Source organism: Carica papaya, chromosome 9 (assembly GCF_054855325.1).
Source record: "Carica papaya isolate Zhongbai chromosome 9, ASM5485532v1, whole genome shotgun sequence".
In the NCBI taxonomy this organism is placed as follows: Eukaryota; Viridiplantae; Streptophyta; class Magnoliopsida; order Brassicales; family Caricaceae; genus Carica; species Carica papaya.
In genome coordinates, this window is record NC_142317.1 from 31,784,977 (window position 1) to 31,838,540 (window position 53,564).

Consider the following 53,564-nt stretch of genomic DNA (forward strand, 5'->3'; position numbering starts at 1 on the left):
AAAAAACGAGCCAAGGGGAGAAAATTTACCTCGTTTGGCAGTCGAAAAATCCTCCGGTGCGGCGGCGGATGGCGGCAGCCGGCTCCTCCGGCGAGGGTACTGGCGGCTAGGGTTTGGGGTTGGTTGTGGGTGAGGTTATTTATAACCTTCCCCTTTTAATCTTAGTCGTCCATCACAATTTAATCTGTACCGTCCGATTGCGATTAAAATGGGAATAAATCTGGACCGTCCATCGCGATGCGATCTGAGCCGTCCGTGCGTGATTCAATATGGGTCGTCCGCACGCGTGATATCTGGACCGTCCGTGCGTGTGAGATCTGAGCCGTCTGCATGCGTGAGATCTGGACCGTTTGATCGCATGCACGCGGATCGCCCACGTAGCTCCGTCCCGTGTGGTCTCCCGCATCAGCGTCCTTGCCACGCGGCGTGTCCTGGTTAGCCAGGGCTGCTAACGTGGTACAACTTTTCTAAATTGCATTTTGACCTCCCGGTTTTCGATTTTCTTTTCAAAAACACCCCCAAAATCCAAATTTTCACCACTTTTTTTCAAAATTATTTTCAATTAAATCCAAAAAATAATTTTAACAATTTTTATCATTATTATTATTTTTATTTCAGTTAAATTAAATTAAATTACACCCTTATGAATAAATTATAAAATTTCAATAAAAATAATAAATAAGGGTTTGGGTATTACAACTCTCCCTCCCTTAAAGAAATTTGGTTCCCTAAATTTACCTCTTGCTCTTGATCGAACAAATAGGGATACTGGGCTCTAAAGTCTGATTCTATCTCCCAAGTAGCCTCCCTTGGCGTGTGGTTCTACCACACGACCTTTACAAATGATATTTTCCGATTTCGGAGTATCCTGTTCTTTCGGTCCGTGATACTGACTGGTACTTCTTCATAGAATAAGTCCTCTTGGAGTGTAAGCGGTTCATGAGCCAAGACATGAGAGGGGTCCGGGTTGTACTTACGTAGCATGGATACATGGAACACATTCTGGACCTTGGAGAGCTCTGGAGGCAGTGCTAGTCTGTAGATAGCAGTACCAATCCTGTCTAAGATTTTAAAAGGCCCAATAAATCGGGGGTTCAGTTTTCCCCTCCTGTCAAACCTACTAATTCCCTTGAAATGAGTGACCTTAAGGAATACCCAGTCACCTTTCTCAAACGCTAGATCTCTCCTCCAGATGTCTGCATAACTCTTCTGCCTGCTCTGAGCCGTCTGAATGTTCTTTCTGATTTTAACTATTTTAGACGTGGTCTCCTCTACCAACTCCGGGCCGAACAATCTTCTATCGCCTACTTCTTCCCAACAAATCGGTGATCTGCATGGGCGCCCATATAACGCCTCATATGGAACCATGCCGATACTCGCTTGGTAGCTGTTGTTGTAGGTAAACTCTATCAGGGGTAGATAGTCGTCCCAATGGCCCCCGGAGTCAAGAACACAAGCTCAGAGCATATCCTCAAGTGTACGAATTGTCCTTTCTAATTGTCCATCAGTCTGAGGATGTAAGGCAGTACTGAGAGACAGTTTTGTTCCCATGACTTGTTGAAAGCTACTCTAAAATCGAGAAGTGAACCTAGGGTCCCTGTCGGATACCACTGTCACTGAAACTCCATGTAATCTGACTATTTCTCGGATATACATTCTTGCCAACTTGTCCAAGGGGTCGGTCATCCTGATGGCCAAAAAGTGGGAAGATTTGGTAAGCCGGTCAACGATTACCCAGATGGCGTCATGTCCTGAACGTGCCTTGGGTAATCCCATTACGAAGTCCATGGTGATGTGTTTCCACTTTCACTCCGGAATCGGTGAAGGTTGAAGTAGCCCACCTGGGTGCTGATGCTCTGCCTTGACCTGCTGACATACTAAGCATTTGGATACAAAGTCGGCTATGTCTCTCTTCATCCCATTCCACTAAAACTGGGGTCGCATGTTTTGGTACATTTTGGTGCTTCCGGGATGCATAGCAAACTTCGACCTGTGGGACTTTGTCATGATGTTTCTCTTTAACTCACTGTCGTCTAGGACACACACCCTGTCTTGGAAACGGAGTAACCCATCGGCAGAGATTCAGAATTCTGAGCTCACTCCCTGTTCTGCATCATTCTTGCGGGCTACCAGGGCAGGGTCGTCTGATTGAACTTCCTTTATTCTCTGTATTAACTCGGTCTGGACTGTCAGACGGTCCAAACATGTGACTCTCCTCAAGTCCTGAAGTCGAACCTGTTGTGTGGCCCCAATTTGCATGCATTCTGAAACTATTAAATGGGCTAAGATACCTGCACTTTTCCTGCTGAGAGCGTCTGCTACCACGTTACCCTTAGCCGGATGGTATAAAATATCACAATTATAGTCTTTAAGGAGTTCCATCCACCTTCTCTAACGCATGTTGAAATCCTTCTGAGTGAATATGTGTTTTAAACTCTTATGATCGGTATAGATCTGAAAGGTCTCTCCGTATAAGTAGTGGCGCCAGGTTTTCAAGGCGTGTATGATTACGGCAAGCTCCAAGTCATGGGTGAGATAATTTTTCTCATGATTCTTTAACTGTCTGGACCCATATGCTATGACCTTCCCATGCTGCATCAGGACACAACCCAGGCCTAGATAGGAGGCATCACTATAAACTATATATCCCCCCGATCCACTCGGTAAAGCCAGTACGGGTGCAGTAGTTAGCCGCTTCTTTAATTCTGAAAAACTTCTTTCGCAGTTCTCATTCCACTCAAACTTGGCATTCTTCTTTGTGAGTCGGGTTAAAGGAACTACTAGGTTGGAGAATCCTTCAACGAACCTGCGGTAATAACCTGCCATTCCCAGGAAGCTCCGGATTTCCTTAACTGATGTCAACTTCTCCCAGCCAAGTACTGCTTCAACCTTTTCGGGATTCACTGATACTCCTTCCTTCGATATGATGTGTCCTAGGAAGGCAGTCTGCTCAAGCCAGAATCCACACTTACTCAACTTTGCATATAACTTCTTTTTTCTAAGGACTTGCAAAACTTGGGCAAGATGGTGAACATGTTCTTCTCTGCTTTTTGAGTAGACTAAGATGTCATCGATGAACATGATAACAAATTAATCCAAGAAATCTCTAAAAACTCTGTTCATCATATCCATAAAGATTGTCGAGGCGTTGGTTAGCCCAAATGGCATGACCAGAAATTCATAGTGTCCGTACCTAGTTCGAAAGGCCGTCTTGGGGATGTCTTCTGTTCTTATCTTCACCTGATGGTAGCCTGATCGCATGTCTATTTTAGAGAAGACATGTGCACCCTACAGCTGATCGAAGAGGTCATCAATCCTAGGGAGGGGATATTTGTTCTTAATTGTAACCTTATTCAATCATATGTAATCAATACACAGTCTCAATGTTCCATCTCCCTTCCTGGCAAAAGTGACTCCGGCACCCCAAGGGGACACACTGTGTCTAATAAAACTACTGTCTTGTAATTCAGTGATCTGTTTCCTCAGCTCTTCCATCTCAATGCGGCTTATGCGGTAAGGAGCAACCGAAATGGGCTGGGTGCCTAGCTGTAGGTCTATAGTGAACTCGACTTTTCTGTTCACTGGCAGTCCGGGTAGTTCGTCCGAAAACACATCTGGAAAGTCTCGAACTACTAGAATCTCTTGGATACAAATTTCCTTCTTGGGCTTGCCTAGTTAGAGAAAATAGCAATATTAAGGTACTAGAAAATTAAGAAAACTTGCCACCAAGGAATAAGTACTAAATGATTTTATTAATTTGTAAATGGCTTCTCATTGGAAGGATTAAATAAAACCTTCTTGTTAAAGCAATCTATGGTGGCGTGATATGCCGCTAGCCAATCCATTCCTAAGATTACATCAAAATCCCCCGTGTCTAACCCTATCAGGTCTACACTCAGTTTTCTATTTGCTATCTCCACGGCACAAGCCCTATAGACAACTTTCCCTAATAGTGTTTCACCCCCAGCAGTAGACACAAATAACATTGAATCAAGTTTATCAGGTAATACATTAAGTTTGGATGCAAAAACATGTGAAACAAATGAATGCGATGCACCAGTGTCAAATAAAACATGAGCAATATGGTCACAGATAGTGTACATACCCTGTACCACGTCCGGGTCGGCATCGGCATCCTGCTGGGTGAGGTTGTAAACCTTGCCCTGAAAAGGAGGTCTTCCTTGGTTCTGGTTCCTCGGGCACTCTCTCGCATAGTGCTGGGCACTACCACATATGCGACAGGTGTTGTTGAGGCGGTAGCATGGTCGGTCCCAGTGATCCCTGCCACAGTGCTGGCAGATCTTTCCACGTGCTGCCCCTGGAGCCTGAGGAGGGGCCTGGATCACTGGTCTGGGTCTCTTATTTGGTTGGACCGGCGCAGTAGGTGCTAGTCTGCGAGGTGGAGTTGAGGGTCGTTGACTCCCTACTAATTGAGGACGGGTGTTGAAACTCCTCTCCACAATCTGCGCCTTTGCTAGAACGACAGAGTATGTCTTGAGCTCTAGTACTAATAAGTGTTGCTTGATCTTTAGGCGGAGGCCCTACTGGAATCTCCTGGCCTTCCTGCCCTCATCCATCAATGTCTCCGGGGAGTATCGGCCCAGTTCTAGGAACTTACGAGCATATTCTGATACCGTCATGTTTCCTTGGACCAGCTGAACAAACTCCATCTCTTTTAGGTGTCGGATGTGCTCAGGGAGATACTCCACATGGAAAGCCGCTAAGAACTGCTCCCAAGTGGCTGATGTAGGCAGGGGTCTACTTGAGCTCCCACCAACGACCTGCTTCCCCTACTAGCATGTAGGAAGCAAGGGCAGTTCTCTAGTCAGGAACCACTCCCAAGGTCTTGAAAGCTCTCTCAGTCTCCGCCAACATGTACTGGGCATCTTCAAAAGAGGATCCCCCAGCAAAAGTGAAAGGGTTCAATCTCCTATGCCTCTCTATGTAGTCTGGGTCGATCAAAGAAGGAGCTGGGTCCCGTGGAAGAGGGACTGGGCCCGACTGGGGATAGACTGAGGGGCCCTGTGGTGGCACCTGCTGATATAGTGGGGGCACCGGATTGTACTGTGGCGGTGCCGGGCAGTACGGTGGCTGAGGCACCGGTTCACACTATGGCGGTGGTGCCGGGTGGTACTGTGGTGGAGCAGGCTTGTGCCGGGGTGGCTTGGGATTCACTTGCTGTAGCGGTGGTTCAACTTGCGGTGGTGGAGGAGGTTCGGAAAACTCCCTTCTCTCCTCTCGACCTTGTTGGGTGGCCATGATCCTTTCCAGCATCTCAAATATTATGTCCACATCGTCCCGAAGCGAATCATCCTGGGCTACTCAGTTTAGTGGGGGTCTTCCTCTCCTCATTTCTCTGCACCTGCATTTCAGAAGGAAGAGTTGAGTAACAATTTATCGGTGGGTATTTCTCTAAGCATTATTATATAAGGGATGAGTCCTAGGAACGCGGCTCTGATACCAACTGTAAGGGCCCCGAAAATTTAAAAAAACTGTATGTATTAAAAATTTTAAGTGCGGAAGCGAAATAAAAATTCTGATTAATATCCCTTACACAATAACTAAAACGTATTAAACGTATGAAAGAATAAACAAACTGAATTAAACACTAGTAATGAATACTATAAATAAATCTCTCAAATCCTTAGTCATCTACTCGCCGTCTTCCTGCAGGACGGGCTCGGGAACCAAGTCCTCCTTATCTGAAATGGTTAAGTAAGGAATGAGCAACACTATCCCAGTAAATACATCACACTATGTCACTGCCACAGGAGTAAAGGTTGGTAGAAAACAAAAACGACCAATGGAGCATAATTTATACCAAACTCATTTATTAATAATAAAAACATTTACTGTCCACTTACCTCGGTGAGATTCATGAAAGACAATTTATGAGAAACAATAACATCATAAATATCATACATACTTTGTAACATAACACATATCAAACTCTCGTTTTTCAATCATCAGACAACAATTTTTCTTTTTTATCAGCCTACTAGTATCCATGGGGATCCATAGGGGGTCCCCACTACACGTGAACCATTCACATTAATAACTTGATTCCAGAGCCGTCCCCATACCCCGTCCGGTATGGGCGCTAAAACACATAAGGTCTCCATACCCCGTCCGATATGGGAGACCACGTTCCCGGTAGGGTTCCCTACGGACCCGGTCCGTCCACCATCTCCCAGAATATCTAGTTAGGCTGTCGACATCATCCATTTATCAATTTACATAACCTTTTCCATTTTTCTTAGTCTCAATTATTCAATCAAACATAAACACGTAAACTAGTAATGAACACCAAATAAAACAACACAACATTAGGTTCACTATAATTCAAACCATAATAAATGAAACCGGAATTCATGCATACGAAATCATAAAATAAACACATTACGTACTATACTGCATTTAAAACTATAAAATAGATCAAACAACAACTGACCGACAAATACACCAGATTCGGGCTCCATTAGCAACCTTAAGCAATTATACACATCTATTAATTCATGAAATACCGTTTTATCATTTATTGAGCTTTAATACCGTGATAGAAAATAGAGTGAGAGATCCTTACTTGTTTCGGAGTCTGAAATCGGCTTTACATTGCGCCTTCAAGCAGTCCCTAGATTCTCTAAATTTTTTTCCGAAAACTGAAACACACTTCCAGTATCTACACGTGTCCTGAAAAAACTAAAAATCAGACCCAGGGCCTACTCGGCCAATTTCGAAATTCCAGCACGGCGGCTCCGCCGTGCTCTGGCGACGGCACCACCACCCGCGGCGGCGATCCGCTTCGAGTTGGCCGTTTTTGGCCGAATTTGGCCAAACTTGCATTGGTTCCTGCGATCAAACTCTAGGGCCCTCGGTGGGCCAAAAAATCACGAAAAATCGAGACTTACCGGCGGCGGAGCTCTCGGGTGCGGCGGCTTCTCCGGCGCGAGTCGTGATTCGATATTTTGCTCCGGTCAACCTGCAGAGAAAAGGACGTTGATCACAGTGGTGTAATTGTATCGAACGGGAACCGGGAAGGGCCTCATCAGAGACAAAAATCGAGGAAAGTCGTCGCGGCGCCGCTGGACTTCGGCGGTATTTTTCGGCCGATTGGCCAGTGATTTGGCTCCAATTTGGCCATATACGGATTCAGCATCGAAAAGCGAGCCAATAGAAAAAAATTTACCTCGTTTGACGGTCGGAAAATCTTCTAGGGTGACAGCGGGTGGCGGCGGCCGGCTCATCCGGTGACTGGGTCTTTTTCTCCGGCGAGGGTACTGGCGGCTAAGGGTTGGGGTCGGGTGTGGGTGAGGTTATTTATAACCTTCCCCTTTTAATCTCAGCCGTCCATCACGATTTAATCTGAACAGTCCGATCGCGATTAAAATGGGAATAAATCTGGACCGTCCATCACGATGCGATCTGAGCCGTCCGTGCGTGATTCAATATAGGTCGTCCGCACGCGTGAGATCTGGACCGTCCGTGCGCGTGAGATCTGGGCCGTCCACACGCGTGAGATTTGGACCGTTCGATCGCGTGCACGCAGATTGCCCACGTGGCTCCGTCCCGCGTGGCCTCCCGCGTCGGCATCCTTGCCACGCGGCGTGTTCTGGTTGGCCGGGGCTGCTGACATAGCACAACTTTTCTAAATTACGTTTTGACCCTCGGTTTTCGATTTTCTTTTCAAAAACACTTCTAAAATTCAAATTTTCACCCTTTTTTTAAAAAAATTATTTTTAATTAAATCCAAAAAATAATTTTAACTATTTTTATCATTATTATTATTTTTATTTCAATTAAATTAAATTATACTCTTATGAATAAATTATAAAATTTCAATAAAAATAATAAATAAGAGTTTGGGTGTTACACTATCTTATGGGAAATATAAATCCTACAATAAATGAAATAAATGGAGATGAGAGATTGGAGAGTGGATGATTGAGAGAGATGGTTTTCTACTAACGAGCAAATTACGCCCTGAGAAGGGTGAGGATTTGGCAAATCTGATTTTGAGTAATCCAAGCAATAAAAATAGTAACAACAGATAATAAAATTTGGCAAATGTGTGAGCTAATGAAATGGCAGACTAAATTGTACATGATTTTAATTTACCATAACAAGACACAGTAGCCAGATATTCCCAAAATAAGATAATGAAAACTGGAGTTCTTCATTCATTCCAAGAGTTTTTAAACACGTATTAACAGCATCAGGACTCTCGTTTCATAATTAATATACATATAAAGCAATAGGGCTCAATTACAGAAAACAATTATCCAATACATAAATACACAAATCAGACGGATAAGCATCTAGTCCCACACTTCATAACAAGACCATAAAAGAAGTAACAAACTCATTGATGCGAGGAAGCTTGTAGAAGTCCATCTCGAATCTGAGTAGCTACGTCGCGAACAGCACCAGGTCCATGAGGTATGAACACAGCTGAGGATTTGGAAGCAGCACCAATTTCTTTCATGGTGTCGAAGTATTGAGTGACGAGGACCATGTCCATCACGTCCTTTGCAGTAGTCCCCGGAACATTGACAGAGAAACCAAGCACACTGTCTCTCAGGCCATCAACAATTGCTTGTCGCTGGCGAGCAATACCCAGCCCTGAAAGGTACTTAGACTCGGCCTCACCTTCAGCTCGCTTTATTTGTAAAATTTTCTCTGCCTCTGCCTTCTCATTAGCTGCCACCCTCAGTCTTGCAGCTGGAATGGAAGTCATATCAGAAAATTAATTTGATATTAACGTTTCAGTCCAAAGTTCAAATCTTCCCCAAGGACCACATAAAGTGATAAAAACACCATGATAAACATGAACGAATGGAACAAGAAAGTCTATTTGATAAAGTCCAGTGAGCATGCAGTAACTAGATTGATCAATATATCATGATAATGTCAAAGCCATTGCACTCAGCCATCAATTATAACTTCTAGGATCAAGTTAAAAGAGTCTATACACTATAGTTCAAGGTTTAAAAGCACACGTAGGTCATATGAATTGGTTCAGTCCAAGCAATGGGAAACTCTTAATGGTTTAACTAATCAACAAAGTTGAGAGCGAATCTTACCAGCATTAATTTCATTCATCGCCCGCTTCACATGCTCATCTGGTTCAATATCAACAATGAGTGTTTGAACAATCTCATACCCATAAGCAGACATAGCCTGAGAGATAACACACAATTAAGTGTCACCAAACACAACAACTAACTCGCAGTGTCATGGCATTTGAACATAATAAATACTAAATTCAATCATCATAAGTCTAAATTTCTCAAGAAATCACAGAATATGCAATTAGTTTAATTAATATTTTCTTTTTCTTTTTTGGTATAAGGAAGTGAGGGAACAGATCCCAAACAACCACAAGCACGGGCCAATTGTAGTTTCATTACCTTTTCAAGTTCATCTTCCACAGCCTTAGCAATCTCATTTTTTTGCTCAAACACATCATCCAGATTTAGCTTTGGAACACTTGCTCTGATAACTGAAAATCCAACCATGTTAAGCTTATTTTATCTATTACAATACAAACAGTTAAATGAACCACAGAAGACCAAAGACTATAATCAAAAGTATCCCATGCAGACACAAGTATTTGTTTTATACCATCAAAAACATAAGCCTGAATTTGAGTCCTCGTGTTGCTCAGTTTGTAGAAAGCATCATTTGCCTTATCAGCCAGCGCACGGTATTGAATAGATGCAACAACATTGACAAATACATTGTCCTGAAACGAGATACCACAAAGATCAGTTTACTGGAGCTGTATCACAGTGAGGCAAATTTTGACGCCGGACTTCACAAACTATCAACTTTGGGACTAACAAGAACCATATTAAAATTTGCAATACTAAATGAATTGGATTATATGAAACATGGAACATATAGATTATCACAATCTTTTTCCCAATTAATTGCTGAATTTGGGAAAGGCAATTTCAACCTCGGACCTTCTTTCAAAGGAGAGTTAAATCTATGCCCAATGCTAATAACTTTTAACAGGTGTTCTCCTTATCTCCAGAACTAAACCAGACAGGCAGATTGAACCAGATTGGTCAAATTTAGACATGATAACATATTTAGCATCTGATCAGGAGACGAACAACCAGAATCAATTCCTACTGTTTATCTGTGTCACTATACCCTAGTTGGTGGAGATAATACAAGTCCAGAAGCACAAGACTGCGACTAGGGAAAGAAGAAAGCCATCATATTGTTTGGAGAATATAACATAAAAGAAGAACCATATTGGTTCAAGCAAATTCACAACAATAACAGAGAATGCCACGATCAAATAACTTAAAATTATCTTAACAGCTAAGTGATATAGCCAACCTTAGTCTTGGTCTCACAGCGTACATCCAACTGTTGCAACCTCAGTGAAAGGTGGCCCGCTAGCTGACTCCCAAGAAACCAAGGTAGGCAATGACATCCAGGTTCAAGAACATCATCAAATTTTCCAAATCTCTCCCTGATAGCTACTGTAGACTGATCAACTTGTACACAACAGAACAGATTACCCATCTTCTCTACACCTAATATGTTTGAAAATATTTAGTAGTTTAGTACAAGAAGAGGATACAAGTGCTTTCTCTTTAATGATATTTGCAAAAACATATTTCATTATACAGCGGATCTCTTACAAATGTCATTATTAGATCACTTGCATAGATCAGTTCATTGAAGCTGAAATTTAATACCCACGGCTAAATACTCATACATAAATGTGTGCAAATACACACAAAGACACCCAAAAACCTTGCCAGCTTCTGGCGAAGATCCTAGAAAACGACTTGTAATATGCTATTTGACAAATATTTGAAATAACTCAAGATTACAAAGAGATACCCAACTTTATATCAAAAACTGCATCAAAATGTGACTTCACACAATATTTGTTGGTAAAAAAGTAAAAAAGTCATAATTTATTTGTTTTTTTTAAAGAATATCCATAATTTTTTCAGTAATAGTCCCAATAAAATAAAACTAGAACTATGTTTGAAAATGGAACTGGCCTTATCAGCCTATAAATTTGATCTGCCTGAATGAAATGGAGAACATTCATCCTCGAAATTAAATCAAAAACGTGTTAAATAAATCAAAAGCTAACAAGAAGATAAACAGAAGCATACTCAGGGATCACCATCTCAGCTTGGAACATAAACTCACCTACCTTGGAGTGCAATTTAACACAGAAATGGAGTGACAGAAAGCTATCATAAGTATATAAATAAAAGGAGAGAAGACATACAAGTTAGTAAACAAACACAAATGGCTGAGGGGAAGAAACCAAGAGACAAGGAGATTTTTTGTTTTTGAGGAGAAGAACCCAAGACAAGATGAGATGTCAACAACAGCTCAATACAATTGATTTATATAGACAAAACAAGATGCTAGAGATATTTTCTGCACTTGACCATATACTAAATAAAAAGGTGGTTATAGGTCTATTTCATATACTGTATATGAAGATGCCAATCCATTTTATATATTAATACTGATATATAATGCGATAACTACAACCAAAAAGAGTTTACCAACACGGGAAGTCAACACCCAAGAGATAAGCCAACCCCACATTCTTTTCCTCTCAGTAGATATCTAGCTTTAATATATAACCTTTTCCAAGTTCCAACAAAATACCAATGAAAAACTAGGGAAGTTTCATAATCCATTTCACATTTATAAGAATCTTCAAAGACCCAAAAAAAAAAAAAGTATATTTGTATGTCCTAATCCATAAAATTAATATGCACAAGGATTTGGTCATCTTAGTTTTCTATTCTTGATTAGATTAATAACTGGGGATGGATAATCCTGGCAAACCACGCCATACGTACATATATTAAAAATATAAACGGGTGAATACAGCATATACTCTCCATCACGATACAACCAAAGGAGACATTTTCTTATTTTTAATTGGATGGAAATCAATCAGATACGATAAAAGAAGGTGTTGAAATAAAAAAACTAAAATAAAAAACTCCATTAAGAGATACTCTGAATTCGAATATTGGATGAAAACAGCTGTCTTTCCTGGAAAGACAAGCCAAATGGTTTCCTTTAATTTCACATTCATTGACAATGGGAAACCCTATTGGGATTACAAATCAAAATTTTTCTTGAGAAATTAAATAAGGATACCCAAGAAATATAATTCAACACTGTAAACTAATTAAGCAATTCGCAGATGCCCAAGTAGAGGTTTCCAAAGTTAGAAAAGGAACAAGAAAGCAATCACGAGTTTAGACGTAAAGCTATAAATCTTTTTTCAAATGGAAAAAAGAAAATCAAAGTGATGCGGAAGTTGCAGAGAAGGACATATGAAATTGAAAATTTGAAAATAAAATAAATACAAGGAAATAGCAGAGGAAGATTACAAGTACGGTCTTCGGATTAGAGAGAATCACGCGGATTCGTCGAGATGAAAAGACGAAGCGAAAAGTCCAACGAGGAATTAAACGCTGGGAAAAGAGAGAAACAGAGGTTCGTCGGCTGGGATCCCCTGACGCAGATCCGTGCCGGAGTCAAACTGGAAAATTCTCTGCTGCCTCGTCTGTCTGAATATATATATATATAATAGGGTATACACAACTCTGAAATTTCGGATATATAATTCTCAAAAATTGGTTTGAGAAAAAATTCAGATAAATACAATACTTGATTTATTTACGAATGACTATCGCGATAAAATTTAATTTTCTTGAGAGTCTGCAATTCTTAATTTAGAAAAACATATATTTATCCTTTTTAATAACTTTGATTCCATACTGAACAAAGCCATGAATATAATTCTGTTCAAAAATAATAAAAGAAATACACACGTATAACACGAAATGATAAGCAAAAATCATGAATTGAAAAATTCAAACTATAATTTCTTTAATATATGAAATCAAATCAGAATTATTGAGATTAAAAATACTAGAAATGTTACATAGACATAAAAATCTCGTTTAGGTTCATTATTGTTATTATATATTAATTTAGTTCTATGCTTTCTTTTATTTGTTCCTTTTGGTATTTCCATAGATAGTTATAACAATTTAATGATATAACATCAGTGATGATGAATTTCCATGAATAGCTAATTAGATAAATGTAATTTTCATGCTACTCTGTAAATTATTAAGATGAAGAAGGAGATGATGTATATAATTTTGAATTTTATTTGATAAAAAAATATTAAAATAAAACGATATACGATATATTCCAGTTACATTTTCATAATTTAAAAATTTTAAATTTATTATAATCTCTGTTGTAATACTCAAACTGTCCTATTAATTAGTTATTCATACTCTAACCAATATTTTTTAATTTTTATAATTTTAGTCCCTATATTTTTTTTTTAAAATAAAATTTATTTATTCGTTTACCACTAATGTATATTAATATTATTATTGAAAGTACTGTCTTATTTTGATTGAATTAATATTCACGTAAATATCGCGTGTATGATAATATGATATAAAAAATTTAATTTTTAATAAAAAACTGAAAATTAAAAATAAAAAAAGAACGAATGCTCAAGCCATGGAGGCAACATGGCTCCAGGAAAAGTGACCTAAGCTTGGCTCACAACTCCTGCGAATACAGGTGGTTATGGTGGATTTGACTCGACTCTGGCAGATCCGTAATTCTTGTTCTCTCTTCCATAGCCACTGGTTCAAGATGGGCTTAAGACAAATATTTCTTGTTTCTCTTGCATTCTTAGCACTTCATTCTCAGTGCTCAAGCTGCCAGACCCGAGTCAAATCCACCTCCATTCTGAGCCATGGCCGACGATGAAGCAGCTGGGAAAACCTTTGCCCTATGGTCGCGCCTCCAGGAAAAGCTCACAAGTTCGGCTCGTTAAATATCTTCTTCTTTCTCTGCTATTCTTGGCTGCCACCTTATTACCTAGAACAGAGTAATGCTGCAACTTCCTCTGCTAAATCTCAAAAATATATCAGAATTTATCTAAACGTCCCCTTGAAACTTCACAACTCCAATCCTGTAAACTTGATCTTGGGCTGAATTTAGAATCCCATATAATCTTGGATAATGGGCCACACCAGACTGGGCGCTCGGGGTAGTTGCAGTTAAATCTCAAAATATGGAGGGGCATAATGGTCATTCCATCTGCGAGATAAAATCAGAATACCACCGCTTTGATTGGTTGATGTGGAGATTACATGGGACCCATCTAAGGCGGGCAGTTCTCTTCCTCAATGAACATCCCATCTGATACACCTCAATGCACTTCAAGCATTCATCAATGGCGGTCACTGCACCAGTACCATCATCAGCTACTCACCTCCGTTCACTCCTACACTCTCACTTCCTTTCTCCTCCTCACCGCCTCCACTCTTCCCGCCAATTTTCCGCCAATCAGCAGCATCGGGAACTGACAATCGTCTCCATGGCCCCCAGGAAAAAGGTCCCTCCCTCAACTGAATAATCATCAGTCTGTCTCATCAAAATCAACGATCAATTTCAAGAAATTTTGCTTCTATCCCTACATTTTTGTTTATTTATTTTCAATTTTCAGGTAAACAAGTACGATGAGAACTGGAAAAAACAGTGGTTTGGGGCGGGGATATTCTACGAGGGAAGCGAGCAGGTTGAAGTAGACGTGTTCAAGAAGCTGGAGAAGCGGAAGGTGCTGAGCAACTTGTCGAAGACGGGACTGTTGTCGAAGGCAGAGGAGCTAGGGTTTACTCTCTCGTCGATTGAGAAGCTCGGGGTTTTATCCAAGGCGGAGGAGCTCGGTCTCCTCAGCCTGCTGGAGAAACTCGTCACCGCATCACCCTCTGCTTTGGCCTCGGCAGCGTTACCTGCGGTTGTGGCCGCGGTGGCTACAATTGTTCTGATTCCCGACGACTCGGTCGGGCTGGTGGCCGTACAGGCTGTTGTCGCCGGTGCGCTTGGAGTCGCCGCCGCTGGCCTGTTCGTCGGCTCCGTCGTGTTGGGTGGCTTACAAGAAGCTGACTGATTTCTTTTTACCCTTTTAGATTTTTTTTTTTTATGGCTTTGGAGTGTAAATTACTAAATCTGGTAAATTTTGCTACTTTTTTTTCACAGAGATCAGTAAAAAAAAAGAATTACCATTTCCCACTAGGTTTTGCGTAGTAAGAACTTTCTAGAAGCTGTTTGATCTCATTGGACATTAATGACGATGACAATATAATAATTAATTATGTAAATTGTTTGTTATGTAAATAAGTTCAATATAATGATTTCAAGATTATTCTTTCATGAAGTTTTTACTATAACGAGAATTATGTATAATAACTATGTATAATTATTCATTACATATAGTCCTACAATAATTTTTAAATAATTTTGAAAGTATTTAAAAGATATTATCAATCCAAAAAATACATATAATAAAGATTAATTATTAGGACTTGATACAATAGATGAAAAAAATATATCTACATGATAAATTAGTATAGATGGGTTAGAAATTTTACTAAATCTAATATTAGTTTGTAAGTAAATTTGATTAATTTAAAGTGTTAATATGATTATGTTGAGATCAAACTCAAATTAAGAAGGAACACTAATCACTATATGGGGATTTTAATTTTAATTGGATTTAGATATAAAATTTTATAGTTGATTAAATTATTTTGGACAAAATACATAATGGAATAAATATTGCGGGTTAGACATAAAAGAATTTAAAATTGTAATTTAGTTAGTAATTAATTAAGTTGATTATATAATAACGTAGATTTAATTTGATCAAACTAAGTATTATCTTAATATTTATTAAGATTCAAACATCTCTGCTTAATGCGACCTTGCATTTTTCAAATCAAATCATGTATAAAATTTAAAAGTATAAGAATTAGTGCAAAGGTTCGAAACTTAATAGGACATGAATTTGTATTCTAAATGCGGAAATAAACAATAATGTTAGAATTTACAATAAATTAGAACGCTCAATAGGAGTACGAGAATGTCCATTTTACAGCGGTTCGTAAACAGAAACGAATAAAAGATTAAAATAAGTAAATAAATGTCCTAAAAGTTAACTTCTACTAGCACTTGACGAGTTCCGGGAGTTTAATATACTCACAACCCTCCTGCTGATTAGAATCTGGATTTTGGTTTTCTTGATCTGAAATAGTTAATAAAAGAGTGAGTTACACTATCTCAGTAAGAATATCACGCTAATCACTGAGACAGAAAATCGGAAATTTGTAAAAATCATAAAACAACCAATAGAACCCTTAATTTGAGAAAATTAATTTAATATAAAAAAATCATTTGTTTCATACTTACTGTTGCAAGGTTTTCAAAAACGATATATAAAAATGATAAATTCGAATATAATTCTTTGATATATTTACATGAACAATAATAGTAAACTTACTTCATTCATTGTTTACCAGTACTTTTGGGGGTTTATAAGAATTTTTTCCTACTCGTGAACCTAATATATAGATTTGTCAATTAATTCGGCCGTTCCTATACCCTGTCCAGTAATACGCGCCAAACACACCATCGCTTCAATACTCCATCTAGTATGAATGTCAACCATATCTCCCAAACTCTTCCAGTATAAGACTTCTCACCCTCGTTCAACTGAGGTAATGTCTATAGTATGATTCACTATGTAATGGGTTCATTCACCCTTTCTCATGGTACCAAGTAAGCATTTCATATATAGATCCTCATCAACAAAACAACCACCAATCGCATACTAACATCTTATTTTATATTCACAGATCAATTAAATGATATTTAAGCAAACAGTATAATTTCATACTTCAACAATTAAGAACGTAATTAAAATCTTTATTTAAAATCAGTCAATTAGATAAAAATCATGATTAGACAATCAATAAATGAGAAAATAATTTAAAAGTAATAATTTAAATCACATGGTAGAACAATAAGCAATTTAGGCAGTATAGAAAACTAAATGGACAACACAGACGAGTTAGGGCAATCGTATACTAACTAGTTTCTGCCTTCACTAATGATCTGTAATTATTTTTAGGATTTTTTTTAATTTTTTATAAATACAAAATATTCGATTATTAAACTTCAATTTACCGTAATAGGGAGTAGGATGAGAGATTCTTATCTGTATCGGTGTTTCGAAATGTCGTGTCATATATTACACCTTTTAACGATCTCCAGATTTCCTAAATTTTTTCTGTGAAAATTAAAATATCCGTTATATACCCAAAAATATCCCAAAAAATTAAAATTGGTGTTGAAAAACCTTTACGACATATGTTAGAATTCTAGCACGACGGCGCCGTCGCACTCTAGTGCCAGCTTTGCCGCCCACGGCGGCGATTCATCTCAATCTGCCTGGTTTTGACCAGTTTTACACGTATCCATACGAAAAAACATTTAGGAAGCCTTGGTTGGCCAGAAAAAGAAAAAACTGAAACCTACTAATGGGGGAGGGGGGAAGGGGCGAGGTCTCCAGGTGCGACGGTTCCTTCGATCCTCCTTCGTGACTAAGGTTCTTCTTTGGCTAACTTGTACCAGAAAGAGACAGTGAACACAGTGGTTAAGAATCGTGTGAAATGAAAAACGGGAAGGGAGTCATCAGAGAGGATTTTGGGTTTTGGCCACGGCAGCTCTGTCGGGTTTTTCTTGAGATTTTCGGTTCATTTGTCATCCCTTTTGCTCTGATATAGCCACAGGGAGATTCATAATTGAATTTTAAGTAGAAAAGAGAAAATTTTACCTTTTTCGACGGTCAGCAGTGGCTCTAGTATGTTGGCGGCCGATGGTCGGTCTCATTCTCCGACGTCTGGTCCTCCTTCTCTAGCGAGGACTGGTACGACTAGGGTTAGAGTCCCTTGGAATAAGATGCTTAAAGACCCACCATGTGTCGATCTGAACTGTCCGTTCAGGAATACGTGACATTTTTTCATCCATTGGATCTATTTTATTTGGATAATGAATTTGGACCACATGATCGAATTGAATCTAATTGTTCGATCGCGTATAAAGAGAGAATGTATTTGGACCGTTCACGCGCGCATGATGAGATATGGACCATCAAATTGTCGGACACGCGGATCGCTCGCATGATCTCCAACGTGATGCCGATGTCAGCAGGGTTGCCACGTGGCATTCTCTGGTTCACCGGGACTGTTGACCGAGCTGTCCTACGTGGTTAAACTTTTTTTTTTTGTGATTTAACATCTTGTTTTTAATTTTTTTTTAAATTTAATAAAATTAAAATAAAATAAAATAAATTAATTATTTATATAATTTATTAAAAATAAAAAAATTATTCTGATTTGATTTTTGAGTTCAAATATTACGATTAATCCTTGTATAAATTACAATCTTAAATCCTTTATAGTAATTAGTTAAAAAAATCTCTTATACAATAATTAAAATAAAATAAAAAATAATAAATAATAAGTTAAAAATTTCAATGAAAATGAACTCTTTTTAACGATGAGATTTTTTTTTATGTGAATAAAATTTAAATTTTTATTTATTTAATTTATTTTTTTGATAATTTAAAATATTTTAAAATAAATTTATATTAAAATTAAATTTTTTAAAAATAATTTATTACAATTTAAAAAAATGATGAATTAAATTTTTTTAAAATAAATTTTTACTAATTACATCGTATAAAAAATAAATATAAATTAAATTTAATTAAAAATAAAATATTATTTAAATTTAAATTAATAAATAAAATAACATATAATTTCTATATTAACCGTTAACGTTATATCACCAGACTGAGAAAATATGAGGAACGGCTCGTCTCTTCCCCATGCTGCATTGTTCAGTTCCGTCTCGTGGAAGTTAACCAAACATGGATTTGTAAGATTAGAAAAATCTGCATCTCCTCTTCGAGTGATTCAGTTTTCGTTTATAGAGGTGCATTTGGTTCTCTGCCATTTCCATGGTGGTTCTGTACGTTTTACTTGGTTTGCCAGGTTTTCTCAGGTCTTTCCTTCCCTTTTTTATCGCCTTGCTTTGTGTTCTCCATCTTTTTCTGATGTTTAATCACCTTAGGGTCACAATTCAAGCATGGCTGAGAAAAATCAATTCCCTGTTTGGTTGCCGTGAAAAGTTGGGAAGAATATGCACATTTATTTGTTGGGACCCGTAGAAGTGAAGATCCTATATTGACCGGTACTTAATTAAGATCGTGATTGAGCTTGGTGAAGTGGTGAGTTATTTTGGGGTACAATCATAGCGTTGGGTGAAATTATTGTTTCTTCTTTTTTATTTTTCCTTTTCTTAATGAGCTTTGTTCATTGCAATGCGTCTATGCCAGTTTTTATGATGAATATTTCGATGAATAAATTGCGTATATTCAGTGGTAGTAATCAGTCCCATGTATTTGCGTGGTTAATTTTAGCTGGCCATATCATATGGAAGGCGGCCATTACTATATCAATATGCTTCACTGTGGGTTTTCTCCTCGAGGAACTCAGTGTAACTCGGATTCAACATTTATTTTCTGTGTATCTATATATATATATATGTTTTCGGCTAGCCCATGTTTTTCAGTAACTTTTTATCTCCTTCCTGATGGGTAAAAAATTATTTTAATTATCTGTTTTTTTCACCTAACAGCGATCTGGCGATAAGTTTTTAGGAGATATAGAAATGTAAGGATCCATGCTTGCCATATTGAGGCTCGTATTACTTTATCAAACATAACTCTGGATCTGACCCATAGGGAGTGTAACTTTGCAGCCATATTTCTTTTGTGGTTGTTTTTCTTTAATGTAGATAGAATATCCTAGAGCATTAAATGCAGATTTGTTGTTACTGCTATCTGAAACTTGTTCTGGTAATTGAAGTTCAGTTTTAATAACTCTATGGTTGCATTTGGTTCAATTCTCTTTTAATTCCTACTCAATTTCTAATTCTAATTTTTACGTTAGCCTTAACATGCATAAGTAGAACATAATTTTTTTTTAGTTACCATATTCCCAACTAGAATTCCTTACTCTGGAATTCAATTCCCACCTTTCAAGGTAGGAGTTGAATTCTCACAATCAAGAAATTTAAGATGGTGGTGGTGGTAACTCAACCACAAAAAGTTTTCTAATTATGTATATTAAGGCTAATGTGAAAGTTAGAACTAGCAATTGACTAGTAATTAACAGGGACATGAACCAAAGGAAACATAATAGTTTGTATTGAGGAACGGGGATTTTGTCACGTAGTCAAAGAGTTGAATGGTGGTGTTTTCGTGTGATATTGAGTAGTTGGATATGGTTACCAAGTGGAAAGCATATTCTTTCAATATCTCTCTAATTCGCTTCATTGAAGACCCAACTCAAGTAAGAAACAGTTACAGACTTAATTGACATGGAAAAATATATAGAAAGACACTTAAACTACCTGTTTGTGGTCGTAACATATTCAGTTCATAGGCCATGTTGATCTGTACTTGTAGCGACTGGCCCAAAATAGGTAGTGTAAGAAGTTTAATCCGCTAAGTACGCACATTAGCCAGTAAAACCTCTCTAGATGATAGTGGTTCAAGTTGCTACCAAAGAGCCATGGTGTGTGTCTATAGGCACTAGTAATGCCATTGACTATTGATACAAGAACTGAGCTTAGGTAGTATCCCATGGCCAGAGATGCCCAGGAGAGAGCTGTGGCTAAAGACCTCATGCTTAATGGAGCCTCATTGAAAAAGAACTCCATCATCCCAGCTAAGGTAAAAAGATCAGCTGATCCAAGGAATAAGTACTGCAAAGCTACCCAAAGAAATGTGATTGGTAGTGGTTTGGTAGAATTAGTTAGTCCCAATTCTGCTGCCACCCTCTTCCTTTTTATTTCCACAAGAGCTGCCACTGCCATGGCTATTATTGAGAGAAGTAGCCCCATTCCAATTCGCTGTAGATGAGTGATTCCCATTTCGGTTTTGGTTACTTTCCTGGCAAATGGGGCAACAATGTGGTTGTAAACTGGTGCAAGGATCATGATGAAGATGACAGGAAAGACAGGGAGAGAAGCTGGTGGGACAATTGTGGAACCGATTTTTGTATTCATGGTGGCTGCTTGCTGAACAGAAAAAGTGGAGAGCTGAGCAAGGCAGCAGTTTAGCATGATGGTGGACATGAAGATGGGTATAATCCTTAGTACTATCTTGATGTCTTCTACTTGCTGTTGTGTACATTGTAACATAGGGTGAATAGGTTTCTTGGTCAATGCCGAGTTGAGGAATGTGAGTCCCTCTCTAGGATTTTGACTTGGCCCCATTTCTTTGGTATTTGTATCTTCTCCATTACTTGTCTCGGTTCTGGGGGATGAACTTGTCTCTGTGCCTATGACAGCATTGCTAGAAGTCCTTGGTTTGCTTTTGTTGTAAATTGCTGCAGCCAGGACCTGTAGGAAATGAATGAAACGGGATTACTTAGCAAGACTTTAGCTTTGGAACATGTAGTGCTCTTATGCTCTTGTTTATCTGAAATTTACCTTAAACATGGTTGTGATCGGGCTTCCTGCAGGAACTTTGCTCCTGTAGAAAGGAGAACCAAGGAGAAAAATGGGGATGGAGATGAGTATTGTTGCAGTGGAGATCCCAAGTCCCCACTTCCAGCCTTTGTTGTCTTCAACCCAAACCACAATAGTTACTGCAATTAGTGCCCCAAACGCAAGGCAGAAAACAAAGTAGTTAAAGAATGCTGATCTCTGCTTCCTTCCTTGTATGGTGGTTTCATCAAACTGTTCAGCTCCATGTGGGGGCAGTGAACCTTTAATTCCTCCAACTCCCAGAGCTACTAAATAGAGACCTGCAAACAAAATCACTGCATTCTGGCCATTAACTTCCTGGCACAAAGTGCTGGCATTTGTCTTCAAACATGTTGCCGGTTCCAATGAATGTATATGAGATTGGCATGTGAGTATTAGCAGACCCTGTTCCATTGCTTATGGTTAGTTGAGATATAAAATAAAAATTAAGCAATCTCTGATGTATAGGAGTTCAAGATTCAATTATGAGTTCTTAGAATGGATTAACCAGGGTTTCATGGAGCATTCAAATTTTTTTGGTTGTCATAGCTGTCAAGATTGGTATGCTTAACACAAAACCTATAGTTGGACTTTGGAATATATTATCTATATACCACTGATGATCTTTTACCTTCAATCTATTGGAATTTCAAGAATGCACTTTTAATCACTCATGAATCCTTAGAAAAGGCAGAACAAGGTTCATAGAGCATCGAGTTGACTCTGGTCACAATAGCCATGCAAAGATTGGTTGGTTTCGTGAACCTAGAACTGGAATGTTGAGACTCTTAATTTTATGTAGTTTTCATCATTTTCATTTCGATTGACTCAGTTATTGCTATTGCTGATCAATTTATCACATGCTACACCATGTCGACCTTATTTCCTTCTACCGAGATCACACATTATTTAGTGAAACTGTTGGGCCTACCCAGGTCAGTGAGAAGTGTGGTTGGACACTGCTAATAGAGGGCATACTTTGAATTTTATCCTCTCTTTCTGATCTCATATTATTATAGGATTTGCTCATATTTCGTCTTGATTATGTTGATATGATAGATAAGTAGGACAAATTGCAAAGTTAAGGCTAAACCATGTATATCTAGAGCTGATCAGGATATGTTCTATTTGGTTAGCACATGCCTTCTATTGATGAGTCAGTATATGATTGTTGTCTGACTTGAAAGAACCAATAGATATTCCAGTGGTGAGTCCACCACCTCTTGCCTATTTCCTTCTTGTAACGGTATGCTCAAAAGGGACCTGAGAATACCCTACTGGGTCCTCTCTTGCCCAACTTCTATCCCCACTTGCTCTGTCTGTTGTGCTACTTCATAATCAAATAGGTGGGTGCAGATGTGGGTTCTGAGGTACTTTAATCCTTCTTGTCGCCTACTCTTCTAATTCTCCTCTTTGAGGTTGAAAACAAATTGGACCCAATAAATTGTTCTCCTCCTATCAATTTAAGCTCAACTGCTGCTGCACATGACATTTCTTGGAAGAAGATGCCAATGTGAACACACAGTTCAGTTTAAGATATAGTACAGACATAAATCAATTGGTGGTGCCACGTGTGGTGGGACTAAAGGTTCATAGCAAGTGCTTAGAAAAAAATAAAAAGCATGACTATTTAATTGGATTCACAAAACAAACATTGCATCTTATCATGTGATAGTAATGAATACAAAATTGAAGCATAATCATTCTTTAGAATCTTACCATGAATTCCACTGCAGCACTAATCAAGTAGATGTGGTAGGTGGTGAAGAAAGCGTCTGCCAGAAAGCCACCGAGAAGAGCAAGAAGGAACGCTGTGCCCATGAAATTGGTAACGATATTTGCAGAGCTGGATGGAGTAAAATGCATGAACCTTGACAGGTACAACACAAGGTTGCTTGCATTCGCCAGGAATGCTAGATTCTCCAGAATTTCCACAACTAAGGTTCACAACAATATAAGAAATTCATTCTGAGTTTGTTTCATAATCTTTGATGATATATATAATACCACAGATATAAATATAATAATCCTCTGACAGTTTCTTCTTTGCTGAAGTTACACTGACATGTTTAGAATGATCACACTGCCTTTTATAATAAAGCACATGAAATACTGAAAAAAGAAAATATTGTAAGTTGTTAGAGCTCTACTTACCCAGGACAAAGGAGGCAGCAAGCATGCCACCATGAAGACCTCTTTTGGCTGGTTTGTTTTTCCAGTCTACATAACCTTCCCATATGTTTAACTGATGTGCTTCATCCTGCATATGAATCAACCAAAGACCACACCATTAATGGGAAGGTTGGGCGCAAAATAAAAAATAGAAAAGGTATAGAATGTAAGCAGAAAACATGCCCACCATTTTCCTTCTCAATTATTATTATTATTTCTGAATTAGCTATTTGAGATCTCTGGTTATAGAGGACTTGATAAGGAATTCCTCAAATCGGAATGATAGTGTTAGTTGCGAGTCATATATATAGATGAGAAAATGGTGGTCCAATCCTAAGAGAAAGGTCTAGACTCTATGAAAAGGACTAGTCATTTTCCCTTACATTTCTAATGTTGACAGTTCTTTTTCTGTTCATGGGAAATAAGGAAGAGGTTGAGGCAGGCTGGGTCTGAGAGATGGTAATTCATCTATAAGATGACTTGAAAAATAGAACCATAAACTAAAATAGAACCATAAATGAGATGAATAATCAAATAATTCACTAATGAGACAATCTGAGACATTCTATTGCATTACTTGAAGAGGTATTCTTAATCATAATCCTGCAAGCACTTCCAATTTAAAACATAATTTCTTAAGTTTCCTGTACAGATCCAAGAAGTTCATTATTAACTGGTGGACATTACTTGCACAGAGGATGCTAGATTATTGCCACCAGCATATCAATAGATGGATTAATTTAAAGAATCAAGTGGACTACATTCGATGGAAAGATTAGTTTTACGTTGTGCTTGAAGGTAAAGTTGGAGTCCAGCTTTTCAGACATGTCCCGCAAGCCACATCCATGCTTACTCTTGCAATCATTAACCTTAGTAGTGGTAAGACCACTGTATCTTAAAGCTAATCTGAGAGATCAATGCTTTGCTTACTTGCATTATCTTTATATTATCCAATTTGACCATCTTTTTCTTACCTAAATAAGGACTTGCCCTTGGTAGTTGGGGTTTCTCTGCATGAATCTATTTCTATTCCTTGATATCAAGGCTGTCAGATGTGTGATTTTGTCTCTTGATCATGTTCTTATAGAGCTCTCAAGTTAGTTTTTGTTGCTATTTACCGTTACCCTACTATTACTAGATTCATCTCACTGATAGCACATTCATTCTATATATGGTGTTGCCTGGCATACAGGGTTTCCTTTCTGGGCCACCCGTTTCCTCTCTTCAATGAAAATGTGTGGATATGATCTACCCATAAAATAATGGAAGCATGATCAGGGATATCACTGGATCAACAAAATTGGGTGGCTAAGAACTTAATTCATGGGTCCCTGCCAGGTTGGCATTTACCTCCATGTATTGCCACCCTCTATTAGTTTACTCTGGTTAAAAGACCATAATTAGAATCAAAAGGCAGGAAAAGTGGGGGTTGGCTGTGGAAGCAAGTAGTTTACATAATGAAGTAGGTGTCTGGGCATAATTTTATCTTAGAAGAATAACATGTGAATACAAACATCTCGTCTTGTGAAGAAGAATCATCTAATTGATATGCTGCCGTTTATCTAACCTCAATGGTACTAGAATAGTTACTGAAAATTTGGTAACTTCTGGTTGATAATTTCATTTAACCTAGTTCTGTTGTCTATAGATGAACAGGAGAGGCTCAAGATTCTAATTCTTTTCCATATCTAATCTCTCAGGTGATTTTGTTAATTTTCCTACATGATTTAACTCTCAGCTGGGATTGTTTAAAGAAACAGTAATAATATTTCTGGCATTGATATCTGCAATCTGAAGAAAATCTTCTGGATCCCTCCTGTGTGGTTGCAAAACCCATACCATGTAGGTCCCTTCTACTCTGTTTTTTTTTTTTTTTTAATTTAATTAACCTTCTACTCTGTTTTATGGCAATGAATTGGAGTGACTATATAAACCTGTGCATGGCTAGGTTAAGGAAGACGTAAGCTTGCTCCAAGTTCAATGTTTGGTTTTATGTTCTCAACTTCGAAAGATTAGGACTGGTTCGTTAGAAGAACATATCTTATAAGTTTTAACTCTTATATATATATCTTATGCATGCATATAGATATATATATATATTTATTTATTTATTTTATCACACAACACATGCATGGTGGTATATAAGAATCTTTTTACCGCATTTACCTCACACTTCTAATAATTTGTCCCATATCTTCTCATATTTCAGTGGAAGTAGAAATAATGGAGAATATGTAGAGGAAGTCCAGAGAATAATAAGAGGGGTTTCTTTTTCCTTTAGCATAAATTATTTTTATGTTTTAATTTAACTTTAGTTTTAATTTTATTTTTATTATATAAATTTTTAAATTTTAATTAAACTATTTAATCTAAAAATCGGTTCTTCAATTATTTTATTAAGCTAACACAATCATAAATATAAATTAGTATAAAAAGTATCTAAACTAAATCCTTATAGTTTTTTAATTTAAATTTTGATTTAAAAGATTTGAAGTTTTTTTTTTTTTTAGTTGATGAAAAGGAAGCATGAGTACTGTGTGTGCCATCAGGTATAAAGTTTTAAGAGTTGTATTTATGGACTGGGGCCCTGGGCCTTGTATTGTGTAGTTTTCAGAGAATATTCCAAGCTTGGGCTCTCCATCCTCCCACCACACATTCATAAATACATACATGTGAAAACAACTCCTCCATGAAAATTATTCAACTTTATTTATCAGAAAAAATATTTATTTTCACGAGTAGAATTGAGTTCGATTATTAAATTATTCTAATTTTTTTTAAGTTTTAGGAAAGATAAATATTTTACTAATTTCATTGATTCTCCTATTATTTTCGAAAATCTATTTAGTCAGGGTAAAATTTTTCAACTTTCACGAGCTGCGGTAAGCAGTCTCTTGGCAGCAATAGAATCTGTAGGCAATGAGAAAATGGAAGAGGCAAGGATGGCATCTTTTGTGGTGGTGAATTTATGATGTGAAAGGATGGTAAGATATGCAGAGAATGGAAGTGTGTATTTTTTTTTTATGTTGAGCCGAAGGATGAAGAAGAAAGGTTCAACACTTTGGGAATGGGAATATGCTTTTGCCTAGAGGCAAAGGTTGATTGTAATAAGGAGAAATGCTTTGTGATGAAGAAAGATCAATGAGGGTGTTGGGGCATGGAGGTGGATAATTTCATTGTTGTTGAACTGAGTTTTCATGGTTGAAATGGACATGGGTGTGTGCATGTCAACATTTCAGGAAATTTACCTAACCCACTTTGGTATTCATGCCTCATTTTTGGTAAAGAATCAGCAACTTTCAAGCCAACCTCTGCCACCCCTCAACTATTTTTAATGTTTTATCTCTTTCAAGAACTTAAAGCTTATTGTGGTTTGCCCAAATCAAAAGTTTTAATCAATAAAGTTAAGATGATTTGATGTACTTCTTCGACTTCTATACTATCGTGCCACAATTTTGCCCACACTTCTTACCCCGTACTTTAGGAAGAAATTTTCTCTACTCTCATTTCACTTGAAAAACTCTTACAATATGAATTATAAGAAGTATTTGCAAACTAATTTTAAATTAATCAACAAAAAGAATATAAACTCTAACATTACGAGAAAATTTTTAATTTGGTGCTCAGAATTATTGCTCGTAACACAATTTAATTTTAAAAATATTTTTTGTTATAGTTTACGATATAATTTTTTAATTTCTTTAACATGTATTGACTCTATTTAACTTTAAACGAAAAATAAAATAAAAAACATTGCGACTTATTGAAAATTAAAAAAATATAATTATAATAACTTTGAACAAAAAAAAAGAATTCAAGTTCGAATTAGGAAGAGAAATTAAAACAAAAAAACAAAAACAAAAATCTAGTACATGGAAATACAACAATCTTCAACCATGCATTCTATGCAATAACACACTCTCTCCTTTTAACTAAAACTCATTTGGATATGTTCGTTGTCGGTATTCATGATTTTAATATCGATCTGTTTCATCTCTCGAAAACATAAAATTTCTTGTAATAGCATGAGTCTGATGTGCCTTGACTTGAAGGTAGTTGTACTTAGTTATGGAGTTGTACGGATTGAAAGCTTCTTGTTGAGAGAGAATTTGACTCATTATACGTTTATTATTGATATGTTAATGTCAAATTCATCATTCAGTTGTTACTTTTTTTTTTTTCTTTTAAAGAGATATTAAGAAATTATTTAACTTAGCGCAAGACATTTAAAATGTGATTTATTGAATAATTATAATTATTCAATATTATTATTAACTAACTAAATTTAAATATAACTTTTACTAATGTGGGGGAATTTGGACAATGTGATACAGGAGTTTGCTGGTTTGAATTTGGAAATTTGTGGTTGGTGAAAATAAAATTATTTAGAATAGATCGAATGCTAAATTATAGTAAAAAATATTTTTATAATTAAAATATAATTTAAATTTTAAAGAATAAATTATAATTAAAAAAATATAAAATATTTAGCAAACAAGATGAACATAAATGGATGAGCTGATGGGATGCTTCATCATGCATCTACCATTAATAATTTAACACTCCATAATTTAAAGAGAAGCATTATAAGAACTGTGATGACTCACTGAAATAAGACATAATTTAATGACTGTAAATTCAATAACACATTAATAAGTTATTATTATTACCGAATCAAATATTATAAGTCGACCACAATTAGTTCATAATATATTCATAAAGTAACAGAACACTTTAATATTCTCCTTATTTAATAAAATTACGAAGAACTCAAAAAGGACTGCTCAACTCTATCAATTGCTCAAGATAAGATTCAGTTTTTTTTTATTGATTTTTGTAGGTTGAAAAATTGTTAAGACCAAAATAATTTGTTTGAAATTGAAGTCTAATATAAATTTGTTTTTTTTTTTCAATTAATATAATATACTACACCTTATAAATAATTCATATTAATTTAATATTAATGCTAGTTAGTGGGTACCAATTAATTGCACATATAATGTTCATAACTTTGAAGAAAATAATCAATAACATAAATATAAGTATTAATTATATAAATAGTTTAGTCTCAATTAATTTAAACAGAATTTCATTTTATTACTATGATAACAATATAGTATTTATTATGAATTTTGTTTCATGGAAAAGCCCATAAGAACAAGCCGACCAATTACAATTTCACTTCTTAGAACCTAAGCCCATTTAAATCTTTATCAAACTCAGCCCGCCCATCTCTTCTTCAAGCCCATTGTATCTTCAGCCCATGAAAACTTCAAATAAGGCATATCTTCTGAATTTGAGCATCGGAAACTAGGAGACTCGATATAACGATAACGATAACGATAATGATAATGATGAGATGAAAAGATGCACGAGTATAGCGAAAGATTAAGTAGTTGTAAAGTAAGATAATACGAGGTTACGCGTACACTGTCTCGCACCTTCTTGTCTTAGTTTAGCGCACGATACAAAATTTTTAATTTTAATTCATGTCTAAAAATGGTGGTTTTTATTAATTTTTAGATAACTTTTGCTCTACTTGCAATAACTTCAATCAAATCATTTATTAAAATTGATAGAATATTTTGGCATATGTGTGACAATAGATATATCACAATTGAATAAAATTTTATTTTTTTGTCCGCGTACATTTTCTTTTGGAATAAAGTTTAAAACTTTGTTTTAATTTTATAGTGTTGAATTTAGCCCATAGTAGAACCCAATTCAATTTTGAGTTATCACTTAAATTCAAATAAGTGGTCAGAGAGAGTTAGCAGTTTGAAAACATGTATAGATTTAACATATTGAAAAATAAAAATTTATCAAAATTGAATTTTAAATTCAAATTCAGGATGTGTACTTATATACACATATATATTGGTTTAATTATTCCTTTTGTTTTCTATGTAAATTTTTATAAATTTTAATAAATTCCTTAAGAAATTTTATTTATTCATGATGTAATCTTGTTAATTCGAAAATTAATCGTTATTTTTACATTTTTATTTTAGCAAGATGGTTGTTGCTAAGTTATATTATTTACATTTATACACAAAATTCAAAAAAATCGAATTAGATAAATATTATCAAAGAAAGGAATAAAATTCAGAATTTGTATTGCATTCTCTATTGTGTAAATAAATTTTATAATATATATATATATATATAATATTATTCCATAACTTTTAATAAATATTTACCTGTGCAATAAATAAAGTATTTATATATTTTTTTTAATTGGAAAGTGGGGCCCATGGTTCTTTGTAAACGTAGGCCAATCAGAAACGAGAAGGGATGAGTGGTGGGTGGAGGCGATCTGATCTGACCACGTCTTCAACTCCAAACAACACCTTGAAAGCGACTTATTTCTTATTTCTTTTTTTTTTTAATTAATTTTTTTTTTATCCTTCTTCACAAATTTACAAAAAAAAAAAAGAAAAATAAATAATTATTAATCTTGTAATTATATTTTAGAACAAGTTCAAAATTTTTATAAAATTTATTTTTTAATTTATAATTACTAAAAATAAAAATCTGATTAAAATAATAAATAAATGATTTTATTCTCGAATTGAATTGAATTGAATTGAATGAAGTTAATTTGTATAAAATATAATAATTTTGTATTATTTGTTCGATAGAGATTGAAGCTAATGCTTAAATAGGAAATTTTTTTTTCTAATAGATAGATTTTTATTGCATTCACTTAAGTGAAGTTCATGAACAAATTCAACAAAATTAGAATTATAAGAAATTTAATGCCTAATTTCTTTCTAATCATCACAATTCATTCACTTAAAACTTAGAAATCATGAACAAAGAAAGTGATATTATAGCCCTCATTTACATGAATTATATCTTTAATGTTAAGGAAGAAAGATGTTAATAGTGGAATAATTGAGCAAAAAAATGATGGCTTAAGGACGATAAGAGGTGACTTCAATGATCTTGGGTGTAGAAAAGAGAGGTTTGAGTAGTTAGGAACAATACAATCAATATATCTTTAAAGTTTAGGTAGCATTAGAATTATTTGAATACAATAGATTTAGATTTGAGTTGGTCCAAATTATACATTGTCAAACATTTGTTAAGGTATGATTATGAGACTAAGAAAGTTCGGTAGAGCCTTAGAGAGTTCAAACTGGTTCTACTTTTTTTTTAAAATAAAAAAAAAAAGATACAAAAATAGAGTTTAGGCATTGCACATTCTAGACCGATACATTCCGACAAGACTGTCCCTGGTAATTTGAATGAGATCAGTAAAAGGTAAGCGGTAGAAATAGAAGTTAGGAGGGTCCAGAAAAGCATAATTAGCTAACAAATCTGTACAACGATTTCCTTCTCTGTAACCATGTTGAATTTGTACAACCTAAGCTCTAGCCAAGTATGTTCAAATTACAACCATTCAGTGATTGTGACTCAAGAATATTCAATTAGCTAATTCTAATGAAATACTTAAATGTTAATGGTTATGACATGTATAATAATTTCAAGAGAGCTTTACAAGAAGTTTAGAATAAAGGAACTAAAACCAAGTTGATAATCAGGTTGAGGAACGAGAGGGTCTCAAAAAATTAATCAAATTAAAATTTCTAGATACTTTTAAATACCAAAAAAAGATTGATGACTAAATTTAGTGTAATTCATAATTTTCATCTAGGTGTACATGCCAAAGTTTTGACTAAGTACTCATGTTGCTTGAAAAGTATTTTTCTTAAACTTTGATAATTTCCTTAAGAATCATTATATTTTCTTCTACAAAATTTTCATCCATTAATTTTTAATTCGAGCGCTTAGGCTTTCTCTCATATATATATATTTTTATATCATACTACTTGTTTGGAAAAATTTTATTCTCATTTTAGTTACATTGAATTATAATAAATCACTAGATTGCATAGTTAATCAGCTAATGGTCATTGAAAATCATTAAATCTTGATTTGTTTACTTATTAGTAAACTAATTTATGATAAATGGTAACTATAAATTACGTTTTACAACTTAACCTCATTATTTCTAACTTTCTTATTTCATAATTACTCATTATTTATTAAATTATTATCATGTATATTTTCTGATTTTGTTATTCTACCATCATTATCTTGTCGTGAGAAATCATAAATAACATATAATAATTCAAAATATATACAGTAATAAAACATAGGCTTTGAATAAAATAACAAAAATGGTAACAAAAACTAGATAGTTAATTTGAATTATAACATTTGTGTGACAATTCATAGAAGTGTTTTGTGAAAGTAACGAGTTTGTAAATAATTAGTAGTATTTAAGCCTATAAATGATAACCAAACATAGATAACCAATGAACTATATTGTTTCTAATATTTTTTGTGATAATGCATAACTATATTGGTAATTTTCGTGCATAAATAGTAATAATTTCATATGCTCTTAGTATAATTGCATTGCAAATTTGGAACTAAAATATATAAGGATGTTAATATTTTATATCATATGTGACAACAAGTTTACATAACTTAAGTATTCGTTTTTATAACTTTTAGTGGTAATAAGTTGTAGACTATTGTAATGCTTACATAAAATAAGTGGTAACAAGTTGTAGAAATTTAGTACAATTTCATAACATGTAAGAGTTTATAATATGGTTTTTCAAATAATAGTTACCATGTTATACTACAAGTGATTATTATGTAATTGGCGAAGTTATGCTTTCAAAATTCAATAATTTATATTATATCAAGTTAACATTTTTCTTAAATATATTATAAATATTTATCTGTAACATATTTTGTATAACTCACTCTCTTTGTTGGTGTAATTGATAGTTGGTTGTTTTAAGTGAACAAATTATTCTTAACATGTGGTACTTATTATATTTGTTTCTGCGGAACCCCAAGACCCTTGTTTGAATCTTAGAACTTTTCAATCGGTGTAGAACAGAATTTAGATCACAAGTAAAAAAGAATCTTGAGTGTTTTTAGCATTGTTTGCATCATTCTCCCTCCCCTCAAAAGGATTCATCCTCGAATCAATTCCTGCATCAATTTCAAAAGGGGATAAATAAGATATGTTAATGTAGCCGGAACACTATACTCACCTAGTAGGTCTACTTTGTAGGCATTTTTATTGATTTTGACTATGATTTAAAATGAACCATCCCCATGAGCATCCAACTTAGATTTTCGTTTTGATGAAATCGTTCCTTGTGCAAATGAACCCACACCCAATCTCCGGGTTCAAATGAAATCTTGCACTTTCCTTTATTGACATGAAATGCTACTTGTTCATTTTTTTTTTCAATGTTCTGTCTTGCTTTTTCATGAATTGCTTTAACCATTTTGGCTTTCTTATGTCCATCAAAATTAGAAATGTCACTTATAGAAATAGACAACAAATCAAGTGGAGTTAAGGGATTAAAACCTTACACAATTTCAAAAGGAGAAAACCTAGTAGAAGAATATATACTCCGATTATAAGCAAATTCAACAAATGGTAGCATATCTTCCTAAGTTTTAACATTCATTCCAATTAAAGCACGTAATAATGTACCAAGTATTCTATTTACTACTTCAGTTTGACCATCCATTTGTGGATATAAAGTAGTAGAAAATAAAAGTTTGGTCCCAAGTTTGGACCACAAAACTCGCCAAAAGTGACTTAAAAACTTAACATCCCTATCTGATACAATGGTTTTAGGAATGCCATGCATTTTAACAATTTCGCAAAAAAATAAATTCGCTATGTTTGTGGTATCATATGTTTTGTGACATGGTATAAAGTGTGCCATTTTAAAAAAACGATTAATAACAACAAATATTGAGTATCAACCTTTTCTAGTCTTAGCAAACCCAACAAAAAGTCCATAGAAATATCAAACCCAAGGATGTATAAGAATCGGTAATGACATATATAATCCATGTGGTTAAATTCTAGACTTAGCTTGCCTACATGAGATGCATCGCGCATAAATTTTCTCAACATATTTGTGCATATTAGGCCAAAAGAAATGTTCATGTAAAATGCTCAAAGTTTTGTCAATCCCAAAATTTCTCATTAAACCACCACTATGTGTTTCACGAACAAACAACTCCCTAATAGAACTATTAGGCACACATAATTTTTTCTTTTTAAATAGAAAACTATCATGCCTAAAAAAGTCTTAAAATACCGCATGTTCACAAGTCACATAAACATTTGAAAAATTACTCTCATGCACATACAATTCTTTGAAATGCTCAAATCCTAGCAACTTTATAGAAAAAGTAGAGATAAGATTGTACCTTCTTGAAAATACATCAGCTACAACATTTTCTTTTCTTTGCTTATATTGGATCACATATGGGAAGGACTCTATGAATTCCACCCATTTTGCATATCATTTATTAAGCTTGCCTTACCCTTTCAATTACCTTGTGTTCCCCTTTTACTTTAATTTTCTTTCAATCCTTATAGTCATGTGCACCATATCATCAATCTCCACATAATGTTGAAGCCCTACAATGTTGGCTATGTCTTTGTTAAAGCCATTTAAGAACCTTGCCATAGTAGCTTCCCTATCCTCTTCAATATTAGCCCTTATCTTGGCTATCTCCATCTCTTTGTAGTAGTCTTCTACACTTTTGTTCCCTTGTATAAAGCCTTGCAATTTTTTATATAAGTCCCTATAGAAGTGAGTAGGAACAAAGCATTTTCTCATGATAGCCTTCATTTCGGCCCAAGTGGAAATAGGTCTCTCTCCATTTATCCTTTTACTTGTGATGAGTTGATCCCACCACACAATGACATATTCTCCAAACTCCACGGCCGCAAGCTTTATCTTTTTCTCCTCTGAATAATTGTGGCACTAAAAAATAAGCTCCACCTTGCGCTCCCATTCAAAATAAGCATTCGGATAATTCTTACCTAGAAATGATGGGATTTTCATTTTGATGCTCCCAATGTTTTTATCAAGATCATTTCAACCCCTACCATAGTTCCGACCTTCATTGACCAAAGTAGCTTGGTCATCAAATTCTTCCTCCACTTCCTCATCAAAAGGTGATGTTGGAAGTCTTTTTGCCCTTGGATTGATTTGGGAAGCTTATTCTCCCATGGAATTTAACTCACTTTGTTGTTTCTCTAGTTTCTCATTCATGTTGCCAATAGCTAGTTGAATCCTCTCAAATTATTGTTGCATTGCTTTGAAGATGAATTCTTGATCTTTTGATGTTCTTTCACTCCTTTGTGGCTCCATTCTCAAATATGAAATTTTAATGACAAACAAAATAGACTCCAACCTCACAAATCACTCTCTCACTTGTTTACTCTTGTAGTATGGGCACTCTTGTTTCACTTAGTTTTGGCTTTTACCCTCTTTTGAGCTCGCACTCTCTTACTTTTTACCACTCAAGCAATCTTTTATAACTTTATACAAAATAGTCAATTCAAACAACAATTAATTATCACTATGTACTCAATTTTAATTAGAGATAACAAAGAATTCCTAAAGAAACAAGATACACGAATTCAACTCTAGAAGCAAACTAGAATATTCTAAACATTGAAGAGCACACACTTGATATAGAAATAAGTGTATGATAATTTTTATGTTAATTAGGCAACGATGAATCAATATTATTACTTCAATATATAATAAGAAGCAAATGGGCAGAAATATTAAATGAAAACTAAAGATGAAAGAAAAAAATGGTGAATGAGAAATTTAATGCATGAAACTTGTAATTCTCTAATAGAACCACAAATTATCACCAAAAACACTCAAATTAAGTGAAACAAATAGTTTTGGATGAAAACAAACTCAATGGAGATGAGTTATTTCCAAACAGCCCCAAAAATTACACAAACAATCTCAACCAAACAAACAGACTTGAAACAAGTTTCCCTTTTAAATTTTAAATGTATTTGAATGTTATATGAGATAAATAAAAGGAAAATAATAGCAGATGTTTCAATTACACAAGGTAGAATTAGTTGAAGTGTGTTTTGCACAATTAAGCAAATTAGACTAATTTACTTGGTGAACCTGACTCTGATACCAAATGATGCAGAACCCCAAGATTTTGAATATTAGAACTCTTCAATCGGTTTAGAACATAATTTAGATCACAAGTAAAAAAGAATCAAATTTGTTCAATCACCCAAATGGTTTAAATATAATCCAAAAAAGATAAATGATATCCCTTGAACCCAATCCAAACAAGCACAAAAAACAATTGAAATAGGAAATTAAAATTGAATACAAGTGATAACAATTGTATTCCAAATCAACACCTTGTGCATAAAGTGAGAAGAAAGCCAAAATACTCTTAACTCAATTCTGAAATATTTGATTACAACTCTTGATGTCCACAAAGAAGAGTTCCTTTGGTATTTATAGCCAAAGAAAACAATGATATGTTACAACATAATAACTACAATTGTAACTCCCACAATAACTAGGCTAATTATGTGATAATTGCAATTGTAACTCCAACAATAACTAAGTTAATTATAGGCATGTAATTGTTATGTATCTCTTTGTAACTCCAATCTTCTTAACCAACACCACTAATTGTTTATGCCACCATATAGTTATGGGTTTATTCTTGTAATAACATTAAAACAAGACTTAAGTTCAAATGAGTTACACTTGACTATATGAGCTTAATTAACCCAAACTAAAATAAAACAATTCAAAATACTTAAAACAACTCAACTAGTTCAGCCCATACACAAGGTTTATTCACCCATTACCAATAAGACTCAAATAAACCCAAATTATCCCAAATCATTTGAAAATTACGAATTTTGACTATTCAAAAAGCTCATATTTGAACATTTCACAATTGACCAGCCCATCATCCACATGTTTCTGAGTGAAAACTTGGAGCAACTCTTTAAGTTTCTTTGCCTTTGATTTTGTTACTGGTCCGCTGAAATTTTTCAGGTTTTAAACTCTATTTGTGTTCGCGTCATTTGAAATTTGCTTCAAGTAACCTTTTGATGTTCTTTCAATATTTTAAGTGTTTTTAGTCTTATTTGCATCAAAACGTATTTGAGTTAGATCAAATATAGGTTAGTTAATAAATTATACTAAAATATGATCGATTCGAGTTTGACTTATTTAAAACTTATTTAAATACTAAAGTATATATATGTATATATATATAATTTATATTTTTATTAATAATCAGATTGGGTACAAGTCAATAATCTATAAATCCAGTATAGTTTTGAAAAATAAAAGAAAATTAAAACCCCACATCGAATTTGTAGCAGATTTGGGTTCATTTGTCATAGGGCATATTATGTTCAAATTTGGTTAGTTTTGCTCAAAACTGGTCCTATTATTATATCCCCACATATTTCTATCACATATAGATTTTTCAATATTACATTATTAACATAATATTTTTTTCTCACATAAAACATGGGTCCAACAATACCGTCTAAGAAAAGTAAAATTATATGTAGCTTGTGATGTATTATATCATTCAAGGGCATTACAGTAACTTCACAAGGAGACACATATGTCCACTCCCCATAGAGGAAGCCCAGATGCTGAAACTTAATTTATTATAACCCCAACAAGTCTTCGCTTCTCCAGAAGGAGAAGTCTTTCTCTGTCTCCTTTCACCTCCCTCCTACCTCTGCTTCTTCTTCTTCTTCTTCTTCTTCTTCTTATTTTTCTTCTCAACGGGAACTGCTTCTCCCTCCCTCTTGACTCTGTTTGAGATTCAGTTTCAGAGCTACTGAGTGATGGGTGTGAGCTGCACCGGTTCGCACACTTCCCACATAACAGAGATCATCATCACTAGTTTTTTCCGCCATAAGTCTTAGATTAGTCTACTCAAAAACGAGAGAAGAAATCAGGGTTTCGTTTGTTTTTCTGCTGATTGGAAAACAGTATTACAGTGATGGCTGATTCTTAAGTGAAAAAACTTATTTTTCTCTCTCTCTCTCTGTTAACTCATATGGCGGGTGGGAAGATCTATAGCAGTGGTTCTGGTGGTTCTAATATCTCTGTTTTGATTCAAAGTAAAAAGGGTCCTTCCTCCTCTGAATCTCTTGATCCTCTTTTCATGTCTGTCTCCTCTACTTCTCCTTTTCTTGGTATTTCCTTTTCTCTCTTTTACTCTTGTTTATAATGAATCCTCTGTGCTGAGGTTTCCGTTTATGGCACAGTAAATTCTTTCCTTATTTTGGCTTAAACATTTAACTATATTGTTTGACTTTCCATGTTAGTATGTCTGTTTTTTTTTTTTTTGAGATTGTTTGAATAAAAAAACCCTGAAAACTGTGATTTTGGATTAGTAGGTTCAAGATCCATGATGAGCTTTGAAGATGTAAAGGGAGGAAATGGATCAAGCAGGTCGTTTTTCAGGGGTTACGATCAGGACGATAATATAGAAGAGGAGTTGGAAGAGTATTTCCAACAACCTGAGAAGAAGAGGAGACTGAGGGTAGATCAAGTTCAATTTCTCGAGAAGAGTTTCGAGGTAGAGAACAAGCTTGAACCAGAAAGGAAAATTCAGCTAGCCAAGGACCTTGGCCTGCAGCCCAGGCAGGTTGCTATCTGGTTCCAGAATCGCCGGGCTCGATGGAAGACAAAGCAATTAGAGAAGGATTATGAAGCTTTACAAACTAGTTATAACACCCTTAAGACTGATTACGATAACCTTCTCAAAGAGAAGGACAAGCTTAAGACTCAAGTAAGAAATATACACACACACACACACTCTCTCTCTCTCTCTCTATATATATATATATATACATATCTGTGTTGTTTCATCAAGCTTTGTGGGTAATAATTGATGGAAAGGGTTTTAGTACCTCAGTCAAGATCTTGCAAGATTAAGCAGGGTTTTAGGGGAGCCGTTCTGATATGATATTTTTCCATTTGAGTAACTGAAAATTTGAAATGGGTAATCTCAAAAAGTAAAAATAAAAGTTGCCCTAGAAGATTGAACAAGAGAAATACTAGAAAGTTGATAGCTTTTGCAGGTAAATCTTCTGGTAGAGCAGTTGATGGAGAGGGAGAAGGAGAAGGGGAATTCAGAATTGACAAACATAAACTCAAGTTTTCAACAAGATCTACCAGAAAAACCAGTTGCTGAATCAATTAATTCAGAAGGTGAAATATCGAAGGCCTGTAAACAAGAAGAGATTAGTTCAGCCAAGAGTGATATATTTGATTCAGACAGTCCACATTACACAGATGGTGTTCATTTCGAGCCAGACCAGTCTGATTTATCCCAAGATGAAGACGATAACCTGAGCAAGACTCTCTTCCCTGCTTACATTTGCCCAAAACTGGATTACTCCGACCCGCCCACAACTTCATGTAACTTTGGAATCCCAGTTGAAGATCAAGATCATGCTTTCTGGTCATGGTCTTATTAATAAACTTCTTCATGGCTGCTACATATAAATATATATATGTATGTATTTTGTGTAGTAATTTAGCAGATTGTTTTTGGCAGTTTATATATAAATAAGCAAAATAAAGATGGAAGGCCAAATTCAATGGTGGGTTCTGGTGAAGCTGGAAACCACTTTGTAATCTTGTTTTGTTGGGAGTTTGATTTTCTTGTTGCTTCACATGTTAATGTATATTGTAATTTTGTTCTATCTAGCACTGAAAAAGTTTCTTCTTCAAATTTAAGAATGGCAAATGCAGAACAATAAGATATATATTGTAGTTCTTTTGTTTTTTTTACTTTTGTCCTTCTTCCACTATTACCCATAATATATATATATGTATATGTATGTTTATATATATATATAGATATGTTGTGGGTTGCTTATATAGCTTTCTACCTTGATTTCCACAACATTATGTTATTATCATTTTATTCATTATAACAAAACAAATAAGTATGATCCACTATAACTTGTTCGTCGATACCAACTTAAATCATTTTTAAGCAACTTTTAAGATAACCTAATACTGTTGTAATTAAGCTATCAATATATATATATATATATATATATATATACATACATATAGCTCTCATGCTTGTTTGTCGATATCAATATTTTATTTATTGTTAAATTTAATCAAAATACTATCTAATTTTCCATATTTCAAAAGCTAGTTCTTTCCCATTGTATATATGTTGTATAATATTTCTTAAAATCGAATTAGTAACTAATCTTTTAATTACATAACTTCATACATTTTAATAATTACATGCATATACATACCCATTTTGACACAATCAATTATATTACAATTTTCTAATAAAAATACATATAAAATGTATAGTTCGATTTAAATTTAAATTTTAATAAAAAAATATAAAAGTATTAACTATTCAATTAAAAAATATATATTCAAATAAGTTATTAGTGTGTGTGACGTGTTTATATTTATATTAGTGCACGGGAACGTAGCGCATAGTGTATGCAAATAAAAAGGGTGGGTGATTATTATAAAAAAAATAATAATTTCAATTTTAACAAGGAAGAGGGAGATGCATGTCACATATAAATATGTAGGTAGATTCATTCATGTTGAAATGGGGATGGGTTGGTAATAGAGAAAAGGTTAATTATTTAATTAGTGCTAATTAATATTTGATTAATGTAATCCAATCAAAATGTAAAGTTAATTAATTAAAAGGTAAATGACACCCAATTAATTAAACAAATAGTAGAGGCCAATGGAAGTGACAAAAGGGTGGCTGATGATGGCGATGGTGATTTTGATTTGTTAAAGAAACTTTGATGTTAGGGAAATTAAATTTAACCACGTCTTCTAATTTCGTTTCTTAATCAAACACTACTAATACCTCATATTTTATTTATTATAACAAATTAATTAAAAATATACCCATTTATGACTAAACACATAAAACATATATTAAATCCCAATTTAATCATCACATTTATTTCTTATTATAGGTTTATTAATGTTGAGTTTTAATGTGAAAAAAAGAAAAATCTTTGGCAAGACTAAAATAATGTTTTATATAACAAAATTATAATCAAAAAGTAATTTTTAAAACATAATTTTAAGTACAAAAATGATAAGTATAATTTGAAGAATCTAAACTAAAATTGATTATTCAAGAGATCAACAAATAATATCAATTATATTACTAAAAAGAATAAAATAAAAATCTTGCTTAAAAAGAAAAGAGAATCATCTTTAAACCATATGAGCCACATACTTTCCCTAGATGCATTTGTTTAGTGGCATACACACATACTTCTTTTTCAATGTAAGTCTCTCGAATAACGCATTTTTCGTCTTCTTAAGGTCTACATATGCAATTTCGACTCGAACTCTAAATTATTGTATCGATGGTGGTTTTGGAGATGAAAGTTATAAAAAGAAAACTTTTTAATATGCTTAATATAATTATATGGATAGTTGTCTTAATGCTTTATAAAGCATTGACATTGAATTATATATATATATTAAATAACTTATTATTTTAATACATTGTATTTTATGAATAAAATTTAACGTGTTAAATAATTGGTCAAAATAAAATTTTTATATATAAAAAAAAAATATCTAATAAAAAATTTAAACAATAAAAAATTATTATTTTCATTATTTTACTTCCACCCAAATTAACTCTAACTTTTGTATATGTGATTAAAATTATGGCAATTTGTTAGATAATCTAAAATTTGTTTATTCATTATAAAATTTTATATTTTAATAATTACATACTATATGAACACTAATAATAATATAATTAATAATACAATTACTTACTGAATAAACAATATAACTCAAATCTATATTTTTATAAAAATAAATAAAAATACCAACTAGCTTAAAGGGTGGAATGAAATGACTTTTGGGTCCTTCAAATGTCTTTGTTTGAATTTAGAAATTTTTTAAAACAAAAAAAAAAAAAAAATTTGTAGGACAACTTGTTGCTTAACAAATGTACTCTAGGAATCCTATATATATACATATGATATATATATATATATATATGTATTTATATAATTATGTATTACCACTTACAAGTATTAAGGAATGGCTAGCTTCTCGTAGAATTAGAGTTTCCATTATGAATGTATCATGTACATTTTCAACTCTCGAATTATGGATCATACCCATATTGACACGTGGAGCACGTAATCAATGGAATCTAAGTAGTCGTAAGAATGATTTAACTTACAATAATGTGGAATTATTAACATTAATATTATTTATTCTTTCAAGTATTAAATACATATGATGTGGTTATAAGACTTGTTTTGTTCATAAAAAAATAATGAAGTTTCATTCGATTTTTTAAACAAAGATTTAGTCAACATTATGTAATTTATATATAATGACGTCTTTTTTTAATAAAATTTAAAAAATAATAGAAATTTTAATAAAATACAATTTTTTAATTAATAAAATTTATAATTTTTTATATAATTAATTAACTACGATAATCTATATTGTTAACATACTTGAAACTATATAATTCTATATTAAATAGACGGTTCACATTCAAATTTTAAAAAGATATTAATAATATGACTAAAATTTTGAACCAAACCCGAATAAGATTATGTTTAGTATAATTAAGTTTTATACTATGAAGTACATGTTACTTAAGATAAAGTGCCCAACTTTCATCATAAGTAAGCAAAATTCAACCTTAATCACCCGAAATAATTAATTTTTATAATAATTGTCGTAACAATTTTAAATAAATTATCTCTAATTTACTTTGAGAGTTTAGTGTGTGTATATATATGTGTGTGTGTGTGTGTACCAAACAAAAACTTTGTTAGATGGAAGATGTTATCAAGTCAACCCACATCCTGATTATTTTGATATGATTTATTTAGTGTAGCACCCGGAAAGGAGGAAAAAAAAAAAAAAAAAAAAAAAAAAAAGGGGGGGGGGGGGGCCACGTCAGCAGCCACGTCAGCAGGCCCGGTCAGCAGTCCCGGCCAACCGGGGCCTGCCACGTGGCAAGACCGCGTCACTCCGAAAGGAGCCACGTTGGCGATCTGCGTGGGTGCGATCCGACGGCCCAGATCAATCGCGCGATCGGACGGCCCAGATTCAATCGCACGGACGGCCCAGATTCAATCAAAAACGAACGGCCCAGATTAAAACGAAATGAACGGCTGTGATCAAAAGGCAAGGGGTTATAAATAGAACCCCCACACCAGACCAAAAACCCTAGCCGCCCGCCGCTCGCCGGAGAAGACGAACCAGAGGCCGACTGCCGCCACCCGCCGCCGCACTGGGGAAATTTCCGACCGCCGATCGAGGTAAATTTCATATCCCCGACTCGTTTTTCTCCGCTGATTCCTCCTATGGCCAAATTGAGGCCGAAATCCCGGCCAAACGGCCGGAATACGCGGCCGAAACCCAGCGGCGCCGCCGCGCCCCTCTCGGTTTTTGCCTCCGACGAGGTCCTTCCCGGCCTCCGTTCGATGCAATTTTTATATCACCGTGATCACCATTCTTTTCTCTACAGGTTGACCGAAGCCGAATCACCAAAACACGAACCTCGCCGGAGAGCTGCCGTACCCGAGAGCGCCGCCGCCGGTAAGCTCTGCTTTTCCGTGATTTTTGGCCCCCCCGGGGGCCCTAGGGTTGTTTTCTGACAAGGACCAATGCGAGTGTGGTCGAATTCGGCCGAAAACGGCCGAAAACAGCCAACCCGAGGCGACTCGCCGCCCCCAGCGGCGGCGCCGTCGCCGGAGCACGGCGGAGCCGCCGTGCCGGAGTTGCGATTTGGTCCGAAAGGGGCCCTGGGCCTAATTTGGATTTTTTTGGAACACGTGCAGGTACTGTTAGTGTGTTTCAGTTCCCCGGGAAAAATTCAGGGAAAATTAGGGACGGCCTGCAGGCGCACTGTGAATCGTATTCGGATCCCGAAAACAAGTAAGGACCCCTCACCCTATTTCCTATCACGGTATTAAAGTTCAAAATGATAAAACGGTATTTCTTGAATTAACGCATGTGTGAAATTGCTTAAGGTTGCTAATGGAGCCCGAGTCTAGTGTGATTGATGATTTACTGTTATTTGGCCTGTTTTACAGCTTTAAATGCATTATGGGGTTTGATGTGTTCATTTTATAGTTTCGAATGCATATATTACTGTTTTATTAATTATGGGTTGAATGACTGAAGAACTGATACTGTATGTTGTCTGTTCGGCATGAATTACGATTTGCTTGTTTAAATGTGAATTGATGATGCTTATTGAGGAAAAAGGGAAATGAAACATTGTATAGACTGATAATTGTATGATGGGGTCAGCCTGACTAGATATCCTGGGAGATGGTGGACGGACCGGGTCCGTAGGGAACCCTACCGAGATTGTGGTCTCACATGCCGGACGGGGTATGGGGATCTTATGGTTTTGGCGCCCATACCGGACGGGGTATGGGGACGGCCCGTTTCACCCTCATACCGGACGGGGTATTGAGGTTTATGGTTTTGGCGCCCATACCGGACGGGGTATGGGGACGGCCCTGGAAACTGATTATGAATGTTAAAGGTTAACGGGTAGCGGGACCGCTAGGAACCCCCATGGATACTAGTAGGCTGGTAAATGAGAAAAAGATATGTTGTATAATGATCGAATTACAAAATGCGTGATAAGTGCTATGTTGTACAGCTTATATTATTCCATGATTGTGATAATGTTATTATTTTTCTTATATTGTTTTCATAAATTCCACCGAGGTAAGTGGATGGTAAAGGTTTTCATGTTAATAAACGAGTTTATTGTAAATTATGCTCCATTGGTCTTTTTGTGTTTTTCTACCCACCTTTACCTCCGTGACGGTGAGATATCGTGATGTTCTTACTGGGCTAGTGTAGCTCACTCCTTATTTAACCATTTCAGATCAGGAAGACATGGTTCCCGAGCCCGTTCCGCAGGAGGACGACGAAGGGGATACCTAGAGACTCTGTAGTCATACTCATAGTTTTATTTTCGAGTTTCTCTCTTAGTTAGTTTAATCTTTTATATTTTAAGTACGTTTCTGGTTTTTCGTGTAAGGGATGTTAACTGAAATTTTGATCTCGCTTCCGCATTTGATATATTTAAATACTCATTTCATTTTAATATTTCCGGGGCCGTTACAATTGGTATCAGAGCCGCATTTCCTCGGACCCATCCCTTACACTATAGTCCTTTAAAGAAATACTCACCGATTGGTCGTTACTCAACCATTCCTTGTAAATGCAGGTACACAGAAATGAGGAGAGGAAGGCCCCCACTAAACCGAGCGGCCCAAGATAATTCGCTTCGGGAGGATTTGGACAGATTATATGAGATGGTGGAAGCTCTCGTAGCTGCCCAGCGAAGGCAAGAGGAGAGAAGGGAGTTACCCGGACCTCCTCCGCTAGCGCAGGTTGAGCCCCCATTACAGCAGGCTGATCCCGAGCCACCCCGGCAGGAGCCTGTTCCTCCACAGTACCACCTGGCACCACAGCCGCGGTACGACCCGGTACCACAGCCACAGTACCAACAGGTACCGCCACAGCATATTCCAGTGCCCCCACCCCATCAGCAGGCGCCACCACAGGGTCCCCCAGTTCACCCTCAGCCGGCCCCAGTCCCTTTACCTCGGGACCCCGCTCCCTCCTTGATCGACCCCGGCTTCATAGAGAGGTACAGGAGACTGAACCCTTCTACTTTTTCAGGGGGATCCTCTTTTGAAGAGGCCCAATACTGGCTGGCGGAGACTGAGAGAGCCATTGAGACCTTGGGAGTAATTCCTGAGCAGAGGGCTGCCATTGCCTCCTACATGCTGGTAGGGGAAGCAGTACGCTGGTGGGAGCTCAAGCGGGCCACCCTGCCTGTACCAGTTACTTGGGAGCAGTTCCTAGCGGCTTTCCATGCGGAGTATCTCCCTAAGCACATCCAACATTTAAAGGAAATGGAATTTGCTCAGTTGGTCCAGGGTAATATGACAGTGTCGGAGTATGCCCGCAAGTTCCTGGAGCTGGGCCGACATGCCCCGGAGACATTGTTGGATGAGAGCCGAAAGGCCAGGAAATTCTAGTGGGGTCTCCGCCCGGCGATCAGACAGCACTTGTTGGTGATGGAGCTCGAGACATATTCGGCAGTCCTGGCAAAGGCGCAGATCATAGAAAGGAGCTTCGACACCCGCCCTCAGCTAACGGGAAGTTCCCGACCTTCAGCCCCACTCCGCAGGCCAGCGCCTACCATGCCTGTCCAACCCAGTAAGAGACCCAGGCCTGCCGTTCAGGGCCCTCCTCAGGCTATGGGGGCAGCTCGTGGGAAGACCTGCCAGTACTGCGGCAGGGATCATGGGGACCGACCCTGCTACCGCCTCAACAACACCTGTCGCATATGCGGCAGTGCCCAGCACTATGCGAGGGAGTGCCCTAGGAACCAGAATCAAGGGAGGCCTCCAATCCAGGGCAGAGTTTACAACCTTACCCAGAAGGATGCCGATGCAGACCCGGACGTGGTACATGGTATGTATACTATCTCTGGCCACATTGCTCATATTTTGTTTGATACTGGTGCATCACATTCTTTTATTTCACATGTTCTTGCTTCCAAAATTTGTGTATCACCTGATAGACTTGATTCACTATTGTTGGTATCTACCGCTGGGGGGGAGACATTACTAGAAGAGGTTGTCTACAGGGCATGTGCCGTGGAGATAGCAGATAAGAAATTGAGGGTAGACCTGATAGGGTTAGACACAGGGGATTTTGATGTAATCCTAGGAATGGATTGGCTGGCGGCGTATCACGCCACCATAGACTGCTTTAATAAAAAGATTGTATTTAATCCTCCCAACGAGGAGCCATTTACAAGTTAATAAAATTATTCGGTACTGATTTTCCCTAATGACAAATTCTTTTCTTCTTAATTCCCAGTGCGTTGATATTGTATTTTCCCTAACTAGGTAAACCCAAGAAGGAAGTTTGTATCCAAGAGATTCCAGTAGTCCGAGACTTTCCAGACGTATTTCCGGATGAACTGTCCGGTCTACCAGGGGACAGAGAGGTCGAGTTCACCATAGACTTACAGCCAGGAACCCAACCCATCTCGGTAGCTCCTTACCGAATGAGCCGCATCGAGATGGAAGAGCTAAGGAAACAAATCACTGAGCTACAAAACAGTGGCTTCATTAGACACAACATTTCCCCATGGGGTGCCGGGGTTACTTTTGCAAAGAAAGGAGATGGAACGTTGAGACTGTGTATTGATTATAGAAGGATAAACAAGGTAACAATTAAAAACAAGTACCCTCTCCCCCGGATTGATGACCTTTTCGATCAGTTGCAGGGTGCACAGGTCTTTTCTAAAATAGATCTACGATCAGGTTACCATCAGGTGAAAGTGAGAGCTGAAGACATCCCCAAGACGGCATTCCGAACCAGGTACGGACACTATGAGTTCCTGGTTATGCCGTTTGGGCTAACCAACGCCCCGGCCATCTTTATGGATCTAATGAACAGAATCTTCAGAGAGTTTTTGGATAAATTTGTCATCGTGTTCATCGATGATATCTTAGTTTACTCAAAAAGTAGAGAAGAACATGCTCATCATCTTGCCCAAGTCCTCCAGGTACTCAGGGAAAAGAAGTTGTATGCAAAGTTGAGCAAGTGTGGATTTTGGCTCGAGCAAACCGCCTTCCTAGGACATGTTATATCGAAGGAAGGGGTGTCGGTGAACCCCGAAAAGGTTGAAGCGGTACTTGGTTGGGAAAGGCTGACAACAGTTAAGGAAATTCGCAGTTTCCTAGGGATGGCGGGTTATTACCGCCGGTTTGTCGAAGGGTTCTCCAGTCTAGCGGGCCCTCTAACCCGACTCACAAAGAAGAATGCAAAGTTTGATTGGAATGAGAACTGCGAAAGGAGTTTTTCCGAATTGAAGAAGCGACTGACTACTGCACCCGTGCTGGCTCTACCGAGTGAATCAGGAGGGTATACAGTCTATAGTGATGCCTCCTATCTGGGCCTGGGTTGTGTCCTGATGCAGCATGGAAAGGTTATAGCATATGGGTCTAGACAGCTAAAGAATCATGAGAAGAACTATCCTACCCATGACTTGGAGCTTGCCGCAATCATACACGCCTTGAAAATCTGGCGCCATTATTTGTATGGAGAGACCTTTCAGATCTACACCGATCATAAGAGCTTGAAGCACATCTTCACTCAGAAGGATCTCAACATGCGTCAGAGAATGTGGATGGAACTCCTCAAGGACTATGATTGTGACATCCTGTACCATCCAGGTAAGGGCAACGTAGTAGCCGATGCCCTCAGTAGGAAGAGTGCAGGCACCCTAGCCCATCTGATGGTTTCGGAATGCAGGTCCATTGGGGCTACGCAGCAGGTTCGACTACAAGATCTGAAGAGGGCCACATGTTTGAGCCACCTAGCAGTCCAACCCGAGTTAATCCAAAGAATAAAGGAAGCCCAGTCAATCGACCCCGCCCTAGTAAACCGCAAGAAGGATGCAGAACAGGGAGTGAACTCAGAATTTCAGATCTCTGCCGACGGATTGATTCGTTTCAAGGACAGAATGTGTGTCCCAGACGACAATGAATTAAAAAGAGACATCATGACAGAGTCTCATAGTTCAAGGTTCGCCATGCATCCAGGAAGTACAAAAATGTACCAAACTATGCGACCCCGATTCTGGTGGAATGGGATGAAGAGAGATATAGCCGACTTTGTATCTAAGTGCTTGGTATGTCAGCAGGTCAAGGCAGAACATCAACGCCTAGGGGGGTTGCTTCAGCCTTTACCGATTCCAGGATGGAAGTGGGAACACATCACCATGGACTTCGTATCGGGACTACCCAAGGCACGATCGGGACACGATGCCATATGGGTAATTGTTGACCGACTCACTAAGTCTTCCCACTTCCTGGCCATCAGAATGACTGATTCGTTGGACAAGTTGGCAAGAATGTATGTCCGGGAAATAGTCAGACTGCATGGGGTCCCAGTAACAGTGGTGTCCGACAGGGATCCCAGATTCACTTCTCGGTTCTGGAATAGTTTCCAGCAAGCTATGGGAACAAAGCTGTCCCTTAGTACTGCCTTCCACCCCCAAACCGATGGACAATCAGAGAGGACAATCCGTACGCTGGAGGATATGCTCTGAGCTTGTGTCCTTGACTCCGGAGGCCATTGGGACGACCATCTACCCCTGATAGAGTTTGCCTACAACAACAGTTACCAAGCAAGCATCGGCATGGCCCCATACGAGGCGCTATACGGGCGTCCGTGCAGGTCACCGATTTGTTGGGAGGAAGTGGGCGATAGAAGATTGTTTGGCCCGGATTTGGTGGAAGAAACCACGTCCAAGATAGTTAAGATCAAGAAGAACATCCAGACAGCTCAGAGTAGGCAGAAGAGCTATGCTGATACCCGGAGGAGAGACCTGGCCTTTGAGAAAGGTGACCGGGTGTTTCTTAAGGTCACCCCCTTCAAGGGAATTAGTAGGTTCGGCAGAAGGGGAAAATTAAACCCCAGATACATTGGACCCTTTGAAATCTTAGACAAGATTGGTACCACTGCCTACAGACTTGCACTGCCCCCTGAGCTCTCCCGGGTTCACAATGTGTTTCATGTATCTATGCTGCGCAAGTACAATCCGGACCCTTCTCATGTCGTGGCTCATGAACCGCTTTCACTCCGAGAGGACTTGTCTTATGAAGAAGTACCGGTCAGTATCACGGACCGAGAAAGCAGAATACTCCGTAACCGAGAAATATCATTTGTAAAAGTCTTGTGGCAGAACCACACGCCTAGGGAGGCGACTTGGGAGCTGGAATCAGAATTTAGGGCCCAATATCCTCATCTGTTTGATCAAGAGTAATGAGGCAAATTTGGGGACCAAATTTCTTTATGGGGGGGAGAGTTGTAGCACCCGGAAAGGAGGAAAAAAAAAAAAAAAAAAAAAAAAAAAAGGGGGGGGGGGCCACGTCAGCAGCCACGTCAGCAGGCCCGGTCAGCAGTCCCGGCCAACCGGGGCCTGCCACGTGGCAAGACCGCGTCACTCCGAAAGGAGCCACGTTGGCGATCTGCGTGGGTGCGATCCGACGGCCCAGATCAATCGCGCGATCGGACGGCCCAGATTCAATCGCACGGACGGCCCAGATTCAATCAAAAACGAACGGCCCAGATTAAAACGAAATGAACGGCTGTGATCAAAAGGCAAGGGGTTATAAATAGAACCCCCACACCAGACCAAAAACCCTAGCCGCCCGCCGCTCGCCGGAGAAGACGAACCAGAGGCCGACTGCCGCCACCCGCCGCCGCACCGGGGAAATTTCCGACCGCCGATCGAGGTAAATTTCATATCCCCGACTCGTTTTTCTCCGCTGATTCCTCCTATGGCCAAATTGAGGCTGAAATCCCGGCCAAACGGCCGGAATACGCGGCCGAAACCCAGCGGCGCCGCCGCGCCCCTCTCGGTTTTTGCCTCCGACGAGGTCCTTCCCGGCCTCCGTTCGATGCAATTTTTATATCACCGTGATCACCATTCTTTTCTCTACAGGTTGACCGAAGCCGAATCACCAAAACACGAACCTCGCCGGAGAGCTGCCGTACCCGAGAGCGCCGCCGCCGGTAAGCTCCGCTTTTCCGTGATTTTTGGCCCCCCCGGGGGCCCTAGGGTTGTTTTCTGACAAGGACCAATGCGAGTGTGGTCGAATTCGGCCGAAAACGGCCGAAAATAGCCAACCCGAGGCGACTCGCCGCCCCCAGCGGCGGCGCCGTCGCCGGAGCACGGCGGAGCCGCCGTGCCGGAGTTGCGATTTGGTCCGAAAGGGGCCCTGGGCCTAATTTGGATTTTTTTGGAACACGTGCAGGTACTGTTAGTGTGTTTCAGTTCCCCGGGAAAAATTCAGGGAAAATTAGGGACGGCCTGCAGGCGCACTGTGAATCGTATTCGGATCCCGAAAACAAGTAAGGACCCCTCACCCTATTTCCTATCACGGTATTAAAGTTCAAAATGATAAAACGGTATTTCTTGAATTAACGCATGTGTGAAATTGCTTAAGGTTGCTAATGGAGCCCGAGTCTAGTGTGATTGATGATTTACTGTTATTTGGCCTGTTTTACAGCTTTAAATGCATTATGGGGTTTGATGTGTTCATTTTATAGTTTCGAATGCATATATTACTGTTTTATTAATTATGGGTTGAATGACTGAAGAACTGATACTGTATGTTGTCTGTTCGGCATGAATTACGATTTGCTTGTTTAAATGTGAATTGATGATGCTTATTGAGGAAAAAGGGAAATGAAACATTGTATAGACTGATAATTGTATGATGGGGTCAGCCTGACTAGATATCCTGGGAGATGGTGGACGGACCGGGTCCGTAGGGAACCCTACCGAGATTGTGGTCTCACATGCCGGACGGGGTATGGGGATCTTATGGTTTTGGCGCCCATACCGGACGGGGTATGGGGACGGCCCGTTTCACCCTCATACCGGACGGGGTATTGAGGTTTATGGTTTTGGCGCCCATACCGGACGGGGTATGGGGACGGCCCTGGAAACTGATTATGAATGTTAAAGGTTAACGGGTAGCGGGACCGCTAGGAACCCCCATGGATACTAGTAGGCTGGTAAATGAGAAAAAGATATGTTGTATAATGATCGAATTACAAAATGCGTGATAAGTGCTATGTTGTACAGCTTATATTATTCCATGATTGTGATAATGTTATTATTTTTCTTATATTGTTTTCATAAATTCCACCGAGGTAAGTGGATGGTAAAGGTTTTCATGTTAATAAACGAGTTTATTGTAAATTATGCTCCATTGGTCTTTTTGTGTTTTTCTACCCACCTTTACCTCCGTGACGGTGAGATATCGTGATGTTCTTACTGGGCTAGTGTAGCTCACTCCTTATTTAACCATTTCAGATCAGGAAGACATGGTTCCCGAGCCCGTTCCGCAGGAGGACGACGAAGGGGATACCTAGAGACTCTGTAGTCATACTCATAGTTTTATTTTCGAGTTTCTCTCTTAGTTAGTTTAATCTTTTATATTTTAAGTACGTTTCTGGTTTTTCGTGTAAGGGATGTTAACTGAAATTTTGATCTCGCTTCCGCATTTGATATATTTAAATACTCATTTCATTTTAATATTTCCGGGGCCGTTACATTTAGCTTATCTTATGATGTGAATCTATATATATATATATATATATATATATTTATTTATTTATGGCCAACTACTATAACATTTGAAACATAGGACTAATTTTAATAAGTTAAAATCAGTATCTAATATCAAAAGTTGACTAGGATTTATAATTAAAGCCATTACTTACAAACCTTGTCTTATATAACCCTTAAGAAACACTTTAGCAATGATGTAAAAATTCCTTCGCCTCCAACTATAAGTTTATGCAATAATAGAAAAATGCTATTTGAAGTTTGACTTTTGAGCATCAATTTTAGAGATGATGGTAGCTTATGATCACGATCCGAGATTGTGTTAAAGAACACCACGTATAAACAACCTCAAAATTGAAACTCCGTGAAAGAAAAGTTGTTTAGATCAATTTCATAAATAAAAAAAAGGATGGAAGTAAAGAAAGAACAGGTGAATGACTCATATTCTACATCATCATGAATAGAAGATGAAGAAGAAGAGAAAAACTCATTCTGTCCTATTTATAAATTAGTTTTGTAGAAACTATTGAGAATAAACACTTGTTGTTACGTTGATTAAAAAAAGATTTAAATTTCTCAACATTTGATGCAAAGCTATTTATGTAAAGAAAAATCATTTTCAACTTGTTAAATATCTTCTATGGTTAAGTTTTATAAACACGCCTAAAATCATAAAATAATCTTTTAACTATAATCTTGATCCTTACCCAAGTTTTTCTACTCTCATTATTGATTCATTCTATGAATTAATACATTTATTTTATGAATTTGATTCATCAACTAATATTTATCAGGTTGTACGCTTATTAATAAAAATATTTTGCAATAAATATTAATGTGCACTCATTACACAAAATAATTTTTGGTATTGTTCTTTTTAGCATTTATTTGGTTTTTTTTATTTAATTTTTATGTAAAAATGATATAGATTACTAGTTATATCAATTTAAGAGATCTTTTAATATTATATATAACTTGCAGATAAACATAAATATGTATTTAAAATAAAAGTTAAAAATGTGAATAAACAAATAGAGTGTATATTTTGAAAATAAATTAGGACAATTCCAAACTTTATGATGCTTATGACAATAAAATATAATTTCTTGAGATAAATTAAACGTGTTGGGTTTTAATCAATGTGTGGAATTATATGTGAATTTATTGTGAATAAAAAAATATCAAATTTAATTGGACTTATTTAAAGTGATTTGTTACCGTTAAAAGTATTTTGAGACCTAATGCATTAAATTAAAATATGAATTTTAATTTATCTGTAAAGACTAAAAACGTAATTTCAATAAATAAAATTAAAAAAAAAATAAAATAAAATATAAAGATATAAATAAACAATTATATTATCTAAATCATCCGTTACAATTTTTTTTCTATTATATCATCATTATCTAAATCATCCGTTACAATTTTTTTTTCTATTATATCATCATATCATTAGAAAAGAGAGAAAGTGAAAATTTTAAAAGACAACGTATTGATTTGAAAGATCTACTGCAAAATGTACAATTTTTTTCATTATGAATTCAAATACATTTTCATTTACGTACCTAATACGAACTTAGATTTAGATTTATTTTGTTTTCAAATTTCAATAAAATATTCTTAATTATTATTAGTATAAATTAAAAAATATTTTTAAAATAACCTATAAATTTATAGTTTATTATTTTAATTTTTTTTTAATTAAAACAAGTTATAATTATGGATAAATTCTATAAAAGTTGTAGTTTTATTTACTAAGAAAACTCGAACTAATAGAATTAAGTAAATCTCGTATTTGGATATAAATGTAATACTTTTTTATC

The 53,564-nt window shown here is 36.5% G+C and overlaps 4 protein-coding genes and 1 long non-coding RNA gene across 23 annotated transcripts; 3 read left to right on the forward strand and 2 right to left on the reverse strand.

The window, feature by feature from the left end:
* Nucleotides 1-8,149: 8,149 nt before the first annotated feature.
* On the reverse strand, nt 8,150-12,603 carry HIR1 (SPFH/Band 7/PHB domain-containing membrane-associated protein family). Of its 2 annotated transcripts, none has more exons than XM_022048997.2 (6): nt 12,399-12,603; nt 10,351-10,550; nt 9,622-9,742; nt 9,408-9,499; nt 9,081-9,177; nt 8,150-8,718 (listed from the first exon to the last, which is right to left on the reverse strand). In XM_022048997.2, exons 2-6 carry the CDS (start codon nt 10,537-10,539, stop codon nt 8,360-8,362), a joined length of 858 nt encoding a protein of 285 aa, XP_021904689.1. In that variant the 5' UTR covers nt 10,540-10,550; nt 12,399-12,603; the 3' UTR covers nt 8,150-8,359. The 2 variants fall into 2 exon arrangements, with proteins under 2 accessions (XP_021904689.1, XP_021904690.1); XM_022048998.2 differs by lacking the exon at nt 12,399-12,603 and adding an exon at nt 11,267-11,453.
* Nucleotides 12,604-14,205: 1,602 nt separating this feature from the next.
* On the forward strand, nt 14,206-15,120 carry LOC110819693 (transmembrane protein, putative (DUF1118)). Its single transcript, XM_022048979.2, has 2 exons — nt 14,206-14,440; nt 14,552-15,120. Exons 1-2 carry the CDS (start codon nt 14,258-14,260, stop codon nt 14,993-14,995), a joined length of 627 nt encoding a protein of 208 aa, XP_021904671.1. The 5' UTR covers nt 14,206-14,257; the 3' UTR covers nt 14,996-15,120.
* A 3,631-nt stretch (nt 15,121-18,751) lies between these two features.
* Nucleotides 18,752-27,077, forward strand: LOC110819814 (uncharacterized). Of its 14 annotated transcripts, XR_015816098.1 has the most exons (6): nt 18,752-19,177; nt 23,243-23,425; nt 24,351-24,534; nt 25,356-25,497; nt 25,604-25,676; nt 25,865-26,031. It is a non-coding gene; the product is annotated as an uncharacterized LOC110819814 (long non-coding RNA). The 14 variants fall into 14 exon arrangements; XR_015816103.1 differs by lacking the exons at nt 25,604-25,676; nt 25,865-26,031 and adding an exon at nt 26,504-27,077; XR_015816094.1 differs by having other exon boundaries at nt 25,356-25,676.
* LOC110819813 (protein NRT1/ PTR FAMILY 4.6-like) lies at nt 20,132-24,056 on the reverse strand. 2 transcript variants are annotated; one of them, XM_022049126.2, is made up of 5 exons: nt 23,843-24,056; nt 23,638-23,743; nt 23,203-23,420; nt 21,448-21,888; nt 20,132-21,357 (listed from the first exon to the last, which is right to left on the reverse strand). In XM_022049126.2, exons 1-5 carry the CDS (start codon nt 23,843-23,845, stop codon nt 20,386-20,388), a joined length of 1,740 nt encoding a protein of 579 aa, XP_021904818.2. In that variant the 5' UTR covers nt 23,846-24,056; the 3' UTR covers nt 20,132-20,385. The 2 variants fall into 2 exon arrangements, with proteins under 2 accessions (XP_021904818.2, XP_021904817.2); XM_022049125.2 differs by lacking the exon at nt 23,843-24,056 and having other exon boundaries at nt 23,638-23,749.
* A 10,144-nt stretch (nt 27,078-37,221) lies between the features above and the next one.
* LOC110819698 (homeobox-leucine zipper protein HAT5-like) lies at nt 37,222-39,247 on the forward strand. Of its 4 annotated transcripts, none has more exons than XM_088210726.1 (3): nt 37,222-37,729; nt 37,931-38,328; nt 38,612-39,247. In XM_088210726.1, exons 1-3 carry the CDS (start codon nt 37,591-37,593, stop codon nt 39,017-39,019), a joined length of 945 nt encoding a protein of 314 aa, XP_088066852.1. In that variant the 5' UTR covers nt 37,222-37,590; the 3' UTR covers nt 39,020-39,247. The 4 variants fall into 4 exon arrangements, with proteins under 4 accessions (XP_088066852.1, XP_021904675.2, XP_021904677.2 ...); XM_022048983.2 differs by having other exon boundaries at nt 38,621-39,247; XM_022048985.2 differs by having other exon boundaries at nt 37,934-38,328; nt 38,621-39,247.
* Nucleotides 39,248-53,564: the final 14,317 nt, after the last annotated feature.

Bases quoted from the DNA above. Each gene is read 5' to 3' on its own strand.
- HIR1 (XM_022048997.2), bottom strand. From the start codon at position 10,539: ATGGGTAATCTGTTCTGTTGTGTACAAGTTGATCAGTCTACAGTAGCT. The intron at 9,500-9,621 runs GTATAAAACAAA...TTGGATTTTCAG, and splicing joins TCAGGCTTATGTTTTTGATG to TTATCAGAGCAAGTGTTCCA. The intron at 9,178-9,407 runs GTAATGAAACTA...GTTATCTCTCAG, and splicing joins TGGAAGATGAACTTGAAAAG to GCTATGTCTGCTTATGGGTA.
- LOC110819693 (XM_022048979.2), top strand. From the start codon at position 14,258: ATGCACTTCAAGCATTCATCAATGGCGGTCACTGCACCAGTACCATCA. The intron at 14,441-14,551 runs GTCCCTCCCTCA...TTCAATTTTCAG, and splicing joins CCATGGCCCCCAGGAAAAAG to GTAAACAAGTACGATGAGAA.
- LOC110819813 (XM_022049125.2), bottom strand. From the start codon at position 23,749: ATGCAGGATGAAGCACATCAGTTAAACATATGGGAAGGTTATGTAGAC. The intron at 21,889-23,202 runs GTAAGATTCTAA...GCAATGGAACAG, and splicing joins GTGCTGCAGTGGAATTCATG to GGTCTGCTAATACTCACATG. The intron at 21,358-21,447 runs GTAAATTTCAGA...CATTTCCTACAG, and splicing joins CGATCACAACCATGTTTAAG to GTCCTGGCTGCAGCAATTTA.
- LOC110819698 (XM_088210726.1), top strand. From the start codon at position 37,591: ATGGCGGGTGGGAAGATCTATAGCAGTGGTTCTGGTGGTTCTAATATC. The intron at 37,730-37,930 runs GTATTTCCTTTT...ATTTTGGATTAG, and splicing joins CTCTACTTCTCCTTTTCTTG to TAGGTTCAAGATCCATGATG. The intron at 38,329-38,611 runs GTAAGAAATATA...GAAAGTTGATAG, and splicing joins AGGACAAGCTTAAGACTCAA to CTTTTGCAGGTAAATCTTCT.